Source organism: Ranitomeya variabilis, chromosome 4 (assembly GCF_051348905.1).
Source record: "Ranitomeya variabilis isolate aRanVar5 chromosome 4, aRanVar5.hap1, whole genome shotgun sequence".
NCBI classification, from domain to species: Eukaryota; Metazoa; Chordata; class Amphibia; order Anura; family Dendrobatidae; genus Ranitomeya; species Ranitomeya variabilis.
The window spans coordinates 774,096,412-774,162,077 of NC_135235.1; the positions used below are offsets into that span (position 1 = coordinate 774,096,412).

General features: G+C 46.6%; 2 protein-coding genes across 3 annotated transcripts; one reads left to right on the forward strand and one right to left on the reverse strand.

Moving 5' to 3' along the window:
• Positions 1-16,565: 16,565 nt before the first annotated feature.
• LOC143766965 (uncharacterized) lies at positions 16,566-39,897 on the forward strand. 2 transcript variants are annotated; one of them, XM_077254988.1, is made up of 7 exons: positions 16,566-16,810; positions 36,200-36,349; positions 36,479-36,658; positions 36,743-36,866; positions 36,950-37,047; positions 37,246-37,336; positions 38,350-39,897. In XM_077254988.1, exons 1-7 carry the CDS (start codon positions 16,661-16,663, stop codon positions 39,540-39,542), a joined length of 1,986 nt encoding a protein of 661 aa, XP_077111103.1. In that variant the 5' UTR covers positions 16,566-16,660; the 3' UTR covers positions 39,543-39,897. The 2 variants fall into 2 exon arrangements, with proteins under 2 accessions (XP_077111103.1, XP_077111105.1); XM_077254990.1 differs by having other exon boundaries at positions 38,353-39,897.
• Positions 39,898-45,000: 5,103 nt separating this feature from the next.
• On the reverse strand, positions 45,001-45,645 carry LOC143768307 (uncharacterized). The gene is made up of 3 exons (XM_077256998.1): positions 45,424-45,645; positions 45,217-45,340; positions 45,001-45,143 (listed from the first exon to the last, which is right to left on the reverse strand). Exons 1-3 carry the CDS (start codon positions 45,643-45,645, stop codon positions 45,001-45,003), a joined length of 489 nt encoding a protein of 162 aa, XP_077113113.1.
• Positions 45,646-65,666: the final 20,021 nt, after the last annotated feature.

The window sequence follows — 65,666 nt, forward strand, 5'->3', positions numbered from 1 at the left end:
TTGTAACGCATGAAAGGTAGTTTTCTGCTTATTGTCTTTATAGCTCAGTTCAACATCAAACTGCCCTCTGGTAGTTAGAGGTATTTTAGATCCATATGGGAAGATTTTAGTATGTACTTGCTGCAAAACTGGCTTTGTCTTCAATTGCTCATAGGTAGTGCTGTCTATGATGTCCACTGACGCTCCCGTATCTATTGTAAACGTGATATTGGTGTCGCAGATTGGGAGTGTGATACAGGGGGACTGTACAGAGCCAGTGGCAGAGGTGGTGAACACGTAGTTTTCTGCTCCAGATGCTTCTTCTGTATCCCGATTTACCATTTTTACATCTGCAGGCCGTGTCATAGGCAGAGAAGGCTTGTATTGTGCTGATCTGCAGACAGCTGCCAAATGGTTCCCTTTTCCACACTTATTGCATGTCTGTCCTATAGCTGGACATCTGTCCAGGCGGTGAGGGAACTCCTGTCCACATCTATAGCATTTTTTCTGTTTCGGGGTTTGCTTGTCTTGTGTATTTTTATGCACGAGATTATGTACCTGTGACTTTTCCCCATTCTCCATTGTAGTAGCCTGATGATCTGCTATTTCCGTAGCACGGGCTATTTTGAGTAATTCATGTAAAGAGAGATCTTGCTGCAGAGCTTTGCGCCTTATTTTGTTAGATGAGCAGGTGACGATTACCTGAGTTAGGATTTCATCATCTATATCTGTGAATGCACATCCATGTGCCAGCTCCCTCAGTCGTGTGACATAGGTGTCTATGGATTCTTCGGGAAGCTGCTTAGCAATTCTGAATTTGTATCTCTCATATCTGATGTTTTGTTTGGGATTGAAGTAATCAGTGAGAGCTTTGCTGCAATCGCTGTATGTATCTGTCTCAGATGCAGGTAATGTGCAGTAGATATCATAGACTCCTGTGCCTGCACAATGTAAAAGTAATGCTTTCTTTCTTTTCTCCTCTTTTATATCTATGGCTTCTAGAAAGTTCTCAAATCTGCTCAACCATTTTCTCCAGTTATGGGAGAGATTAGTGACATCAGTCATATCAAACTGTGGGAAACTGTGTAAGTATTCAGCCATGATGAAGTTTTTCAGTGATGCAGCCGTGTGGATCAGTAAAATAGGGATTAGTACTCACTGCAGCAGAAGATTTTTCATCCCATCCTCGTCGCCAGTTGTAGTGTCCACACTTTGTAAGTAATCCACACTAGTAAATCTTCATTATCTTTATTTCTCTTTAGCACGTTGCATAAGCTTGTCTCTGCATGCATGACAAAGTGAAAGTAACTTCTCCCCCTCCTCTCTGTAACTACCCACAATTCTCTACATCTCATCTTTCTTAAAGAGACAAGGTACAAGATTTAATTAATGCATATTACACCTCCTTCCACTAGGCCTCCACTGACCAGACCACTGCTGCCCGTGTACCCCTGGAACCTATTTTACAGTGCCTACAGCCAGCCCATTTTATTATGTTAGGCCTTCGAAGCCTGTCTGCGGTCCCTCCTTCCACTAGGCCTCCACTGACCAGACCACTGCTGCCCGTGTACCCCTGGAACCTATTTTACAGTGCATAGAGCCAATTTTTTTATTTTATTTAATATTAATAAAGCCATGATGGACTACGCTGTACCACGCTATGAGCTACCCAGTTGACAATTCTTTTGCGAGAAAAGCCATCCCACCCCTCCACCAGCATGTTAAAGACCGCATTGTCCTTGCATTCTGTCAATCTGTGAGTCCAAAGGTACACCTGACAACAGACACATGGACCTGTAGGCATGGCCACGAAAGGTTACGTGTCCTTTATGGCGCAATGGGTTAATGTATTGGATGCATGGTCCACACAGGGGACAGCCTGGTAAGTCTGTCTGCAGTCCCTAATTCAAGTTGTCCTCAAATGAATAAATCTGAGCTTCAACCTTCTGGCTCTCATTAATCTTTTTTTTTAAAAAAAAAAAAAATTGGTGTTTAGGGCCTACTAACGGTGTCTGCCCCTGCCTGGTGTTTGTCCTCAACTGAATACAGCTGAGCTTCTACCTTCTGGCTCTCACTAAGTGCTGTTTTTAAAAAAAAAAATGGTGTTTAGGGCCTACTAACGGTGTCTGCCCCTGCCTGGTGTTTGTCCTCAACTGAATACAGCTGAGCTTCTACCTTCTGGCTCTCATTAAGTGCTGTTTTTAAAAAAAAAGAAATGGTGTTTAGGGCCTACTAACGGTGTCTGCCCCTGCCTGGTGTTTGTCCTCAACTGAATACAGCTGAGCTTCTACCTTCTGGCTCTCATTAAGTGCTGTTTTTTTTTTAAAAAAAATGGTGTTTAGGGCCTACTAACGGTGTCTGCCCCTGCCTGGTGTTTGTCCTCAACTGAATACAGCTGAGCTTCAACCTTCTGGCTCTCATTAATCTTTTTTTTTTTTTTAAAATTGGTGTTTAGGGCCTACTAACGGTGTCTGCCCCTCCCTGGTGTTGCCCTCAACTGAATACAGCTGAGCTTCTACCTTCTGGCTTTCGGCCTATAGTATCAGATATTAAACTGCATTTGGCCTTCAACTTTGGTTACGGCCTACTAACGGTGTCTGCCCCTCCCTGGTGTTGCCCTCAACTGAATACAGCTGAGCTTCAACCTTCTGGCTCTCATTAAGTGCTGTGTTTTTAAAAATTGGTGGTTAGGGCCTACTAACGGTGTCTGCCCCTGCCTGGTGTTTGTCCTCAGCTGAATACAGCTGAGCTTCTACCTTCTGGCTCTTATTAAGCTTCTTTTTTTTTTTTTTTTAATTGCTGTATGGGGCCTAATACCTCTGTTTGCTGCTCCCTGGTGTTTGTCCTCAACTGAATACAGCTGAGCTTCTACCTTCTGGCTTTTGGCCTATAGTATCAGATATTAAACTGCATTTGCCCTTCAACTTTGGTTACGGCCTACTAACGGTGTCTGCCCCTCCCTGGTGTTGCCCTCAACTGAATACAGCTGAGCTTCTACCTTCTGGCTTTCGGCCTATAGTATCAGATATTAAACTGCATTTGGCCTACTAGTGTGGTTGGGCCCTTGAAACAGTGTCTGCTGCTCTTGGGTTTGCTACTCCACTGAACAAAGCAATGCCGCCTGTTTAGTCCTGTTACCAATTTTGAACTGCATGTAGCCTACTTTATTCTTTGGCCCTATATCTGTTTCCTCCTCATCCTGCCCACTGCCCAGCCACTGCTAGATGAGTCTGCTGGTACATTGACCTAGACCACTACATTCCCCTTGCACTCTACACAGCCAGAATCTGACCCTGCTGAAAGTAAGGTTCCCCTTCCCGCATGTTATACCACCTTACACAGGGACAAAGAGGAAGGTGCAGATGAAAGTGCAGGTTCCTTCATCAGGTGGGGGGGGGGGCATACTCGTTGGCGACGTCACTGGCACAGGGCCCCTCAGAGTACGCAAAAGTGTCGCTGCTGGTGGGAGGCGCCCCCGCCATGCAAACACACCGCCGTACTTTGAGGGGCCCTGTGCCAGTGCCAATGCGAACGAGTGGGCCCCCCCTGCTTGCTCAGGATCACAGCACTTGCAACGTTGAAATACTTACCTCTCCCTGCTCCACCGCCGTGACGTAGTCCGCGTTTCCTGGGCCCACGAAAAACTTGAGCCAGCCCTACTTCCCCCACAACTTTTGCCAAATGACCCCCAATTTCCTATGCCCAACTATTATTATAAAGTTAATTAAGATTGACAAGCTTCAGAAACAAGAATGGATGTTTTTGGCATTAAAATGGGCACTGTAGGTGTTTTCCTGGCCTCCACTCACTGCCGACTATGCTTCCCCATTGACTTGCATTGGGTTTCGTGTTTCGGTCGATCCCGGACTTTTAGCGATAATCGGCCGACCGCACTCGACTCGACTCTGGACAAAGTCGGGTTTCACAAAACCCGACTCGATCTTAAAAAAATGAAAGTCGCTCAACCCTAATCATAACCTTTGCACTAACCCCAAGAACTCGTTCAGCATTATTCTCCTGATCCTCTTCCAAATCCACCTCAATTATGTTTTGAGACACGGAGTCCCCTCAAATTTTTTTTAAAGGGGATGCTTGGAAGGAAATATTGATCCTCCAGGCAATATGTAGTAGCAAACTTAACCGTCACAGGATTCAAAATATTAATCATTTTATAAGAACCCATGAATTTAGGAGCAAGGATCCTAGATGTGACCTTTAAGAGTAGATTTTTTGAGGCCAACCACCCATAGGTCAGGATCCTTCCTACGTTTGTGGTTAGCACATCTCTTGGCCCGATCAACAGCTACCGAAAGACCCCTTTTGACCTTCTTCCAGACCTTAATTAATCTGTAAGGGTACATTTCCACGGTCAGGATTGCATCAGGATTTGCTCAGGATTTGCCGCAGGTAAAATCTGCACCAAATCTGCACATGAGGTCACTGGCAGGTCACCTGCGTTTTTGATGCATTTTTTAATGCGTTTTTTCTGCATGCGTTTTGATGAGTTTTTTCATTGCCTGTGTTTATTTGTCACTTGAAATAAAGCTGATTGAAAAGTTGCCTTCTGGAACCCTAACCCAAACACACCCCTAACCCTAACCATAACCGCACCCCTAACTCTAACCCAAACACACCCCTAACCCTAATCCCAACCATAACCCTAACCGCACCCCTAACCCTAACACACCCCTAACTCTAACCCAAACACACCCCTAACCCTAATCATAACCCTAACCTCACCCCTAACCCTAACATACCCCTAACCCTAATCTCAACCCTAACCATAACCCTAACTGCACCCCTAACTCTTAACACACCCCTAACCCAAACACACCCCTAACCCTAATCCCAACCATAACCCTAACTGCACCCCTAACACACCCCTAACTCTAACCCAAACACACCCCTAACCCTAATCATAACCCTAACCTCACCCCTAACCCTAACACACCCCTTACCCTAATCTCAACCCTAACCATAACCCTAACTGCACCCCTAACTCTTAACACACCCCTAACCCAAACACACCCCTAACCCTAATCCCAACCATAACCCTAACTGCACCCCTAACCCTAACACACCCCTAACTCTAACCCAAACACACCCCTAATCCCATCCATAACCCTAACTGCACCCCTAACCCTAACACACCCCTAACCCTAACCCAAACACCCTCCTAACCCTAATCCCATCTCTAACCCTAACACACCCCTAACCTCAACCCTAACGGGAAAATGGAAATAAATACATTTTTTGAATTTTATTATTTGTCCCTAAGGGGGTGATGAAGGGGGGTTTCCCAAAATAATGAAGGTCCCACGACGAGTCCAGCTCTGCTACGTCTTAATGACTGACATCCAGATGTAGCAGAGCTTCTAGATGACCGCCGGAGATAACTCTCCAGAGATCAACTACATTCTAGCACTCACGGTCAGCTGACTGTGAGAACCAGCCTAGTGTGACCGGAGATAACCCTCGGTCACGTGCATGGCAGTTCTCGCGGTAAGCTAAGTTATCGTGAGACGCGGACTTCCGGCGGTGGGACAGGTAAGCCGGCATGTGAATTAGTAGACATGTGTGGTAAACTGCGTTAACGCAGTTACTACAAATGTGACTAATCAGATGCGATTTTACTGCATCTAATGATAGTCTATGGTCAATTTATGGCGTGGCGACGGAGCTGCATTGTAAACAGACATGCGAGTTCTGAAAAGACGCGCCGCATGTCCGTTTACGTGGATCTGCCGCCTACGTGTTTTAACGCATAGTGGAGACGGGATTTCCCCTTAAACTATGCTGTAACATCTGGATGCTGCGTGTTTGACGCTGCGGCTCTACGCAGCGTCAAACAGGCAGCGTTTCCTGACCGTGGTAACACACCCAAAGAGACTCCATCTTCCTCTGGCATGGAGGATTGCACCCCAGAAAAGTTCCCAAACAGTGGATGAAAAACCCTGCAACAAAAAAAGGCGAGGTCCCAGTAGCTGTAAAGGAACGGTCACTAAGAACAAACTCGGCAAGGCGCAGAAATTCCACCCAATCTTCCTATTTAGAAGAAACAAAACGTGTTAAACACTGCTATACCTCCTGGTTCATCCTTTCTGTTTCTACATTAATCTCTGGATGATAGCTTGAGGAAAAAGACAGCTTGATACTCAATCTGGAGTAAAAACTAAGCCAAGCGCTACGAAATTGGACCCCTTTATCAGAAATAACGTTTTTAGGAACACATTGCTCAGGTTATATGCCCCTCTCCAGTCAAGTTTGGAAAACCATTTAGCTTCAGATAGTTGGTTAAACAGGTCAGGTATCAGGGGTAAAGGACAGGGAAGGTGAGCTGTGATTTTATCAATCTCTCGCATGTATGCAACTCTCCATTCTTTTGTTTAAGAAAAAACCCACGGTCACTGGAGAGGTGGATGGCCGTATATGACTCTTAGGGCTCCTTTCCACTTGCGAGGAAAACGGACGAGTGCAATCCGATAAAAAATCGGATTGCACTCGGACCAATGTTATTTAATAGGTGTCTTTTCATTTGCGATTTTTTTCTCAGCCGAAACTGGACTGAGAAAAAACTGGCTCGGCTGAGAAAAAAATCGCAGCATGCTGCGTATTGCTGCGATTCTCGGACAAGACTCGCCAATACAAGTCAATGGGTGCGAGAAAAAAAATCGCACAGCACTCGCACCATGCGAGTTCTGTCCGATTTTTACACACCGGTGTCCTTTAAAAAGCCGGTAATTCAGCGCAGTGTACAGTAAAATCACACTGACAGGTTAGAATAGAGTAGATACATACACATAGAATGTGTATATATACATATATATATGTCAGTGAGACACCTATATATGTATATTTATATGTAATGCAGCGCTAGATAGCAGAAAAGCCGCTAATTCAATTGCCGGCTTTGCATTTCTCCTTCACAAACCCGACAGGATATGAGACATGATTACATACAGTAAACCATCTCATATCCCCTTTTTTTGCATATTCCACACTACTAATGTTAGTAGTGTGTATGTCCAAAATTTTGGCGCTGTAGCTGCTAAAATAAAGGGTTAAATGGAGGAAAAAATTGGCGTGGGCTCCCGCGCAATTTTCTCCGCCAGAGTGGTAAAGCCAGTGACTGAGGGCAGATATTAATAATTGACGCCTCTCCATTATTAATCTGGCTTAATGTCACCTTACAATAGCAAGGTGGCATTAACCCTTCATTACCCCATATCCCACCGCTACACAGGAGTGGGAAGAGAGTGGCCAAGTGCCAGAATAGGTGCATCTTCCAGATGTGCCTTTTCTGGGGTGGCTGGGGGCAGATGTTTGTAGCCAGGGGGGGACAATAACCATGGACCCTCTCTAGGCTATTAAAGGGCCACTGTCACCCCCTCCAGCCGTTCTAAACTAAAAGAGCCACCTTGTGCAGCAGTAATGCTGCAGTCTAACAAGGTGGCTCTTTTAGTTTTTGATTCATTTATTACCTCAATAAAGCGTTTTAAAAATTGGCCACAAATACCAGATATTGTACCAGGAGGCGGTCCGAAGCGTCCTCTATGAATCTCCCAACTGCCGTCACTCTTCTCTTCAGGGGCGCTGGTCGCCGCCCCCTGAGCGCTGTAGCTTCTTAAATCCGGCGCCCGTGCTGTGCGTGCCTGCCTGGGGCAGGCGCAGTCTTCATTGTCAGTCACACTCAGACTGACTGCGCCTGTGCGGGCAGTGCGGCCACCCTGTTACTGAATCCCCGCCCCGCACTGTGTTATTCACTATGCACAGTGCGGGGCTGGCATTCCTGGGCATGCGCACTGCGCTTGTCAGACACTCCCCCGGTCCCCCGCCTTCCAGCGTTGTTCTTTGTGGCTGTTCCAAACGTCGGCAATGAAACCTGTATATTCGGGCAATGCTGGAAGGCGGGGGACCGGGGGAGCGTCTGACAAGCGCAGTGCGCATGCCCAGGAATGCCAGCCCCGCACTGTGCATAATGAATAACACAGTGCGGGGCGGGGATTCAGTAACAGGGTGGCCGCACTGCCCGCACAGGCGCAGTCAGTCTGAGTGTGACTGACAATGAAGACTGCGCCTGCCACAGGCAGGCACGCACAGCGCAGGCGCCGGATTTAAGAAGCAACAGCACGCAGGGGGCGGCGACCAGCGCCCCTGAAGAGAAGAGTGACGGCAGTTGGGAGATTCATAGAGGACGCTTCGGACCGCCTCCAGGTACAATATCTGGTATTTGTGGCCAATTTTTAAAACGCTTTATTGAGGTAATAAATGAATCAAAAACTAAAAGAGCCACCTTGTTAGACTGCAGCATTACTGCTGCACAAGGTGGCTCTTTTAGTTTAGAATGGCTGGAGGGGGTGACAGTGGCCCTTTAATATCTGCCCTCAGTCACTGGCTTTACCACTCTGGCGGAGAAAATTGCGTGGGAGCGCACGCCAATTTTTTCCGCGATTTAACCCTTTAATTTAATAGCTAGAGCCCCCAAATTTGACACACAGACACTTGTTACATTAGTAAAGAGGAATATGTAATAAATGACGGGATATGAGATAGTTTACTGTATGTAACCATGTGTCATATCCTGTCGGGTTTGTGAAGGAGAAAGCAAAAGCTGACAATTGAATTAGCGGATTTTCTGCTATCTAACGCTGCATTAAATATAAATATACATATATAGGTCTGTATAGGTCAGTCTGCAGTGTGATTTCTAGAAGTGTGTTCTAAAAGTGTGGATTACATTAGAATTAAAACCTGAAAGATGTATACAGACTGTGCCCTGCTACCTACCACCATCGCACTCTAACAAGCATCTCTATTCTTCCAACAGGTATGTTCATTCACCCAGCTCTCCTGCTGTCTGTCTGTGAAGTGCACATAGTACATCACCCAGCTTTGCACATAGACTTTCCTCTGCTCCTAGCATTGTGATGGTATGTTCATTCACCCAGCTCTCCTGCTATGGAGTGCACATAGTACATCACCCAGCTTTGCACATAGACTTTCCTCTGCTCCTAGCATTGTGATGGTATGTTCATTCACCCAGCTCTCCTGCTGTCTGTCTGTGAAGTGCACATAGTACATCACCCAGCTTTGCACATAGACTTTCCTCTGCTCCTAGCATTGTGATGGTATGTCCATTCACCCAGCTCTCCTGCTATGGAGTGCACATAGTACATCACCCAGCTTTGCACATAGACTTTCCTCTGCTCCTAGCATTGTGATGGTATGTTCATCCACCCAGCTCTCCTGCTGTCTGTCTGTGAAGTGCACATAGTACATCACCCAGCTTTGCACATAGACTTCCCTGCTCTTTGCTTTCATATGGTATGCCTTTCAGCTAACCCCAGCTTGCCCTGTGTTATTTATGACATTGTTTACTTAGGCTTGATTGTATGCATCTGGTCCACCCTTAATTCTCTGACCAAGATGAACAGAGACCACTCCTCTCTGCTTCACACCTGAACGCACTTAGTTTTCCATATATTGCATAGCACAAGTCTGCTAGACTTTAGTCTGCAGTGTGATTTCTAGAAGTGTGTTCTAAAAGTGTGGATTACATTAGAATTAAAACCTGAATTGAAAAAGAAGGGAACTGAAGGTAACTGGCCAGTCACTGTAAACAATGTTTCTGTTTATTTTCACTTTTACCCCTATAATCTTTCCCTTTCTGCTACCTCCCCCAATCCCCACACCAAGTAAGGAACTGTTCATATCCTCTTTAATCCTCCCCATCCATCTCACCTCCTCCTCAGAACTGTTCCTTAACATACAATCCTCTGTCTCAAAGCACAGGCAGCCCCCTCATGTCCTCTCCTGCTCCCAGCTGCTAACACTTTCTCTGCTCCTTCTCACTGCTGGTGATATCTCTCCAAATCCTGGTCCTCCTCACCACATTCCCACAGTCATTTCTACCTCCCATCCACGCTCCATCACAAACTTCTGTAACCTCTCTAACCTTATACCCATTCGCCCAGCCCCCGCTTCCCCAGTCCCACTAACAGGAGCTCTGTGGAACGCTCGCTCTGTCTGTAACAAGCTTTCCTACATCCATGATCTTTTTGTTACTACCAAACTTTCCTTCCTCGCCATCACCGAAACCTGGCTCACCCCTTCTGACACAGCCTCTCCTGCTGCACTCTCTTACGGTGGCTTCCACCTTTCTCACACACCCTGCCCCAGCAACAAGCATGGTGGAGGAGTTGGTTTTCTCCTGTCAGATAACTGCTCCTTCACCCCAATCACACTGCCACCCTCCGTTACCCTCCCTTCCTTTGAGGTGCACTCTGTGCGCATCTACTCCCCCTCCAACTTCCAACTGGCTGTCATTTACCGCCCCCCAGGGTCAGCCACCACCTTCTTTGACCACTTCACCACCTGGCTACTTCATTTCCTCTCTGCGGACATCCCCACTATCATCATGGGCGATTTCAACATCCCCATTGACACTTCCCTCTCAGCTGCCACTAAACTTCTATCTCTCACTTCCTCCTTCGGCCTCACCCAATGGTCTTCTGCAGCCACTCACAAAGATGGTCACACACTGGACCTCATCTTCACCCGCCTCTGCTCCCTATCTAACCTCTCTAACTCACCTCTTCCTCTCTCTAACCACAACCTTCTCACATTCTCATCTCTCTCTACTCCATGTCTACAGAAATCTTAAACATCTTGACCTACATTCTTTCTCTGAATCCCTCCTCCCTCTCACAGACATAAGTTCCATACACAATGCGGATGACGCTGCCGCTCTATATAACACTACAATAGCTGTAGCTTTGGAATCTGCTGCCCCACTTACACATACCAAAGCTCGCAAAATTAACAGACAGCCCTGGCACACCAGCCTGACCAAAGAACTGAGGCGAGCTTCCAGGGCAGCTGAGCGCAGATGGAAAAGATCCCACTCCAACGAGCACTTCATCGCATTCAAACAGTTCCTCACTACTTTCAAGACCACACTCGCCACAGCTAAACAAACCTACTTCTCATCTCTCATATCCTCCCTGTCTCACAACCCTAAACAGTTATTCAGCACCTTCAATTCTCTCCTCCGTCCCCCAGCACCTCCTCCCTCCCCACTTATCTCCGCTGAAGACTTTGCCTCATTTTTCAAGCAGAAGATTGATAGCATCAGAGACAGTTTTGGTCAACAAGCCCCAGAGCCCTTCCTCCCGACTTCCCAGCCCTCCCACCTTCAAAACCAACTTCTCCACCATTACAGAAGATCAACTCTCCACTCTACTCTCAAGATCGCATCTCACCACCTGTGCACTTGACCCGATCCCTTCCCACCTCATCCCAAACCTCACCACAGTCTTCATCCCAACCCTAACCCATCTCTTCAACCTATCACTAACAACTGATGTTTCCACTCAAGCTTTAAACATGCCTCCATCACACCTATCCTCAAAAAGCCCTCTCTTGACCCATCCTCTGTATCTAGCTATCGCCCTATATCACTTCTCCCTTATGCCTCCAAACTACTGGAACAACACGTCTACCTTGAACTGTCCTCCCATCTCTCTTCTTGCTCCCTCTTTGACCGCTTACAATCTGGCTTCCGGTCACACCATTCCACTGAAACTGCCCTAACTAAGGTCACCAATGACCTCTTAACCGCCAAGAGCAAGCGACACTACTCAGTCCTCCTCCTCCTCGACCTGTCGGCTGCCTTTGACACAGTGGACCATTCCCTATTATTACAGACCCTCTCATCCCTTGGCATCACAGACTTGGCCCTATCCTGGATCTCATCATACCTAACAGACCGGACATTCGGTGTCTCCCACTCACACACCACCTCCTCACCTCGCCCCCTATCTGTCGGAGTCCCACAAGGTTCAGTCCTTGGGCCCCTGCTCTTCTCCATTTACACCTTTGACCTGGGACAGCTCATAGAATCTCATGGCTTTCAGTATCACCTCTATGCTGATGACACACAGATCTACATCTCTGGACCAGATATCACCTCCCTACTAACCAGAATCCCTCAATGTCTGTCCACTATCTCATCCTTCTTCTCCACTAGACTTCTGAAACTTAACATGGACAAAACAGAATTCATCATCTTTCCCCCATCTCACGTGACCCCCCAACGAACCTATCCATTACAGTAAATGGCTGCCCACTCTCCCCAGTCCCACAAGCTCGCTGCCTCGGGGTAATCCTTGACGCTGATCTCTCCTTCAAACCACATATCCAAGCCCTTTCCACTTCCTGCCGACTTCAACTCAAAAATATTTCACGAATCCGTTCATTCCTCAACCAAGAATCTGCAAAAACCCTAGTCCTCTAACACTCTCGCACCCCTCCAATCTATTCTAAACTCTGCTGCCCGACTAATCCACCTGTCACCCCGCTATTCCCCTGCCTCTCCCCTCTGTCAATCCCTTCACTGGCTCCCCATTGCCCAGAGACTACAGTACAAAACCCTAATCATGACATACAAAGCCATCCACAACCTGTCTCCTCCATACATCTGTGACCTCGTCTCCCCGGTACTTACCTACATGCAACCTCCGATCCTCACAAGATCTCCTTCTCTACTCCCCTCTTATCTCCTCTTCCCACAATCGTATACAAGATTTCTCTCGCATATCACCCCTACTCTGGAACCCTCTACCACAACACATCAGACTCTCGCCTACCATCGAAATCTTCAAAAAGAACCTGAAGACCCACCTCTTCCGACAACCCTACAACCTGCAGTAACCACCGATCAACCAAACCGCTGCATGACCAGCTCTCTCCTCACCTACTGTATTCTCACCCATCCCTTGTAGATTGTGAGCCTTCGCGGGCAGGGTCCTCTCTCCTCCTGTACCAGTCGTGACTTGTATTGTTTAAGATTATTGTACTTGTTTTTATTATGTATACCCCTCCTCACATGTAAAGCGCCATGGAATAAATGGCGCTATAACAATAAATAATAATAATAATATAGGTGTCTCACTGACATATACTGTATAAATGTATGTATACCTATTCTATGTGTATGTATCTACTCTATTCTAACCTGTCAGTGCATACGTCCCAACTTTTGAAGACGGGAAAGAGGGACAAAGTTTGCGGCGCGCAACGCGGCAAATTTTAGGCCACGCCTCTGACCACACCCATTCATAACTAGTCACACCCATATCCACGTCCCAACCACACCCATTTAGCACTGCTGATCACACTGTTTCATATACAATAATTATAAACAAAAAATATGGCCACACAGTGCCCCATACTGTATAATGGCCACACATGATGCTCCATACTGTATAATGACCGCACATGATGCTCCATACTGTATAATGGCCGCACATGATGCTCCATACTGTATAATGACCACACATGGTGCTCCATACTGTATAATGACCGCACATGATGCTCCATACGGTATAATGACCGCACATGATGCTCCATACTGTATATTGGCCGCACATGGTACTTTGTACCATATAATGGCCACACATAGCTACTCCTACACACGCGGCTGCGCTCCTTACACTTTGCACACACGGCTCTGCGACATACACCTCATACACATTTAGCTCCGCTCCATACACCTCGCACACACACGGCTCCGCTCCGTACACCTCGTACACACACAGCTCCACTCCGTACACCTCGCACACACACGGCTCCACTCCGTACACCTCGCACACACGGCTCCGCTCCGTACACCTCGCACACACGGCTCCACTCCGTACACCTCGCACACACACGGCTCCGCTCCGTACACCTCGCACACACACGGCTCCACTCCGTACACCTCGCACACACGGCTCCGCTCAGTACACCTCGCACACACACGGCTCCGCTCCGTACACCTTGCACACACACGGCTCCGCTCGGTACACCTCGTACACACACGGCACCGCTCCGTACACCTCATACACACGGCTCCGCTGCATACACCTCATAGACACACGGCTCCGCTCCATACACCTCGCACACACACCTTAATTGTGCCATGATTTGCTGTCTCATTATAGCACATGATGATACAGTGTCAGACTGTCACAGGGGCTTTGGCTTAGCCCTTTTATGCGTGGGGAAAAAAAGCAGCCACAATAGCGTCGTGTCGTCACCCTCTCCCAGGGAGCTGCAGCTTCCTCCTCTGAAATTCACTGACTGGAGTGTCAGTGAGTCATGGATCTGTGACATCGACTACTCACTCACTGATCTGCATCTGTCGCTCTGCAATAACACAGCAGTGAGCACTGAGCAGCCGAGGCAAACAGGGAGGCTGTGAGTGTGTCCATCCCTCCCTGCTCAGCCCCACTCATTCCACGCACGATTACACTAGCCAGGCATTAATAGCTCCAGTCCACTCACACTGGTCTGCTGCTTACATTGCCGCCGGCACCCAGGCTGTGTTCGGATGTTACGTACCTCAAACTAGAAGTGTCCCCTCTCTCTCCCTCTCTGAATAGTGACGCTGGAGACTCAGGAACATGGGGAAGGGGAGTGACCTAACAAAAGGGGGTGTGACGGAGTTTCTCCTGCTGTGTCCGGGATGAGAGCGTCCTGCGCTGGACAGCGGGGCAAAGAATCAAATCCGGGACAATCCCGCACAATGAGGTACGGTTGGGAGCTATGCTGGCAGTGTGATTTTACTGTACACCGCACTGAATTAGCGGCTTTTCTGCTATCTAGCGCTGCATTAAATATAAATATACATATATAGGTGTCTCACTGACATATATACACTCACTGGCCACTTTATTAGGTACACCTGTCCAACTTCTTGTTAACACTTAATTTCTAATCAGCCAATCACATGGCGGCAACTCAGTGCATTTAGGCATGTAGACATGGTCAAGACAATCTCCTGCAGTTCAAACCGAGCATCAGTATGGGGAAGAAAGGTGATTTGAGTGCCTTTGAACGTGGCATGGTTGTTGGTGCCAGAAGGGCTGGTCTGAGTATTTCAGAAACTGCTGATCTACTGGGATTTTCACGCACAACCATCTCTAGGGTTTACAGAGAATGGTCCGAAAAAGAAAAAAAATCCAGTGAGCGGCAGTTCTGTGGGCGGAAATGCCTTGTTGATGCCAGAGGTCAGAGGAGAATGGGCAGACTGGTTCGAGCTGATAGAAAGGCAACAGTGACTCAAATCGCCACCCGTTACAACCAAGGTAGGCCTAAGAGCATCTCTGAACGCACAGTGCGTCGAACTTTGAGGCAGATGGGCTACAGCAGCAGAAGACCACACCGGGTACCAGTCCTTTCAGCTAAGAACAGGAAACTGAGGCTACAATTTGCACAAGCTCATCGAAATTGGACAGTAGAAGATTGGAAAAACGTTGCTTGGTCTGATGAGTCTCGATTTCTGCTGCGACATTCGGATGGTAGGGTCAGAATTTGGCGTAAACAACATGAAAGCATGGATCCATCCTGCCTTGTATGGAGCATCTTTGGGATGTGCAGCCGACAAATCTGCGGCAACTGTGTGATGCTATCATGTCAATATGGACCAAAATCTCTGAGGAATGCTTCCAGCACCTTGTTGAATCTATGCCACGAAGAATTGAGGCAGTTCTGAAGGCAAAAGGGGGTCCAACCCGTTACTAGCATGGTGTACCTAATAAAGTGGCCGGTGAGTGTATATATATGTATATATGCACATTCTATGTGTATATATCTATTCTATTTTAACCTGTCAGTGTGATTTTACTGTACACAGCACTGAATTACCGGCTTTTCTGCTATCTAGCGCTGCATTAAATATAAATATACATATATAGGTGTCTCACTGACATATATATATGTATATATGCACATTCTATGTGTATATATCTATTCTATTTTAACCTGTCAGTGTGATTTTACTGTACACAGCACTGAATTACCGGCTTTTCAAAGGACACCGGTGCGTAAAAATCGGAGAGTAATACGGATGATGCGATTACAAAAAACGGATGATGCGATTAAAAATCACATTGCACTCGCATGACAATCGCATACGTTACATCCGTTTTTTCGGTCCAGATTACGTGCCGTTTTTTTTCTCGCAAGTGGAAAGGGGCCCTTAGGGCTCATTTCCACATGCAAGGCACACGTCCGTGTCTTGCATGTGGAAACCAAGCTGTGGCGCCGGCACTCCAGAGTGGAGCGTGCGGCCTCATAGGAACACATGGAGCTGCACCCTCCGCTCCAAAGTGCCGGCGCCAGAGCTTGGTTTCCACATGTGAGACACGGACGTGTGCCTCGCATGTGGAAATGAGCCCTTAGGCCGGGATCACACATGCGAGAAATACGTCCGAGTCCCGCATGGTAATCCCTGGCCCCGCCGCCTGCACTCCAGAGTGGAGCATGCGGCTCCACGTATTGCTATGCGGCCGCACGCTCCACTACTTAGTGCAGGCGGCGGGGCCAGGGATTACCATGCGAGACGCGGACGTATTTCTCGCATGTGTGATCCCGGCCTTAGTCGGTCTCTTCTGAATATAACCTGTGAAGACCGCCCTCCCTGGAAGGGGTAAATAAGCGAGATTTCGGCCTTTTAGCTCCCGGTGTGGAGGCGATAGCACAATCATATGCCGCCATATACTAGACGTCCGGTAACCGGTGATAATCCCCTCATGTGTGGGGTCTATTTGTCTCCAGAGAAATCACACGTTACATTCCACACAGAACATTGTGTAGAAAAGGCGGCGCGAGGTGATTGTGCCAGTAGTGAGGGCGAATAATGGCGGGAATGTCACTGACTGAGGAGAAGTCTCCATGTAGCGTCTTCACTGCGGATCACGTGACCCCTGACTCCTCCCCCTGTGACCTCATCACAGGTCCTGTGCGCACAGAGCAGCCATATCTGTGGAGTGCGGCTCTGCAGGTGGAGGTATGTGGAGATTCCCCAGTACTGAGCGCAGCCGGGGACATTAACCCCTTCTGCACGGAGGAGACTCTTTTGGGGTTGTTGTTGCCCCTTTATAAGAACCATAACGTTGTTGTTCTGTTTCCTGTAATAGATACATACGAGCCAACTATGGAGGACAGGAAGTGAGGGAGCGGAGTGTTCTCCTAGTACAGGGCCCCTTTCTTGGCCCCACACAGTGTAATGCCCCCATTATGCCCTGTAAGCAGGTTCTGCCCCACACCCAGCTGCCTCGGGCACTTTACCAGGAGCTGGTACCTCAGATTCTTCCCCGCACCCCTTTCCTTTGTTGGCGCCAAATCTGTTCTGTTCATAGTACCGCCATACCCCCCACACACAGTATAATGTTCCTACAGTACCGCCATACCCCCACACAGTATAATGTTCTCATAGTACCGCCATACCCCCACACACAGTATAATGTTCTCATAGTACCGCCATACCCCCACACACAGAATAATGTTCCTACAGTACCGCCATACCCCCACACACAGAATAATGTTCCTACAGTACCGCCATACCCCCACACACAGTATAATGTTCTCATAGTACCGCCATACCCCCACACACAGTATAATGTTCTCATAGTACCGCCATACCCCCACACACAGAATAATGTTCCTACAGTACCGCCATACCCCCACACAAAGTATAATGTTCTCATAGTACCGCCATACCCCCACACAAAGTATAATGTTCTCATAGTACCGCCATACCCCCACACACAGTATAATGTTCCTACAGTACCGCCATACCCCCACACACATTATAATGTTCTCATAGTACCACCATACCCCCACACACAGTGTAATGTTCTCATAGTACCGCCATACCCCCACACACAGTATAATGTTCTCATAGTACCGCCATACCCTCACACACAGTATAATGTTCTCATAGTACCGCCATAACCCCACACCGTATAATGTTCTCATAGTACCGCCATAACCCCACACACAGTATAATGTTCTCATAGTACCCCCACACACAGTATAATGTTCTCATAGTACCGCCATACCCCCACACACAGAATAATGTTCTCATAGTACCGCCACACTTCCACACACAGTATAATGTTCCTACAGTACCGCCATCCCACCACACACAGAACAACAGAAGTACGTGCCTCCCTTGGAAAAGAAGACTGTAGACAAAGACCATGGTGCCACGAAGGGTAGTCGGCCAACTATCAGAAATACAGAAGTGTGTAAAGATCAAAAATAAGACCAAGCTGGACAAGTACAAAGGCCTGACCCCAACTGAAGAGACTGCTAAACAAAGGCTCACAGCACTTGCTGCAAAACAAGGGAGATACATTAGAGAAGCTGAGGCCAAGACAATAAATGCGCTGTTCTCCAAAGAACCATCCAAAGTGTACTCCCAACTACAGAGGAACAGCACAAAGGCAGCAACTTCACCAATAGCAGAGACTGAACAATACTGGAGGAACATCTGGGAGAAGGAAAAAACACAACACCAGTTCAATGTAGCTGCAATATTTGAGAATGATACACAGCAACCACCTAGAGTAAGAACCAGTCACCATTACAGAAGAAGACATCAACAGCGGGTCAAGAACATGAAGAGCTGGACAGCACCTGGCTCAGACATGATCCTCACCTACTGGCTAAAGAAATTCACAGCGGTACATGAATGCATGGCAATGCAGATGAACCAACTGCTAGAAGTAGGCCACCACCCAGCTTGGCTAACACAAGGAAGAACAGTGCTGATCATGAAGGATCCTCACAAAGGAACAATTCCATCTAACTACCGCCCAATAACCTGCCTTACAACAACATGAAAACTTCTGTCAGGCATCATAGCCACCAAGCTACAGAACCATATGAACCAGTACATGAATGCAGCTCAGAAAGGCATTGGGACTGACACCAGAGGCTCTAAGCACCAGCTCCTAGTAGATAGAGCAGTCGCTCAAGACTCAAGATCCAGACAGACCAATCTCAGCGCAGCCTGGATTGACTACAGGAAAGCCTATGACTCAATGCCACACACATGGATCTGTGAATGCTTGGCTCTGTACAATGTCAACAGGAAATTAAGAACCTTCCTCAGAAACTCACTGGGGCTATGGAGAACAACACTGGAAGTCAACTCAAGACAATTAGCACAAGTAACCATCAAATGCGGCATATAATAAGGTGGTGCACTGTCCCCATTGCTGTTCTGCTTCGGTTTGAACCCCTCAGTCAGATAATTACAGAGTCTGGCTATGGATACAAGTTCAAGAGTGGAAGCACCATCAGCCTCCTCTTCTACATGGATGACATCAAGCTGTATGCGAAAAATAAGTGAGACATCAATTACTGATCCACCTGACAAGGATCTACAGTGAAGACATCAGGATGTCCTTCAGATTGGAGAAGTGTGGCCGGTTGGTAATAAAGAGAGGCAAAGTAGTCAAGACTGATGGATTGGAATTACCAGCAGGGCACATAGCAGATGTATAGACATGCTACAAGTACCTCGGCATTCCACAGTGATACGGTAACCATGATGAGGAGGCAAGAAAAGCAGCAACATCCTAATACCATCAAAGGGTAAGACAGGTCCTGAAGAGCCTGCTCAATGGGAAGAATAAAATCTGCGCCAGCAATATACGTATATGCCCTGACAGTTATCAGATACCCTGCTGGCATAGTGTGCTGGCCAAAAGAAGAGATGGAAGCTGCAGATGTGAAAACACGAAAGCTCCTCACAATGCATGGAGGTCTCCACCCTAAGTCTAACACCCAAAGATTGTATACCAACAGAAAGGAGGGTGGTCGAGGCTTGATAAGCATCCAAGCCACCATCACGCATGAAACATGGAGCATCCAAGAATACAACAGAAAAATGGCACCAAAAGATGAGATGCTGAGAGAAAGCCTAAGACAGCAACATCCACAGATCTGGGAGGAAGAACAGGAACATGAACCGCCATGACAAGACAAGCCGCTGCATGGGATGTACCATCAACAGATAATGGAGGTGGCTGACATGGAGAAATCCTACCAATGGCTGGAGAATGCTGGACTCAGACAGCACAGAGGCACTAATCATGGCGGCATAAGCGCAAGCACTAAGTACCAGATCCATAGAAGCAGGAATCTACTACAAAAGACCCAAGGTGCAGACTATGCAAAGAAACCTCAGAAACCGTCCAACACATAGTGGCAGGATGCCAAATACAAGCAGGAACAGCGTATACCAAACGCCACAACCAAGTAGCGGGAATTGTATACAGGAACTTCTGCACAGCATATGGGCTAATTCCCCCTAAGTCCAGGTGGGAGACCCCAGAAAAAGTGGTGGAGAATGTAAGGGCTAAAATTCTGTGGGACTTCAAGATCCAGACGGATGAGCAGGTGTTGGCTAACCAACCAGACATTGTGATAGTAGACAAGGATCAGAAGACAGCAATGATAATAGATGTGGCAGTGCCAAGTGACAGCAACATCAGAAAGAAGGAATATGAGAAGCTGGAGAAATACCAGGGCCTCAAAGGAGAACTGGAGAAGATGTGGAAGGTGAAGGCAACAGTGATTCCAGTGGTGATTGAAGCACTTGGAGCAGTGACCCCTAAGTTGGAAGAATGGCTACAACAGATCCCAGGAGCAACATCTGAGCTCTCTGTCCAGAAAAGCACAATGCTGGGAACAACTAAGATCCTGCGCAGAACCCTCAAACTTCCATGTCTCTGGTAGAGGACCCGAGAATGAGAAAGGACAACAAAGACCACCTCGATTGGGGGTGAAAAGAAAGTTTTTTCTATAGATGTCTGTGACACAGTGTATATATAGAAGAAAAGCCGGTAATTCAGCAGCCAGGGTAGTGTAAAATCACTACAGGAGCCGACAGTATAGAAGACATGGATTACATACAGTAAATACAAATAGAATAGCTAGATATATAGATGTCAGTGACAAATACAATTAGTACACTGTGTGCAGGTTACTGTACATGTATTTAATAAAAGATCATTGTTCTGTAAAAAATGGCATAGGCTCTGTGAGATCCCCGCTAGCACCGTGAGGAAGTCGCACGATGCAGATGCGAGTTCACCGGGAGAATTTCACTGCGGTGAATTTCAACTTGCCTCTACACTGTGCGACTTTCTCATGGTGCTAGCGGGGATTTCACCGAGGTCACCGCAGTTCAGCCCGGCTGGGAACGCAGCATCAGTGATGTCACCGCTAGTCACTGACTCTGCGTTCCCAGCAGCTCGTTCACCAGTGGTTCTCAGACTGGAAGGTCACATCTTGGCACCGTCCAGGTTAAAAACCATTTCTCCCCCAGACATGGATTACGGCATGGGACAGAACGACAGGCAGGTATGGTATATTGTTGTTTTTTAATTTTAGCTTTAGTACAGAAGATCGAGGGCTTTGGTGGAATTAGGTGAGGTCGTAAGTATGGTTTAATTGAGATTATTAAAGGAGTCTGTGTCATTTTTTCAATTCACTTTATTCTTGCTGTGTCTTTATTTCCATATAACTATAGGATTAGTAATGGATAGGTGTCTTAGGCCGGAGACACACTGGTGCGAGATACGGCCGAGTCTCGCTGGTTAAAAGCAAGCTGTGGCACCTGCACTCCAGAGCGGAGCGTGCAGCTCCATGTATTGCTATATGGCCGCACGCTCCGCTCCGGAGTGCAGGTGCCACAGCTTGCTTTTAACCAGCGAGACTCGCCCGTATCTCGCACCAGTGTGTCTCCGGCCTTACACTCCATTACTAAGCCGTGGGCTTGATGTCACCTGACAATACAAAGGTGACATCAACTGCACAAATTTGAACCCCACTTGCCACCGCTACAGGGCAAGAGGGAAGAGCCAGGCAAAGCACCAGAATTGGGGCATCTAATAGGTGTGCCTTTTCTAGGCAGCTATGGGCTACTATTTTTAGGCTGGAGGGTCAATATCCATGGCCCCTTACCAGCCTGAGAATACCAGCTGTCAGCTTTATAAAGGCTGGTTGTCACAAAATGGGGTGGACCCCACACCATTTTTTAAATTATTTATTTAAATAATTAAATATAGAGCATGGGGACCCCTTTATTCTTGATAACCAACCTTGCTTGCTGAAACTGACAGCTGAAGGTTGCAGCCCCCAGCTGTGAGTTTTGCCTGGCTGGTTATCAAAAATACAGGGGAACCCACGCAGTTTCTTTTATTATTTATTTACAGCGCAGTAGCGGCTGATGAATACACCCATCAGCCGCTCCGGCTCTCACTATTATTAGCGGCTGTAGGTGTCGGATGATGGGAGCTGCAGTCCCATCAGCTGACATCAGTGACCGGAGGTAAACTTTTTATGCTGTCATGCTGTCTTCTGACAGGGTGGGAACCGCGGCTCTCTGACCGGCGGGGATGCTTTTACCGTGGATCAAACAGCGTGGGAAACACCAGATTTTGTGCTGTGCATGTTCAGCTATGTTTGGCAATTTAATCGACGAATAAATCGGTGAATATTGCAAATTCGGCGATCGTGAGCCAAACAAAACATTGAAATATTCTCTAATCTCTAGCCATAATACTGTGTGAGGTGCTGTAGGGGCCGTCATACTGTGTGGGAGACCTCATACTGAGCTACATGGGCACACAGGAGAACAATTTCCTTGTGCTGCAGGAGATCATCACACATCCTTCACCCCATAGTCCAGTGCCCATATACCCATCATACATATCCTTCATCTCACAGTCCAGCACACAAATACCCATCACACATCCTCCATCCCATAGTCCAGTGCCCATATACCCATCACTCATCCTCCATCCCATAGTACCGTGCCCATATACCCATCACACATCCTCCATCCCATAGTCCCGTGCCCATATACCCATCATACATATCTTTCATCCCCTAGTCCAGCGCACATATATACCCATCATACATATCCTCCATTCCATAGTCCAGTGCCAATATACCCATCATACATCCTCCATCCCATAGTCCAGTGCCCATATACCCATCACACATCCTCCATCCCATAGTCCCGTGCCCATATACCCATCATACATATCTTTCATCCCCTAGTCCAGCGCACATATATACCCATCATAGATATCCTCTATTCCATAGTCCAGTGCCAATATACCCATCATACATATCCTCCATCCCATAGTCCCTTGCCCATATACCCATCACACATCCTCCATCCCATAGTCCCGTTCCCATATACCCATCATACATATCCTCCATCCCATAGTCCAGTGCCCATATACCCATCACACATCCTCCATCCCATAGTCCGGTGCCCATATACCCATCACACATCCTCCATCCCATAGTCCCGTGCCCATATACCCATCACACATCCTCCATCCCACAGTCTGGTGCCCATATGCCCATCACACATCCTCCATCCCACAGTCCGGTGCCCATATACCCATCACACATCCTCCATCCCATAGTCCCGTGCCCATATACCCATCACACATCCTCCATCCCATAGTCCCGTGCCCATATACCCATCATACATCCTCCATCCCATAGTCCCGAGCTGGGTGGCGCTGAGCAGGGAGTTCCTGGAGATGTGCTGTTATGTAACCTGGCAGTGCGGCTCTGTGTGCGGCCGCTGATGATGCGATTTTCTACACCAGTAACAATAGAGCGCAGCAGTAATAGAGGAGGGGGATTCATTTCTGTCATATGCTCTCTGCTCCTTTCTGGGGGGCAGACAATGGCTGGAGCTTATGTTCCCAGGGATGCGAGATTTCTCCCACCCGGTCAGTGTCTGCTGAGGTGTTGTGGAGTGGGAAAACTGTTGCTCATAGCAACCAATCACAGCTCAGCTTCTTTTACACTGCTCTGGTGAAATGAAAGATGCTTAGTGATTGGTTGCTATGTGGAATGGGCGTGGCTTGACACACACATACATACATACATACATACATATATACATACATACATACATACTGTCACGATATGGTATGAAATATCATAAGTTTAGTTCTCTTGTCAGCCCAGGATGTGGGCTAAGAAACCCCCCTTGTCTTTTACTTCAGAGTTGAGCTTGCCGTGCCAATGTATGTGAGAGGGGAGTTTTATTGAAGAAAGGAATTTACGACCGGCATTTCCTGCCGGGTAAGCTCTTGTCCAGCATCACTGGAATGGAAACTTCTAGAACACATGGAAGTTCTTTGTTCCATTTTTGTAAGATATTAGGCGAACGATTTAAAATACGAACACCAAAATATATCGTCATAATCACACTCGGAGGATCTACGCATCACTCTAACTACGGGCTTCTAACTCCATCTAAAAAAGAAGTAGTGATTGCTCTGTACATAATAGGACATATTTGATCTCATTAGAAAGCCCACGGTAATCTGAGATGAATGCTGGGTATGATATGATTCTGACATGTCCTGTAGCGAAGATACCAGCATTAGATATCTTTAGGGGACATTTAGTTACACTGAAGAAAGAGGCGGGCGATCTCAACACAGCCCTTTCTGTGAGATCACAGGCTGTAGGTTATAAAGTTGCTGGCAGGCTTCCAGGGGGGAGTTGTGAGTTTTTACCTGAAGCGACCAGACTGCGAGTGCAAATGCACTGGGATAGATGGAAAGCTCTCCTAGCCTGTTGCCTGCAATGCAATGATCTGAGAATATGTGAGTGTTACCTTTTCTTCCTTTAATCCCTTTATTTTCATAATTACCTTGTACATATTTGCAATTGTCTCATTTGTAACATCTTTGTAAAATATTTTGATAAACACTGCATAAACTTTATGGGTATATTATTTCATGCCAGTTATTTCTCCATGCTCTAAAAACGTACCCTGTCTCTTGAAGGGAAAGTACGCTACTGTTTTGGGGTTTGCTTCGGACCCGATTAATCGAGGCTGGTGGCAGTGATACCGTGTACTGTGCAGGCCTTTGGGTTTCACTGTAGCGACTGCGGCTTGATAATTATTGTTCCTGCCTGAGTGGGAGTAGTTATCGCGTCGCTGCAGCGTGCCCAATAGCCAGTACATAGCAGGCAGCCTGTCTGGCGACTAATTACCCTAGGTGCAGTACCTAATCTGACCTGACGGTAAGGGGGGCGCCAGAGAGCTGCAAGGTTCAAGTGGAACTGTAAGCGGGATACACAAATCCCTGCAGTTCATGGTATATTGAAGAGCAGTGGGATACCTAAAATAAGCCCCTGCTGTAAACAAGAGGTCAATAGCCTCGTGTGTGTTTTTTCATCACATTGTGGCAGTGGAGGGATAACTAGGATAAGCCCCCTGCACATGTGATAGCCGTCTGCTGGTCTAAAGTCACCCCAATCCGTGACATATTGTGGGCAGCGGCTAAGGGATCTTGACAGTCACGGTGTGAATCGTGACATATTGGCAAGGCGGTGGGATATTAGAGCATTAGTGATTTGGTTTGAGCAATCATTCCTCTCACTAAAAACTTGCAGAAAGTTCTTGCGAGAACTCTGCGCAAATAAGTTTGGAGAACGAACTCAGTGTTTATTAGTCTTGAGACAATTGTGTGTACTGGTGATTATCCCCTCCCTTTTTCTTCGTTTTTCTAACCTATCTTTTATTTGGCAACCATGGCAACGAAAGGAGAAGCCTGGTACAACCAGCAGAAGAAAGACACTCTTGCTGAGATATGCACGTATCATGGCCTGAACCCCCAGAGCATGACCAAGACTCAAATGGTCGCTGAACTGGTGCAATGGTAAGCCGCTCTAGACCACTCACAGAGCCCAGAGGCCGCAGATGCCAGCACCAGCGAACGTGGTGCTGCAGCAGAGGTCCAACCACTGAATACGGGCCCTACTGGCAACCAGGGGGGCGCAGACCTCCGCCTGCAGCTGGCTCTGCAACAATGCTCCGCAGATGACCTAGAGAGACGTCTGCAGCTGATCCAGCAATACCAGGAGCAAGCCGAGCGAGAGGCCCAGCGAGAGGCAGAGAGAGCCGAGCGAGAGGCCCAGCGAGCCGAGCGAGAGGCCCAGGCCCAGCGAGCCGAGCGCCAAGCCCAGCGAGAACATGAACTGGAGATGCTCCGGCAGGGGGGGACGCCTTCCACTGCCCAGAGCCGTGAGCCCAGCAGCGCTCAGACACCAAAGCCCCGGCCCGACCACTTTCCTGTTATGGAAAAGGATGGGGACTTGGACACTTTTCTGCGGGCCTTTGAGAAAGCCTGCAGGCAGTACCAGCTGCCTACACCAGAATGGGCACGATACCTGACACCAGGGCTGAGAGGCAAAGCTCTGGAGGCGTTTGCTGCCCTCCCTCAAGAACAAGATGGTGACTATGAGGCCATCAAGCAGGCTCTCATAGCTAAGTACCAGCTTACACCCGAGGTGTACTGTAAAAAGTTTCGGACCCTCCAACGTGGCCCACACGACAGTTACAGTGATGTGGTGCATGGACTGGGGACCCACTTTGACCAGTGGACCCAAGGACTGTCAGTGACCACCTTTGCACAGCTGTGAGACCTGATGATCAAAGACCAGTTCTTCCATCTTTGCCCAACTGAGGTGCGACAGTTCGTGATGGACAGAGAACCCAAAGACGTGACGAAAGCAGCGCAGATTGCCGATGCCTATGAGGCCAACCGTAGATCGGAAGTGCGGAAGCCAGTCACCTCCAGCTGGAGAGGGGGTAAGCCTGCATCCAACGCCAGTACCCCTGCCAGCCAACATACCAGAGGTCCTGTCCCCGCGGCCAACAGCACCAGACCTACCACCGAACTTCGCCAGTGTTACCACTGCAGGCAGACTGGACACCTCAGTCACCGATGTCCAGCCAAGCAGAAGAACCCCTCATCCCAGGCCCCAGGGCCTAATGCAGCAGTTCTTTTGGTGGGTGGTGTGGCTGGGAGGGGGTGTGATAACGTACAGCCTGTCATTGTGGGAGGTCGTGTTGCTACAGGCCTCAAGGACACCGGGGCTGAACGAACCCTCATCCGACCCGAACTGGCAGCCCCTGAAGAAATCATTCCGGGGAAAACCCTAACTGTCACTGGGATTGGGGGCATCAGCTGTCCCTTGCCAATGGCCCGGGTTTTTATTAATTGGGGTGCCGGGAGCGGGGTGAAGGAAGTGGGGCTGTCTGATAATTTGCCCACTGATGTTTTGTTGGGGACTGATTTGGGGAGGTTGGTTGCCTACTTCGTGGATGACCCTCCTCCCCAATCTACTAATGAGGGTAAAGTTAACCCTGGTGATGATGATGATGATGATGATGGGAAATCGCATGTGTTACCTGACCATGCTTTATCTTGTAATGTTGCATCTGATAACCATTTTTTCCCTAGGATTGATAGTGGAAATGTTGTACCTGTGCCAACTGTATCTGATAATGATGTTTCTGTGAAAGTTGATGTGTCCATAGGTACAGGAGTGCTCAGCCACGTCGCTCTGCGGAGTGAGACGGCTGAGGAACCCCTAGCAGGGGCAAGTGTCGGTGCTACAAGAAATGGGGAGATACATGGGAACCGTGAGGAATGTGATGCCATGCAATTGACCAGTGCCACCGAGGAAGGTAACTGGCCCATAAGTAGCAATGCTCCTGAGGTAATGGGGGTGGATGGGGAGGTAGAGCCCATAGCAGCATCGGCTGATGGGTCTGTGGAAACCCCCGGGGAGACAGCCTACGTAGCTGCTGTCACCCGCAGTCAGAGTGCCCGGAACGCAGATAACTGTCTGCCTCCCGGACCCTCCTCAGTCATCAGTGTGACTGAACCAGAGGTGGACCCAGAGCAGGTCCCAGAGGGCTCCCGTGGGGAAGGGACCCTGACGTCGCTTCTGGCTTCCCCTAGCCAGGAGTTTCAGGCCGCTCTGCACACAGATGCGAGCCTAGAGAGTTTGAGACAACTCGCCGGGACGTCATTCTCCGAGACTGATAAGGAGAAGGTGTTCTGGGAAGGAGGAAGGTTGTACCGGGAGACAGTACCCGGAGAATCACAAAAGGAGTGGTTGAGGGAAAGACAGCTGGTCGTCCCGCAGCAATTCCGGGGTGAGTTGTTGCGGATTGCCCATGAGATCCCGCTAGCTGGACACTTGGGGATCAGCAAAACTAAGGCCCGGCTGTCTCAACACTTCTATTGGCCTAAGATGGGGACAGATGTGTCAAACTACTGCCGCTCCTGTGTCACCTGTCAAAGAGTGGGGAAGGCGGGGCCTGCTCTTAAGGCTCCCCTGATCCCTTTGCCAGTGATAGAGGAGCCTTTCCAGAGGATTGCGGTGGACATTGTGGGCCCGCTGGCCGTCTCCAGCAGCTCTGGAAAGCGATTTATTCTTACTGTGGTAGACTACGCTACCCGGTACCCAGAGGCAGTAGCTCTGTCGTCAACTAGGGCAGATAAGGTGGCGGATGCCCTGTTGGCCATCTTTTCACGTGTAGGATTTCCCAGGGAAATGCTTACTGATCGAGGGACCCAATTTATGTCTCACCTAATGGAGGCTCTCTGTAAGAAAATGCAGGTGAAGCACCTGGTATCGAGTGCGTATCACCCACAGACCAATGGCTTGTGTGAACGCTTCAATGGTACCCTCAAACAGATGCTACGTATGCTGGTTGAGACACAAGGGCGTGACTGGGAGCGGTACCTCCCACACCTGCTATTTGCTTACCGAGAGGTTCCGCAGGCCTCGACGGGGTTCTCCCCCTTCGAGCTCCTGTACGGCAGGCGAGTCCGGGGACCCCTTGGGTTGGTAAGAGAATCCTGGGAAGAGGAGCCGAACCCTTCTGAAGTGTCCATAGTGGAGTATGTCCTGCGCTTCCGTGACAAGATGCAGACCTTGACGCAGTTGGTGCATGACAACATGACGCAGGCTCAGGCTGATCAGAAGCACTGGTACGACCAGAACGCCCGGGAGCGGACCTACCACGTGGGTCAAAAGGTGTGGGTGCTGGTTCCTGTACCAACGGATAAGCTTCAGGCAGCCTGGGAGGGCCCGTACGTCGTCCACCAACAGCTCAACCCGGTCACCTACGTGGTCACGCTTGACCACACTCGGGGTAGGCGAAAGGCCTTTCACGTCAACATGATGAAGGCTCATCACGAACGTGAACCTTTCGTCCTACCGGTCTGCAGCGCACCCGAAGACGGGGAGGAAGACACCCTCCTGGACATGCTGGCCCAAGCCAAGGCCCGTGGGTCCATTGAGGACGTGGAGGTAAGCGCCTCGCTAGATGAACCACAGCGGTTGCAGTTGCAAACCACACTGGAACCCTTCCGGGTCGTGTTCTCCAACCGGCCTGGAAGGACTGAGTTAGCCATCCACGAGGTGGACACCGGGAATCACGCCCCACTACGGCGAACACCCTATCGAATCTCTGACCAGGTGCAGCAGATTATGCGCCAGGAGATCGATGAGATGTTGCAGCTGGGGGTGATTCGACAGTCAAAGAGCGCGTGGGCCTCACCTGTAGTTCTTGTGCCAAAGAAGGACCGGACCACCCGGTTCTGCGTGGACTACAGGGGGCTCAACGCCATTACAGCCTCTGACGCGCACCCAATGCCGCGCATCGAGGAGCTGCTTGAGAAGTTAGCTGGCGCAAAATACCTGACAATAATGGATCTGAGTCGCGGATACTGGCAGATTCCCCTGAGCCCCGAGGCGCAGGAGAAGTCCGCCTTTATCACACCCTTTGGACTGTACGAGTCCACGGTCATGCCCTTCGGCATGAAGAATGCCCCTGCCACTTTCCAGCGGATGGTCAATCTCCTGCTTCAGGGACTGGAGAAGTACGCTGTGGCGTACTTAGATGACATTGCCATCTTCAGTCCCTCCTGGGATGAACACCTGCAGCATCTCGAGGAGGTGCTTGGGCGAATTCACCGAGCAGGACTGACTATCAAGCCGGGAAAGTGCCAGATGGGCATGAGGGAGGTTCACTACCTGGGGCACCGGGTAGGTGGAAACACCCTAAAGCCAGAGCCTGACAAAGTGGGCGTGATCGTGAACTGGCCCACTCCCAGGAACAAGAAACAGGTGATGTCCTTCCTGGGCACTGCAGGGTACTATAGGCGCTTCGTGCAGCACTATAGTAGCCTGGCAAAACCTTTGACGGACCTCACCAGGAAGAAGCTACCCCACATCGTCAACTGGACAGATGGCTGTGAGGGGGCCTTCCAGGCGTTGAAGACAGCACTGTGCAACGCCCCTGTGTTGAAAGCAGTCGACAGCAGTCGACCGTTCTTGGTACAGACCGACGCCAGCGAGTTTGGCCTTGGTGCTGTGCTCAGCCTGGCAGCCAGGTTGACTCGGAGGACCAAGAGCACCCCGTGTTGTACCTGAGCCGGAAACTTTTGCCGAGGGAAGTGGCCTACTCCACCATTGAGAAGGAGTGTCTGGCCATAGTCTGGGCCCTGCATCGCTTGCAGCCCTACTTGTACGGTCGCACCTTCACGGTGGTGACCGACCACAACCCTCTGCGCTGGCTAAGCACCATGTGTGGAACCAATGGCAGGTTGCTACGCTGGAGCCTTGCCCTTCAGCAATTTGACTTCACCATTAAACACAAAGCGGGCAAGGAGCATGGGAATGCAGATGGACTCTCCCGCCAGGGTGAACCCACGGAGGTGCGCATGGAGGCATACCGAGAGGTTCTGCCGCCGTAGCGCACGCCAAAAGGGGGAGGTGTCACGATATGGTATGAAATATCATCAGTTTAGTTTCTCTGGTCAGCCCAGGATGTGGGCTAAGAAACCCCCCTTGTCTTTTACTTCAGAGTTGAGCTTGCCGTGCCAATGTATGTGAGAGGGGAGTTTTATTGAAGAAAGGAATTTACGACCGGCATTTCCTGCCGGGTAAGCTCTTGTCCAGCATCACTGGAATGGAAACTTCTAGAACACATGGAAGTTCTTTGTTCCATTTTTGTAAGATATTAGGCGAACGATTTAAAATACGAACACCAAAATATATCGTCATAATCACACTCGGAGGATCTACGCATCACTCTAACTACGGGCTTCTAACTCCATCTAAAAAAGAAGTAGTGATTGCTCTGTACATAATAGGACATATTTGATCTCATTAGAAAGCCCACGGTAATCTGAGATGAATGCTGGGTATGATATGATTCTGACATGTCCTGTAGCGAAGATACCAGCATTAGCTATCTTTAGGGGACATTTAGTTACACTGAAGAAAGAGGCGGGCGATCTCAACACAGCCCTTTCTGTGAGATCACAGGCTGTAGGTTATAAAGTTGCTGGCAGGCTTCCAGGGGGGAGTTGTGAGTTTTTACCTGAAGCGACCAGACTGCGAGTGCAAATGCACTGGGATAGATGGAAAGCTCTCCTAGCCTGTTGCCTGCAATGCAATGATCTGAGAATATGTGAGTGTTACCTTTTCTTCATTTAATCCTTTTATTTTTATAATTACCTGGTACATATTTGCAATTGTCTCATTTGTAACATCTTTGTAAAATATTTTGATAAACACTGCATAAACTTTATGGGTATATTATTTCATGCCAGTTATTTCTCCATGCTCTAAAAACGTACCCTGTCTCTTGAAGGGAAAGTATGCTACTGTTTTGGGGTTTGCTTCGGACCCGTTTAATCGAGGCTGGTGGCAGTGATACCGTGTACTGTGCAGGCCTTTGGGTTTCACTGTAGCGACTGCGGCTTGATAATTATTGTTCCTGCCTGAGTGGGAGTAGTTATCGCGTCGCTGCAGCATGCCCAATAGCCAGTACATAGCAGGCAGCCTGTCTGGCGACTAATTACCCTAGGTGCAGTACCTAATCTGACCTGACGGTAAGGGGGGCGCCAGAGAGCTGCAAGGTTCAAGTGGAACTGTAAGCGGGATACACAAATCCCTGCAGTTCATGGTATATTGAAGAGCAGTGGGATACCTAAAATAAGCCCCTGCTGTAAACAAGAGGTCAATAGCCTAGTGTGTGTTTTTTCATCACATTGTGGCAGTGGAGGGATAACTAGGATAAGCCCCCTGCACATGTGATAGCCGTCTGCTGGTCTAAAGTCACCCCAATCCGTGACATATTGTGGGCAGCGGCTAAGGGATCTTGACAGTCACGGTGTGAATCGTGACACATACCTTCCCATTTAAAGATTTTTCTGTATTTTCATGACTATGAAAATTGTACATTCACACTGGAGGCCTCAAAACTATGAATTAACACATGTGGAATTATATACTTAACAAATAAGTGTGAAATAACTGAAATTATGTCTTATATTCTAGGTTCTTCAAAGTAGCACCTTTTGCTTTGATGACTGCTTTGCACACTCTTGGCATTCTCTTGATGAGCTTCAAGAGGTAGTCACCGGGAATGGTCTTCCAACAATCTTGAAGGAGTTCCCAGAGATGCTTAGCACTTGTTGGCCCTTTTGCCTTCACTCTGTGGTCCAGCTCACCCCAAACCATCTCGATTGGGTTCAGGTCTGGTGACTGTGGAGGCCAGGTCATCTGGCGTAGCACCCCATCACTCTCCTTCTTGGTCAAATAGCCCTTACACAGCCTGTAGGTGTGTTTGGGGTCATTGTCCTGTTGAAAAATAAATGATGGTCCAACTAAACGCAAACCGGGTGGAATAGCATGCCACTGCAAGATGCTGTGGTAGCCATGCTGGTTCAGTATGCCTTCAATTTTAAATAAATCCTCAACAGTGTCACCAGGAAAGTACCCCCACACCTCCTCCTCCATGCTTCACAGTGGGAACCAGGCATGTAGAGTCCATCCGTTCACCTTTTCTGTGTCGCACAAAGACACGGTGGTTCTTACCAAAGATCTCAAATGTGGACTCATCAGACCAAAGCACAGATTTCCACTGGTCTAATGTCCATTCCTTGTGTTCTTTAGCCCAAACAAGTCTCTTCTGCTTGTTGCCTGTCCTTAGCAGTGGTTTCCTAGCAGCTATTTTACCATGAAGGCCTGCTGTACAAAGTCTCCTCTTAACAGTTGTAGAGATGTGTCTGCTGCTAGAACTGTGTGGCATTGACCTGGTCTCTAATCTGAGCTGCTGTTAACCTGTGATTTCTGAGGCTGGTGACTCGGATAAACTTATCCTCAGAAGCAGAGGTGACTCTTGGTCTTCCTTTCCTGGGGCGGTCCTCATGTGAGCCAGTTTCTTTGTAGCGCTTGATGGTTTTTGCCACTGCACTTGGGGACACTTTCAAAGTTTTCCCAATTTTTCGGACTGACTGACCTTCATTTCTTAAAGTAATGATGGCCACTCGTTTTTCTTTACTTAGCTGCTTTTTTCTTGCCATAATACAAATTCTAACAGTCTATTCAGTAGGACTGTCAGCTGTGTATCCACCAGACTTCTGCACAACACAACTGATGGACCCAACCCCATTTATAAGGCAAGAAATCCCACTTATTAAACCTGACAGGGCACACCTGTGAAGTGAAAACCATTCCCGGTGACTACCTCTTGGAGCTCATCAAGAGAATGCCAAGAGTGTGCAAAGCAGTCATCAAAGCAAAAGGTGGCTACTTTGAAGAACCTAGAATATAAGACATATTTTCAGTTTTTTCACACTTTTTTGTTAAGTATATAATTCCACATGTGTTAATTCATAGTTTTGATGCCTTCAGTGTGAATGTACAATTTTCATAGTCCTGAAAATACAGAAAAATCTTTAAATGAGGTGTGTCCAAACTTTTGCTTTCAAAATATTTTATTAGATTTTCATCAATAACGGGGGAGGGGAGAGCTGGGAGGGGAAGGAGGGGAGGGGGAGGGGGAGGAGGGAAACTTTTGGTCTGTACTGTACATGCATACACTCAGCTTTATGTATATAGATTTTTTCTCTTTACGTTGGAGGGCCCAATTCCAGCTGTTGCTGTCGGACCTGTGATTTCTATCTCCTCCACTGTGTACAGGATAATAGAGTATAATAAAGTAGTTATGGACGAGACTTAACTAACATTGTGCAGTGACTCAGCTTTCCATATAGTGATGGATATTTCTTGTTCTTAAAACTATGATAGGCGTATCGTAATAACTAGGCCGCCCCATACTATCCAGTACTTGGGGGCGGGGGGCGTTCAGCCAAACTCTGTCACCTTCTTAAGGCCCGGTCTCACATAGCGAGATCGCTGCTGAGTCACAAGTTTTGTGACGCAACAGCGACCTCAGTAGCAATCTCGCTATGTGTGACACGTACCAGCGACCAGGCCCCTGCTGTGAGATCGCTGGTCGTGTCGGAATGGCCTGGACCTTTTTTTGGTCGTTGAGGTCCCGCTGACATCGCTGAATCGGTGTGTGTGACACGGATTCAGCGATGTCTTCACTGGTAACCAGGGTAAACATCGGGTTACTAAGCGCAGGGCCGTGCTTAGTAACCCGATGTTTACCCTGGTTACCAGCGTAAAAGTAAAAAAAAAACAACACTACATACTTACCTTCCGCTGTCTGTCCCCCGGCGTTCTGCTTCTCTGCACTGTGAGCGCCGGCCAGCTGGAAAACACAGCACAGCGGTGATGTCACCGCTGTGCTTTCCGGCCGATGTGTTTACACAGTGCAGAGAAGCAGAACGCCGGGGGACAGACAGCGGAAGGTAAGTATGTAGTGTTTGGTTTTTTTTTTACTTTTACGCTGGTAACCAGGGTAAACATCGGGTTACTAAGCGCGGCCCTCCGCTTAGTAACCCGATGTTTACCCTGGTTACCCGGGAACCTCGGCATTGTTGGTCGCTGGACAGCGGTCTGTGTGACAGCTCCCCAGCGACCACACAGCGACTAAACAGCGACGCTGCAGCGATCAGCATCGTTGTCTGTATCGCTGCAGCGTCGCTGTGTGTGACGGGGCCTTTAGATGCCATGTTTGCTTTTCACAGCAGCAAGTGGTTAAACTGCCGGGTTTTTGTTGAAGCCTCATCTGTGCCGTCCCTGCGGTGCACATCTATGTTCTGGGGCACAAAAGACTTAAGGCCCCGTCACACACAGCGACGCTGCAGCGATACAGACAACGATGCTGATCGCTGCAGCGTCGCTGTTTAGTCGCTGTGTGGTTGCTGGGGAGCTGTCACACAGACCGCTCTCCAGCGACCAACGATGCCGAGGTCCCTGGGTAACCAGGGTAAACATCGGGTTACTAAGCGCAGGGCCGCGCTTAGTAACCCGATGTTTACCCTGGTTACCAGCGTAAAAGTAAAAAAAAACAAACACTACATACTTACCTTCCGCTGTCTGTCCCCCGGCGTTCTGCTTCTCTGCACTGTGTAAGCACAGCGGCCGGAAAGCAGAGCGGGGACGTCACCGCTGTGCTGTGTTTTCCGGCTGGCCGGCGCTCACAGTGCAGAGAAGCAGAACGCCGGGGGACAGACAGCGGAAGGTAAGTATGTAGTGTTTGTTTTTTTTTACTTTTACGCTGGTAACCAGGGTAAACATCGGGTTACTAAGCGCGGCCCTGCGCTTAGTAACCCGATGTTTACCCTGGTTACCAGTGAAGACATCGCTGAATCCGTGTCACACACACCGATTCAGCGATGTCTGCGGGACCTCAACGATCAAAAAAAGGTCCAGGCCATTCCGACATGACCAGCGATCTCACAGCAGGGGCCTGGTCGCTGGTACGTGTCACACATAGCGAGATCGCTACTGAGGTCGCTGTTGCGTCACAAAACTTGTGACTCAGCAGCGATCTCGCTATGTGAGACGGGGCCTTTAATTTAAAAAAACAATAGTTTGTGTGAAAAAATAAAAAATGTCTTCTCCCTTTTCCATGTTTTTTTTTCTTCTTACAAGAATTGTTGGAGCCAATTTTCTTTAGAAACATTTCAATATCTGTTTTTTTTTCTGGTGTTTTTCCTGTAATATCGGAAAGCCTAAGGCCAGAAATAAACCCCATAAATCACTGTACATGGAGACTTTGGGATCAGATCATTTCTGTCCGCGTTGATTGTGGAAACAAAAAAGCTTTTATTAAAGCCTCAAACTTCTGTGTGTGAATCAGAGCTGAGATCTAACGTGATAGAAGATTCCAGTGCGGGGAAGACGGGAAACCTTCATATAGAGGCCGGTGGTGATGGAGTCAGTGACCGATTCTGGCCAAGTATGTTTCTAGAGCCGTAGTAGAAGATGAAGATGTCGTCCTCATCATGAAGTAGTTATTTCTCATGTCATGTAATGAATATCTCCTGCAGTATTGCTAATGCCGATTCCAGGGTCGGTAAATAAGACGAGAATTAGCGTTATGGAAGAGGAGTCTATGAGGAACGTATTCAGCTGCCGACTCCGAGGAAGAAACTGCTTGTTGTCTGTGGCCTAAATATATAGGATTTATTAGTAGATGTAAAGAAGGAAACTAAATACTGTAAAATAATAAATCTCCTCATATGTTTCCCTTATTTTCTCCAGTAATTGTATTATTACACAGGATTCTTATGATGTTACATCGGCTCATCTTCTCATTCAGGTCTCTACAATATCGGATCCTCTCAGTGAAGATCTTCTACAAAAGAAAATTTTCCTGATTTACCCATCAAAGATGGATATGGACAGAGACAAGATGGCGGAGAGGATATTACACCTCACCCTAGAGATCCTCTTCCGGCTTACTGGAGAGGTGAGAGATTCTGATGACGTCACATTACATCGTTCTTATCTATGGGAATAACAGATGGACAGAACTGGAGAGGTGAGGACTCTGGAAATGTCTGTAGTGAGATTTATTAATGTGTCTCTCCATTACCAGGATTACACAGTGGTGAAGAAGACCTCTAGTGATCGCTGTCAGGACCCTGTGTCTGAGGGATGGGGAAGACCCCTGAGCCCAATCATGGGGCCTCCACCTCACCCCCTGATCCATGAGGACATCAATGACCAGAAGATCCTAGAACTCATCTACAAGATGATTGAGCTGCTGACTGGAGAGGTGACACTGCTGGGAATGCTGGGACATTATACAGTAACACTATGAAGGGATCGGGGGGGATGACGGTATCATTGTATATGTCAGGTTCCTATAAGGTGTCAAGATGTCGCTGTCTATTTTTCCATGGAGGAGTGGGCATATTTAGAAGGACACAAAGATCTGTACAAGAACGTCATAATGGAGGCTCCCCAGCCCCTCACATCTCCAGGTAATAGACAGGACTAAATACACACAGCCTATAATTATCTGTATGTAAAGAATGAATTTAGTCCCTGTATGTATTTCCTCCAGATCTATCCAGTAAGAGGACAACACCAGAGAGATGTCCCCGTCCTCTTCTTCCACAGGACTGCAAGCAAGAAGATCCCAATGCTCCTCAGGATCATCAGGTAGATGGAGAGAAGGTGTCAGGAGATCTCCCCTATGATGTGTAGACGCCGGTGAAGGTCTTGTGCTCAGTCTTGTTTTATCCACCAGTATTATATGTTTTATACTTGTGTAATGAGAACGGTGGAGATGGCAGGATTAGAGCTGATCATAGATGTGACTTCTCCATCTGTCGGTGACTTTTACAGTATTTGTTTCAGGGTGAAGAGCTGACCCATATTAATACTACAGAGACATATGTGAGGGGTGATGAGCGGTGTAAAGAGGAGATTCCTACATATTACTACCCAGGTGAGTAGAAAGGAAATAAATAACACGGCACTCTGGAATAATGCTGCTGGTGGTGCTCAAGTCTGGTATCCATCCCATACAATAAAGCAAAAAAATTACTTGGCACTCACTATTTGAAAAAAAATAGATTCCTTCTTTCTCTCGTCACCTTCCATGACAGCCACTTTGGAGGTTGTCTTCCCCGCCCTAATAGGGGACAGGAACACAAAGAGGTTAAATACCCCTCCCCTTCCTGCACCGCCAGTGTGAACAGGTCCCTACCTGTTTCTTCATACTACATATCCATACCTGCACCTCCTGTGTGAACAGGTCCCTACCTGTTCCTTCATACACCACACCAACCTGCCCTGTGTCTCTGCCATTCCTGCCAGCCCTGTGTCTCTGCCGTTCCTGCCAGCCCTGTGTCTCTGCCGTTCCTGCCAGTCCTGTGTCTTTGTCGTTCCTGCCAGTCCTGTGTCTCTGCCAGCTCTGTGTCTCAGCCGTGCCAGCCTACTCATCTGACTCGCATCCGTACTCATCTGCTAGTCCTACCTGATGCCCACACTAATCATTGTGTTCCTGATTCCCAAGTGGGATAAGCAGCCACAGCCAGACACCACCCTGGAGTAGCACCTGCCAGCTGCCTGCCGCACAAGCCTGACCTCACCATCAGAGGCTCTAATGAAGACCAAGGCAGCTGTCATAGTTACGCCCCTTCCAGGGTAGTCTGATTTGTGGCACAGTGGGGCCACAACCCCCCCCGAGCTCACGCCCATCAGTCAGGGCGTGAGCGTGACAATAACATTGATTGGTTTCTTTTTATTCGATATATGGGAGGCAGAATGAACAAACAATTGAACACCACACACTACTGGTTCATCCAACAAGGTTTCTATTAGACTGTGAACAGTCATTGTCTTAGTAAATAAAGTTGTTGTACATAGCTTGCCATTTTTATGGACAGTTTAAGTAGAAATGTTCAATAATATAAAACTCAAGGATATTTTGTTAAAAAAAAATGTTTTTTATCTTAGCAGATGACTGTACCAGGAGATCAGAGGGACAGTTGACATCTTCAATTTTTAAATCTGATGATCTTGAAATCCTACAAGATACAACTGAAGTGATTGATGTTTTTCCAGATATATCATCATCAATTCACACCAAAGATCTGTCATCTGATCCTATGAAACAGGTCTCATCTACTGATTCATTACTGACTACTAAGGAAAATCAAAGTCACAAAAGAAGCATTAGAAAACAAACTGCTCCTAAAGCAAAGAAGTCATTTTCATGTTCAGAATGTGGGAAATGTTTTAACCATAAATGTCGTCTTGTTAGTCACCAGAGAACCCATACAGGGGAGAAGCCTTTTTCCTGTTCAGAATGTGGGAAATGTTTTAAGCATAAATCGCATCTTGTTAGTCACCAGAGAACCCACACGGGGGAGAAACCTTTTTTCTGTTCAGAATGTGGGAAATGTTTTAACCAGAAAAGGAATCTTGTTAGTCACCAGAGAACTCACACAGGGAAGAAGCCTTTTTCATGTTCAGAATGTGGTAAATGTTTTAACCGGAAAAGTCATCTTGTTAGTCACCAGAGAACCCACACAGGGGAGAAGCCTTTTTCCTGTTCAGAATGTGGGAAATGTTTTAACCATAAATGTCGTCTTGTTAGTCACCAAAGAACCCACACAGGGGAAAATCCTTTTTCCTGTTCAGAATGTGGGAAATGTTTTACCCAGAAAACAGATTTGGTTACTCACCAATTAACCCACACAGGGAAGAAGCCTTTTTCATGTTCAGAATGCGGGAAAAGTTTTAACCAGAAAGGGAATCTTGTTAGTCACCAGAGAACCCACACAGGGGAGAAGCCTTTTTCCTGTTCATATTGTGGGAAAAGTTTTAACCAGAAAGGGTATCTTGTTAGTCACCACAGAACCCACACAGGGGAGAAGCCTTTTTTGTGTTCAGAATGTGGGAAATGTTTTAACCAGAAAGCAGATTTGGTTACTCACCAGAAAACCCACACAGGGGAGAAACCTTTTACCTGTTCAGAATGTGGGAAATCTTTTATCAAAAAATCAGATTTGGTTAGACACCATAGAAATCACACAGGGGAGAAGCCTTTTTCCTGTTCAGAATGTGGGAAATGTTTTAAATGGAAAGTGCTTCTTGTTAGACATCAGAGCAGTCACATAGAGAAGAAGCCTTTTTCATTTTCTTAATGTGGGAAATATTTTACTTGGAAATCAACTGTTAATAAACAGAGACGTCACATAGGGGAGAAGCCTTTTTTATGTTCATAATGTTGGAATAGTTTGAACCAAAATTGAATCTTCTTAAATGGGTTACCCTCTTGTTATTCCTCATGTTTGCTGACAAAAGGATAAAACTAAACTTTGTTAATTCCAAATGTAAAACTATACCCATAATTTACCCCCTGAAGGTTAGTCAGTAGGTGACTAATAGAAAAAACATGTATCCCACAGTTCAGTATATAGGGTGAGGTGACGTATACACACTCACTCTCCAAGCCTCTCATTTCTACGGGTTTCATCATCCTCACCAAAGGCGACTCATCAGGAGACTATTTAATATTGACCTATATTCAAGCGAGACTAGACAAAAAATAGTCATGTATCATGTTATCCGAAACAGTCAGAAAACCAGCCACATGTTGGCAGATCCCAGACCTCAAACTATATACTTTGTAAGTTTAGACGCCACTCCAGTGTCAGGAATAGATAGTATGTGACAATACAGTATAATTCTTGTGTTTTCCTCCTATAGGGACTGCCCTAGTTTGGTATTGTAACAGCTGTTAATTAGTAGTGCAGACAAATTGTCCTGGACTAAACTCCGTTTTCAGACCCCCAATATGTACCACTCAGGGGAAACTTACCTGCTCCAAAGATCAATAGCAGCTTCTAACTAATGGCCATGCTGCGGTCGGTCAAGGAATGAGTGCAATATCATTATAAAGGCTAGGGATGTGAGCAATCATAAGATGTGAGAAGGACAGGACAGCAGTATCAGGCAGGGAGATATGAGTGACACTCACCGATGCTATCTCCTGGGAAAATAGGACCTGGAGATAGCCACAGACTCCCAGAAATGCAGGGCAAGCAAGACTGGAGAGAGACTGCTTCAGTCCTGTCAGGACCTGAATAACCTGACTGGTGGTGGGCGTGGCCTAAGTTCCAGGGAGCTAGAAGCTGAAGGAAAACTCCTAGAAAGGTAACTACAGAACAGAGCTAGATAGCGTAACGGTACCAAGGGACAAGACAAAAAGGATAGTAGGGGCCAAGCAGAGGTCAATACCGAACGGACAGAGAAAGTACAGAGAGGGAATCCAATAAACAGTATCCAGAGAACAGACCGAATCAAAGAGCCAAGAGATCAAGCAAACCAGCACAAAACACACTCAGGGGTCAATACACTTAGTCAAGGGCGGAAGTATCACTGACAAAGGAAACTCCCAGATGGAGGCTATAAAAAGTCCACCCAGGATCAGTGTGAGGCTGCAGGAGTTAACCCTAAAGGAACTGAAACAGAAAAACCATGACAAGCAGCTATTTTACATCATGGCTCCACTACGAGGGACACGGATCTATCATTCTATAGGAAAACAACCTAGGGGTTTTCAGCCTCGGTTGCAAGAATACAGATCTGCTCTATTGACCATCACTGAACCATGGATACATTTGGAAAAGCCAGGTTGTGATCCTCAGATCAACTGGCCTTGTACCTTGTATGGACTCAATGGACTGTCATCTTCTTACACTTGTTACCTCTTGTCTGTGTGCATGCCACAGGTGGAGTAACCAACCCTGGAATATGAAGCCAACTTGTGATGCTCGGATCAACTGGCTTTGTATGGACTGTTATCTTCCTACTCTTGTTTTTACCTCCCCTATTTGTACCTTTTACAGGTGGAGTACCCGACCCTGGAATATGAAACCAGGTTGTGATCCTCAGATCGACTGGCCTTGTATGGACTGGCATCTTCCTACGCTTGTCGTTACCTCCTCTGTGTGTGTACCACAGGAGCAGGAGTTTGGCGAGATGATCCCTGGTTTAAGCCTTTTCGGCTAGCGGGTGGCGCTCATAACAATCCAGCAGTGAAAACCATAGACTTCTGCTGGAGACCTCTGGTTGTCATGCCAACCCATCGGTGACCTGAGATCATGTGATGGGGTCACTGATGAGCGGGATTTCCGGCGAAATTGCTATGTGCCAGAAAAGATGTGACTGGTGCTGGAGCCCACATCAAAGAGAGGCAGTCAGACATCGGTGTACATTTACACCTGATGTCGGAAAGGGGTTAAAAGGGATTGTTTTAGGCTAGTTTCACACTAGCATTGGGCAAGGCTACAAATGAAAGCCTTCTAACTCTGTGAAGCCCCGCCCACTGCCACTCCTCTTCCTCAGCTCCGCCTACGTCTGCATGCGTCCTGCATACCCTATCTTTAATATTGGGTATGCAGGCCACGCGGATGTTTCTGCATGTGTCATTTTGAAGCTGCGCCGACCGCAACATGTTGAGTTTGACTCAGGTCAGTGCAGGCGCAGCGTCAAAATGACGCATGCGGAGGCATCCGCATACATCTGCATGGCATGCGTACCCAATGTTAAAGATAGGGTATGCAGGACACATGCAGATGTATGCTTTGTCATGAATCCCACCCTGCTGCCACCAATATGTCACGAATCCCATCGGATATGTCAGGGATCCCACCACTCTGTCACGGTTCACGGGGAAGATACCTTTATCATCCCCACCACTCACACCAATTTGTCATGAACCGGGGATGTTTGGTTGCCCCTGGTTCCTTCTGAAGGTGATTTATCTATATCCCACTTCCCAGTACCGCTTTGAAACTTGCAGCTCTCTGGCACCCCCTTACCCTCAGGTCAGTCAGGGTACTGCACCTAGGGTAATTAGTCACCAGAAGGGCTGCCTGCTATGTACTGGCTAATGGGCACCCTGTAATGAGGGCGATATAACCACTCACACAGGTGGGAACAATAATTATCAATGGCGCCAGTCGCTGCAAAGAATCCCAATTGCACAGGACAAGGTATGCTGCCACCAGCTCCAATTTTCCAAAGATTAACGGGGCCGGAGCCAACTCAATTCAGTAGCGTAATTCACTTAAGAGGACGTGACTGTTCATTTAGAGCATAGAGAGACAAGCTAGTAATTTTATATTTTACTCCCAAAAAAAGGTAGGCAGTGTTTACAAAGTATAAAAAGATATTATAAGGAAGACAAATCATATGTGCAATGCAATTACAAATTAAAAAAAGGATTAAAGTTGGAAAAGAACACTTACCGTATATACTCGAGTATAAGCCGAGATTTTCAGCCCACTTTTTTGGGCTGAAAGTGACCCTCTCGGCTTATACTCGAGACATTTTCAGTGGGGGAGGGGTAGCAGCGCTGTGACATACTCACCTGGTCCTGGCACGGTCCCTGCATGTCCGATGGTCTCCGGGCAGCTCTTCCTGTGTTCAGCGGTCACGTGGTACCGCTCAATAAAGTAATGAATATATACGCATATTCATTACTGTAATGAGCGGTACGTGACCGCTGAACACAGGAAGATGCCGCCGGCTCCCAGAGACCATCTAACAGTGAGACGCTGCCAGGGACCGCGCCGGGAGCAGGTGAGTATATCGGGGAGGTGAGCATTGCGCGATAGTCACCTTCCTTATTCCACCGCTGCGCGCTGCTCTGTCTTCCATCCGCTGCACTTACTGTTCAGGTCAGAGGGCGCGATGACGTGATTAGTGTGTGCGTCGCCCTCTGCCTGAACAGTCAGTGCAGAGGATGGAAGACAGCGGCGCGTGGAACGAAGAAGGTGACTATCGCAAGTGCCGGGGACCTGAGCGAAGAGAGGTGAGTATGTGATTTTTTTTATTTTAATCGCAGCAACAGCATATGGGGCAAATGTGTGGAGCATCGTATGGGGCCACAATGTATGGAGCATCTTATGGGGCCATAACGTATGGAGCATCTTATGGGGCCATAATGTATGGAGCATCTTATGGGGCCATAATGTATGGAGCATCTTGTGAGGCCATAATGTATGGAGCATCTTATGGGGCCATAACGTATGGAGCAGCTTATGGGGCCATGACGTATGGAGCATCTTATGGGGCCATGACGTATGGAGCATCTTATGGGGCCATGACGTATGGAGCATCTTATGGGGCGATGACATATGGAGTATCTTATGGGGCCATAATGTATGGAGCATCTTATGGGGCCATAATGTATGGAGCATCTTATGGGGCCATAATGTGTGGAGCATCTTATTGGGGCATAATGTGAGGAGCATCTTATGGGGCAAAATGTGTGGAGCATCTTATGGGGCCATCAACCTTTATGCAGCATTGTATGGGGCAAATGTTTCTATGGAGCATCTCATGGGGCCATTATTAAACTTTGTGCAGCATTATATGGGGCATATTTTAATATGGAGCATTATATGGGGTGTATTTTGTATGGAGCATCTTATGGGCCATCATGAACTGTATGGAGCATTATATGGGGCTACTGATTCAATATGGATATTCGAAAACACGTAACCTACTGATGTCTCAATTAATTTTACTTTTATTGGTATCTATTTTTATTTTTGACATTTACCGGTAGCTGCTGCATTTTCCACCCTAGGCTTATACTCGAGTCATTACGTTTTCCCAGGGTTTTGTGTGCAAAATTAGGGGGGTCGGCTTACACTCGAGTGTATATGGTATATTACAGCCATCAGCCACGCACAGCTCAGAGATATATCATGGCACCGGTGTGATGGGTTTATGTAGATTATCACAATCCTCATTGAAGTTAGCTGGTTTTAATACAAATTGAAAAGTCCGGATAAAGGGAAACTCTGTTATTGTCCAGAAATTCACACTTGGCCTCACTGCACATTTAATGTTGTCGATCATAAAAGTGAAGTTTGGCCAGAAAGACGGGACCTGGTCTTGTAGGGACCATATGATCACATTCAGCAGCACAGAAGAGAGAGAAGGGAGATTCATCCGATAAAATCTCAGGGTTCTAGGAAGCCAACAGCATCATTACCCTCCGCTTTCTCTTTCAGGCCCAACATAATATTTTTCTTCAAGTGATTTTCTATCTTGTCAGCACATTCTACGTACGCCGTCATTTGGCTTTGTAGGTCACAGATCTGGGCAGGTAACAGCATCTCCTAAACCCAGGGGGCAGATGGATCTACCAGGTTGTAAGTTCTATAGAAAAGGACTTTCAATGACCAAAGTTATTTGAACAGTTTTGGGTGGAGAAGAATATTGTGGTCTCGAGGCAAAATGGTGATCATGGTAATACGGCCGGACTACACCACCGATAAAGCAGCCACAGCCGGTGACTGAGAAGAATCTGTGACTTCTCTGCATTTAGTGGTCACTACTCACCTGGGTAGTCATATGTAGGAATCTCCTCTTCACACCACTCATCCCCCCTCACATATGTCTCTGTAATATTATGGGTCAGATCTTCTCCCTGAAACAAATATTATAAAAGTCACCGACAGATGGAGAAGTCACATCTATGATCAGCTCTAATCCTGCCATCTCCACCGTTCTCATTACACAAGTATAAACATACAATACTGGTGGATAAAACAAGACTGAGCACAAGACCTTCACCGGCGTCTACACATCATAGGGGAGATCTCCTGACACCTTCTCTCTATCTACCTGATGATCCTGAGGAGCATTGGGATCTTCTTGTTTGCAGTCTGGTGGAAGAAGAGGACGGGGACATCTCTCTGGTGTTGTCCTCTTACTGGGTAGATCTGGAGGAAACAGGGAGTGAATTCATTCTTTACATACAGATAATTATAGGCCGTGTGTATTTAGTCCTATTACCTGGAGATGTGAGGGGCTGGGGAACCTCCATTATGACGTTCTTGTACAGATCTCTGTGTCCTTCTAAATACTCCCACTCCTCCATGGAGAAATAGACAGCGACATCCTGACACCTTATAGGAACCTGACACATACAATGATACCGTCATCCCCCCGATCCCTTCCTAGTGTTACTGTATAATGTCCCAGCATTCCCAGCAGTGTCACCTCTCCAGTCAGCAGCTCAATCATCTTGTAGGTGAGTTCTAGGATCTTCTGGTCATTGATGTCCTCACGGATCAGGGGGTGAGGTGGAGGCCCCGTGATTGGGCTCAGGGGTCTTCTCCATCCCTCAGACACAGGGTCCTGACAGCGATCACTAGAGGTCTTCTTTACCACTGTGTAATCCTGGTAATGGAGAGACACATTAATAAATCTCACTACAGACATTTCCAGAGTCCTCACCTCTCCAGTTCTGTCCATCTGTTATTCCCATAGATAAGAATGATGTAATGTGACGTCATCAGAATCTCTCACCTCTCCAGTAAGCCGGAAGAGGATCTCTAGGGTATATGTCTAAATAACTTGTGCTGCTTGAAGGGTTATGTGCGGTTTATTTGCATATGTTGTCTCCATTTACTTTTTAAATCTTCAGTTTTTTCTTTGTTTTTAAATATTCAATAAAGTGTACTTGTTTATAAGATTAATATGACGTTGACTTCCGTTTTTGCTTCTTTTGGATTTTCCACCAGTCTATCACACTGCTTCTGGCACAAAAATGTTAGCAGTTCTTCTTTGTTTGATGGCTTGTGACTGTCCATCATCCTCTTGATTACATTCCAGAGGTTTCCAATGGGGTTCAGGTCTGGAGAATGGGCTGCCCATGACAGGGTTTTGATGTGGTGCTCTCTTAATTTTGGCCAGAGCTGTATATACTACCCCAATTGCCACTGTACAAAAGCAATCAGGAAGAGCTGAGGCGAAGCTCAAGAATTAGCGCTTCTAATACAACCCCTGGCAAAAATTATGGAATCACCGGCCTTGGAGGATGTTCATTCAGTTGTTTAATTTTGTAGGAAAAAAAGCCGATCACAGACATGGCAGAAAACTAAGGTCATTTCAAATGGCAACTTTCTGGCTTTAAGAAACACTAAAAGAAATCAAGAACAACAAATGTGGTAGTCAGTAATGGTTACTTTTTTAAACAAGCATAGGAAAAAATTATGGAGTCACTCAATTCTGAGGAAAAAATTATGGAATCATGAAAAACAAACAAAAATACCCTCCAACACATCACTAGTATTTTGTTGCACCACCTCTGGCTTTTCTACCAGCTTGCAGTCTCCGAGCCCTGGACTTAATGAGTGTCACACAGTACTCTTCATCAATCTGGCTCCAACTTTCTCTGGTTGCTGTGGCCAGATCACCTTTGCAGGTTGGAGCCTTGTCATGGACCATTTTCTTCAACTTCCACCAAAGATTCTCAACTGGATTGAGATCTGGACTATTTGCAGCCATGACATTGACCATATGTGTCTTTTTTTCAAGGAATGTTTGTACAGTTTTTGCTCTAGGGCAGGATGCATTATCATCTTGAAAAATGATTTCATCATCCCTAAACATCCTTTCAATTGATGGGATAAGAAGTGTCCAAAATATCAAAATAAACTCGTGCATTTATTGAAGATGTAATGACAGCCATCTCACCTGACATGCAGCCCCATATCACCAATGACTGTGAAAATTTGCATGCTCTCTTCAGGCAGTCATCTTTATAAATCTCATTGGAATGGCACCATGCAAAAGTTCCAGCATCATCACCTTGTGCCCAATGCAGATTCGTGATTCATCACTGAATATGACTTTCATCCAGTCATCCACAGTCCATGATTGCTTTTCCTTAGCCCATTGTAACCTTCTTTTTTTTCTGTTTAGGTGTTAATGATGGCTTTCGTTTAGCTTTTCTATATGTAAATCCCATTTCCTTTAGGCGGTTTCTTACAGTTCGGTCACAGACGTTGACTCCAGTTTCCACCCATTCGTTCCTAATTTGTTTTGTTGTGCATTTCCTGTTTTGGAGACATATTGCTTTAAGTTTCTGGTCTGGATGCTTTGATGTCTTCCTTGGTCTACCAGTATGTTTGCCTTTAACGACCTTCCCATGTTGTTTGTATTTGGTTCAGATTTTAGACACAGCTGACTGTGAACAACCAACATCTTTTGCAACATTGCGTGATGATTTACCCTCTTTTAAGTGTTTGATAATCCTCTTTGTTTCAATTTTCAATTGATATCTCTCGTGTTGGAGCCATGATTCATGTCAGTCCACTTGGTGCAACAGCTCTCCGAGGTGTGATCACTCTTTTTTAGATGCAGACTAATGAGCAGATCTAATTTGATGCAGGTGTTAGTTTTGGGCATTGAAATTTACAGGGTGAGTCCATAATTTTTCCCCTCTGCTTGTTCTAAAAAAGTAACCATTACTGACTACAACATTTTTTGTTCTTGATTTCTTTTAGGGTATGTGTCCACTTCAGGAAACGCTGCGTGTTTGACGCTGCGTGGGGCCGCAGCGTCAAACACGCAGCGTCCAGATGTTCCAGCATAGTGGAGGGGATTTTATGAAATCCCATCTCCACTATGCGTGGTAACACGCATCCATCGGCCCTGCGACTCTGGACATCCTGCGCGTCTTTTAAGATCGCAGCATGTCCGTGTTTCTTGCGGCGATGCTGCGCCGCCACAAGGTATAACACAGGACCCTATGCGTGGGGTGCGATGATCCCAGATGTGTGCAATGAACACATCTGGCATCATTGCATCACAGAAGGGGGCGGGGCCTAGCGCCGAGCGGGTTTGCCGCTCCAACCAAACCGCCGGCCATCCTGAAGGTGGACATGCAGCGCCCCAGAGTCCTGGTCGTTGCAGTAATGTCGCTCTGCCACTAAGGGGAGCGATGTTACGTCTGATTGTACTAAAGGAGTTCACCTGACCAGGTATCACAGTCACACATTACACTTCACACTCCAGCCACCAGGGGGAGCAAAAGGTTTTATTTACTAGGCCACTCCTCACACTCTGGTAAAACTGGGGTTTTGATAGGAAGTTAGAGAGAAGCTGACTGGGTTTTGCCCAGGCAACATCCTGTGAGAGAGGGAGTTGCTGGGAAGATTCAGGGGGGTCTCTGTCAGGGGTGGGATCCTGACAGTGGCCTAGCACAGACAGATCATTACGGAACCGCGCCTGCACCTCATTGCGGTGGTATCTTAAGAAAGGACAAGAAGCGAAGTATATTGTGGAGAAGTGAGAAATTAGATCACAGCACTAGGAGATAATACTGAGAGGAGTCGTGCCCTAAGATCGTGGCAACATCCTTCTGAGGCACGTAGCCGGTGGCTGGAAGACCGAGGGAGTACTGGCTCTACGCACTACTCCAATCGCGGCAGGGCAGTTAACTTTAGGTTGGATGTCTCACCTTTTCACCTAAGCAGACAACGGAGGCAAATTGTGGGAGAGGGGCGTCTCTAGGGTCCCTATAAAAAAGCTCCAGGCCTACCCCCGTCATACGGGTGCATCCTATCCACACTGGGGGACGGAGAGAGAGAACATCAGAAACAGATACAAAGGTTGTGAGGATTATCCCGTGGTGTTCAGCAGGGAGGTACTACAACACACACGCGCAAGTAGGAAGGCTACTGATTTCCACCTGTGAAGGGAACTCTGGATGTGCCTTCGGACTGGCCGGTCTCAGCTTGCCCTGTTAGCAGTGCTCTGGATTGTGGATGCCGATGTCTACAGTAAAAGGTAAAGAGACTGCAACCCTGTGTCTTCATTATTTACTGCGACCTACATCATCACCATATACACCTCAAGGGAAGCCCTGGGGACATACTTCACCTGTGGGAAGGTATACCATCTAGCTGCCATTCCATCACCCCAGCAGACCCCTAGCAGCGTTGGTCATCCTCACCAAACACCACAGGTGGGGCTCCAAACTTGGCATCACGAACAGGATCTACTTAAGCCTGAAGAATCAGGTAATGTGTGCCTTAGAACTGTGCCAGAATTGTGCTTGAACTGTGATTTATTGCAAAGACTGTGTATTGCCATTTGCCGCCAAAAATTCCCGCCAAAACCGCCGCCATTACAGCGCCACGAGGAGCGCAGGAGAAGAAGGGTGTGCCATGGGAGGGAACTACCAAAGTGGCGCCGAAAGTGGTGATTGCCCCCTCGGCCTATTATTGCAAGAAGACGACCTGCCCCAAAGTAGAGGAGAACCGCCCCCTGATTTGCAACGGCGGGAACGAGAAGAAGGAGCTCCGCCCTCAGAAGATGGAGAAGCAACGTGCATGTGCCACCGAAGATCCCGGAGCCGAGATGGCGACCAGCGGGTCCCTGAGCGACGGCGAAGTGATCCCGGCCTGTCCTCACCGAACCGAGGCGGCCCTGAACCTGTCGCAGCTGGAGGATCCGGACTTCTTGGATCCGACGCTGGAGGAACCAAACCAACCAATCCCGAACGCGGAGCCAGCCGCTGTGAAGCCACGGAGGTCGGAGCCATGCGAGAGGGTCACCTTGGAGGGACCACGGTCCGGTTCGCAGCCGATTCCAGTGTCCTTGTCAACGGAACAGATCGGCATCGGTGGAACCACATCAGACGCAGGTACAGAAAACGCCCCTGCTCCCCCGACCGATCCTGCTCCCGTGACCGCTCCCCGTCCCGACAATGACCGAGTCCCCGCCGCTGAGCTGGTGGTGGTAACCCCCGGCGCTATGGAAAAGCTGGTGCTTCAGTTGCCGATGACTATGGGAGAACCGCTAGATGTGTGCTCAGAGGGGGTGATCTTCCAATGGGATACCCCAAGGATTGGACCAGATGGGGCCAGACAGCCGGGCCTCAGCATTGCTGTGCTCACCTGGAAACAGTGCCTAATTTTACACTGGAAAAACAGAAAGGAGACAGAACAAAATGACCCACCAAAAGTACAAAGACTAAAGACTGAACGCGGAAAGAAAGACTTGATGAAACAGGGGACTGTACTAGCCTTTCACCCGAAACGGGGTTGGGGCTTTATACAAGAACCGGGAGTGCCGACTGAAATCTTCTTTACCAATTACAACCTGAAGACCCCGTCCCGCGATGGGTACGATAACCCAATCTTACACCGAGGGGACCGAGTGACCTACACTTGCCATCGGAGTGCGCAAGGCTGGTGCGCTCGGAATGTTAAACGGTGCGAGCCTGGAATAGCGCCACCTGCTGTCCTGACCATGACTAACCCTGAATTGACAAATCCTACTACTACCACCACTGTGTGCATTATTGCCGCTACTGAACTTGCTACTAAAACTGACATTCGAATCCAGACACCGGGTGACCTGGCCGCACCTGAGAGACAAACCAATGACACTGACATCACATCAGCCAAAAACAAGGAGCCGAAGCTTTCCCAGTCAGGAAGTGTTCGCTACCAGCTGATGCCTTGCAACCTACTATGAGAGTAAACCTCGGAATCCCGAGTATGTATATAGTTTTCTGAAACTGTTTGTTTGTTTTCCTGGTTTTGCTGCTAAGACCCTACCAGGGTTAATTCTTAAAGGGATCCCTTAGTTGACCCGGGATCCCTGTTGTTTGTTTGTTACACCAGTTCATTATTGTTTTGAAAAGACTGCCGAATCATGGATGGTGAATGATTCACAAACTGCTGCTTGAAATAAATATAAAAAGTGGGTAAAAAATACCCTATTCACGCTAGTAAAACCCTAAGGAGAGAGTGTAAATGGGTAAAATAATTAAATGAATAAATGCCTGCACTGAATGCCGTCTGCAATCACTCAATGTCCATAGAACACACCTCCTGATTGATTTGAAAAGGTAACTGTGAAATGGATAGAGTTTTGAAAATAATTTCAATAGCAGTGGAAATCTTACCCCAAAGCGTTCAGGATGTCAGGTGCAGAGTTGTAGTTGTAGATAGTATTCCTCCGCAATGAATGAAGTACTTGGTTGCAGGCTGTATTCACCAGCCACGGCTGGTGACGTTACTCTGAAGAAGATGATATCCAATTCCGCTCACATGCGGCAGCTGCCCCGGCCGATGGCAGCTTGCCGTTGCGCTGAGCTCGCACTTACGGCGGTGAAGCCTCGTGCATGCAGGTGATTGTCCTTCTGAATGCGTGGATTGAAGTCGGCGCTGGGAAAGGACCTGCGTGCCGGTGTGAGTAATGTGACCGCCCACGTGAGTGAAAAGTGCGCTACGGATGGCAGTAGGGACCACAAAAGATCAACATGTTTCGGAGACGTCTGTCTCCTTCCTCAGGAATCATTTATTCATTTAATTATTTTACCCATTTACACTCTCTCCTTAGGGTTTTACTAGCGCGAATAGGGTATTTTTTACCCACTTTTTATATTTATTTCTCATATATACAATCAATGGTGGTGATTGTTTTATTCGCAGCAGTATTATTAACCCTGTAATACTTGGCACCACTCAGTGTATTCATTTGTGCAGCTTGAAATAGTTTGCACCTTCTTAAAGGTGCCCCCTCCTGGTTTTACAAAAAGGAGAGCTTTTTGAAGAGACTGTTCCTGACTACAGCGTAGAAGTTCTTGCTTTAAACGGACTTGCAAACTGGGAGTTTGCACTTGTCACGGGGAAAGTAGGTGAGCGAGAGCTAATAACCCGGGCCCCTGCAATTTCCCTCAGACTAGGGAAATCCTGACTGACCCTCTACCTGGAGTTTACACTGATGGTGTGCATGTCCAGGCCTCGACCCTCGCCCTGTCTCCTGTTTCAACCCAAGGCTGAAACCTCCGCCCACCACCCAGTGAAGAGGTTATATTCCAATACCCACAGTAAGCACAGACAAGGATAAAGGAAAATATACACCACGCCGCAGTCACTCAGGAATACACTATAAATGTGCAGGGCAAAATAAATACAAATAGAGGAAGGAGTAAATATGACAAAGGAAAATACACCACCAGCAACGAATCTCCAACAACCAGCTCTCTACTCCAGACCGAGATAACAACGCACAAGACAGAAGCTATAATCGGCAATGCCCAATGTTCATGAGAACTATTTAAAGGCAGTGGGCATGGCCTAGCTACCAATCAGAGCACCAGGTAAATTAACCCCGGACCAGCTAGAAGAAATCTAGCCGACGCCAATGAGCGCATAGTGGTCAAAAGCGGAATTACCGCTGTCTGTCGAACGACCTGGTCTGAACAGCGTCCGACATGACAGCACTACCTCAAAGAGACTTGGTTCCCTCTTAAAGGGAATGTTTAATTGTTGCACTTAGTTTAAACTATATTGTTGACTTAAGAAAGTTGAATAGTAATAATGTGTTACATAGAAATAATATGTAGTTAGTTAGAAAGTGATAGGAATTGTTTAATGATGAACCTTAGAGATTGAGGACGAGAGAAAATTGAAAGCTGAGTTTCAATAAAGTGAACCCGTAGGGGTTAGTGAGTCCTCCGGAGAGCCATAGAGAGATGGTTGGTGAATTTGCACTTAAGAAATAAAGGAAAAGTTCATCTGTACTATAGCGTTTTATAGTATGCCTTTAGTGGCTTCAGCATACACGCCCTTAAAGGAAAAGTTAAATTATTGTTCAGGAATTTCACTTTGTAGATAGAATACCCGGCTGGGTAATGATAGTCATTTATAATTAAGTTAATCATAAGTGTTATTTAAAACCTTGAGCACCATGTAAATATGTTTCCGTTTGTAACGTTCAAGTGTCCTCACCTCCCATAAAGGGAAGCACTGTTATATTTACTTGTTTACAGCATTTCAAAATTTTGTATGTCTTTTGCTAACATGTATTGTTGTTCTTCTTTTCCCAGTCCGGGAGTACTGGATTTAGCCAGGGGGGAGTGCAGCGCCCCAGAGTTCTGGTCATTGCAGTAATGTTGCTCTGCCACTAAGGGGAGCGATGTTACGTCTGATTGTACTAAAGGAGTTCACCTGACCAGGTATCACAGTCACACACTACACTTCACACTCCAGCCACCAGGGGGAGCAAAAGGTTTTATTTACTAGGCCACTCCTCACACTCTGGTAAAACTGGGGGTTGGATAGGAAGTTAGAGAGAAGCCGACTGGGTTTTGCCCAGGCAACATCCTGTGAGAGAGGGAGTTGCTGGGAAGATTCAGGGGGGTCTCTGTCAGGGGTGGGATCCTGACAGTGGCCTAGCAAGAGACAGATCGTTACGGAGCCGTGCCTGCACTATCTTGCGGCGGCATCCTAAGAAAGGACAAGAAGCAAAGTATATTGTGGAGAAGTGAGAAACAAGATCACAGCACTAAGGAGATAATACCGAGAGGAGTCGTGCCGTAAGATCGTGGCAACATCCTTCTGAGGCGCGTAGCCGGCGGCCTGAAGACCGAGGGAGTACTGGCTCTACGCACTACTCCGATCGCGGCAGGGCAGTTAACTTTAGGTTGGCTGTCTCACCTTTTCACCTAAGCAGACAACAGAGGCAAATTGTGGGAGAGGGGTGTCTCTAGGGTCCCTATAAAAAAGCTCCAGGCCTACCCCGTCATGCCGGTGCATCCTATCCACATTGGGGGACGGAGAGAGAGAACATCAGAAACAGATACAAAGGTTGTGATGATTATCCGGTGGTGCTCAGCAGGGAGGTACTACAACACTCAGGCGCAAGTAGGAAGGCTACTGATTTCCACCTGTGAAGGGAACTCTGGATGTGCCTTCGGACCGGCCGGTCTCAGCCAGCCCTATTAGCAGTGCTCTGGATTGTGGATGCCGAAGTCTACAGTAAAAGGTAAAGAGACTGCAACCCTGTGTCTTCGCTATTTACTGCGACCTCCATCATTACGATCTACACCTCATGGGAAGCCCTGGGGACATGCTTCACCTGTGGGAAGGTATACCATCTAGCTGCCATTCCATCACCCCAGCGGACCCCTAGCAGCGTCGGTCATCCTGGCCGAACACCACAGGTGGCGCTCCAGGACACATACCCTTAGTGTTTCTTAAAGCCAGAAAGTTGCCATTTGAAATGACTTTAGTTTTGTGCCATGTCTGTGATCTGCTTTTTTTCTACAAAATTAAACAACTGAATGAACATCCTCCAAGGCCGGTGATTCCATAATTTTTGCCAGGGGTTGTATATACCTGTGTGTCATCTCCACCTGTATACAGTATATAACTGTATGTCATCTCCCCTGTATAAAGTATATACAGTACAGACCAAAGTTTGACACACCTTCTCATTTAAATATTTTTCTGTATTTTCATGACTATGAAAATAGTACATTCACACTGAAGGCATCAAAGCTATGAATTATCACATGTGGAATTATATACTTAACAAAAAAGTGTGAAACAACTGACAATATCTCTTATTTTCTAGGTTCTTCAAAGTAGTCACCTTTTGCTTTGATGACTGCTTTCCACACTCTTGGCATTCTCTTGATGAGCTTCAAGAGGTAGTCACCGGGAATGGTTTTCACTTCACAGGTGTGCCCTGTCAGGTTTAATATGTGGGATTTCTTGCCTTATAAAAGGGGTTGGGACTATCAGTTGTGTTGACCAGAAGTCTGATGGATACACAGCTGATAGTCCTACTGAATAGACTGTTAGAATTTTTATTATGGCAAGAAAAGAGCAGCTAAGTAAAGAAAAACGAGTGGCCATCATTACTTTAAGAAATGAAGGTCAGTCAGTCCAAAAAATTGAGAAAACTTTGAAAGTGTCCCGAAGTGCAGTGGCAAAAACCATCAAGCGCTACAAAGAAACTGGCTCACATGAGGACCACCCCAGGAAAGGAAGACCAAGAGTCACCTCTGCTTCTGAGGATAAGTTTATCCGAGTCACCAGCCTCAGAAATCGCAGGTTAACAGCAGCTCAAATTAGAGACCAGGTCAATGCCACACAGAGATCTAGCAGCAGACACATCTCTACGACAACTGTTAAGAGGAGACTTTGTGCAGCATGCCTTCATGGTAAAATAGCTGCTAGCAAACCACTGCTAAGGACAGGTAACAAGCAGAAGAGACTTGTTTGGGCTAAAGAACACAAGGAGGACATTAGACCAGTGTAAATCTGTGCTTTGGTCTGATGAGTCCAAATTTGAGATCTTTGGTTCTAACCACCGTGTCTTTGTGCGACGCAGAAAAGGTGAATGGATGGACTCTACATGCCTGGTTCCCACCGTGAAGCATGGAGGAGGAGATGTGATGGTGTGGGGGGGGGGGCTTTGCTGGTGACACTGTTGGGGATTTATTCAAAATTGATGGCATACTGAACCAGCATGGCTACCACAGCATCTTGCAGCAGCATGCTATTCCATCCGGTTTGTATTTAGTTGGACCATCATTTATTTTTCAACAGGACAATGACCCCAAACACACCTCCAGGCTGTGTAAGGGCGATTTGACCAAGAAGGAGAGTGATGGGGTGCTACGCCAGATAACCTGGCCTCCACAGTCACCAGACCTGAACCCAATCGTGATGGTTTGGGGCGAGCTGGACCGCAGAGTGAAGGCAAAAGGGCCAACAAGTGCTAAGCATCTCTGGGAACTCCTTCAAGATTGTTGGAAGAACATTGCCGGTGACTACCTCTTGAAGCTCATCAAGAGAATGCCAAGAGTGTGCAAAGAAGTCATCAAAGCAAAAGGTGGCTACTTTGAAGAACCTAGAATATAAGACATATTTTCAGTTGTTTCACACTTTTTTGTTAAGTATATAATTCCACATGTGTTAATTCATAGTTTTGATGCCTTCAGTGTGAATGTACAATTTTCATAGTCTTGAAAATACAGAAAAATCTTTAAATGAGAAGGTGTGTCCAAACTTTTGGCCTGTACTGTAGGTTATACCTGTGTCGTCCCCCCTGTATATAGTATATACCTGTGTGTCCTCTCCGCTGTATACAGTATATACCTGTGTGTGTCCTCACCTGTATATAGTATATACCTGTGTGTCATCTCCCCTGTATACAATATATACCTGTGTGTCCTTCCCCTGTATATAGTATGTACCTGTATGTCATCTCCCCTGTATATAGTATATACCTGTATGTCATCTCCCCTGTATATAGTATACACCTGTGTGTCCTCTCCCCTGTATATAGTATATACCTGTGTCCTCTCCCCTGTATATACCTGTGTGTCATCTGCTCCTGTATATAGTATATACCTGTGTGTCACCTCCCCTGTATATAGTATATACCTGTGTGTCCTCTCCCCTGTATGTAGTATATACCAGTATGTCATCTCTCCTGTATACAGTATATACCTGTGTCATTTGCTCCTGTATACAGTATATACCTGTGTGTCATCTGCTCCTGTATATAGTATATACCTGTATGTCATCTCCTCCTGTATATAGTATATATCTGTATGTCATCTCCCCTGTATATAGTATATACCTGTGTTTCCTCTCCCCTGTATATAGTATATACCTGTTTGTCCTCTCCCCTGTATATACCTGTGTCTTCTCCTCTGTATATAGTAGATACCTGTGTGTCATCTGTATATAGTATATACCTGTGTCCTCTCCCCTGTATATAGTATATACCTGTATGTCATCTCCCCTGTATATACCTGTGTGTCATCTCCCCTGTATATAGTATATACCTGTGTGTCCTCTCCCCTGTATGTAGTATATACCTGTATGTCATCTCCCCTGTATACAGTATATTCCTGTGTGTCATCTCCTCCTGTATACAGTATATACCTGTGTGTCATCTGCTCCTGTATACAGTATATACCTGTGTGTCCTCTGTATATAGTAGATACCTGTGTCATCTCCCCTGTATATAGTATATACCTGTGTGTCCTCTCCCCTGTATATAGTATATACCTGTGTGTCATCTCCCCTGTATATAGTATATACCTGTATGTCATCTCTGTTATGGACCTGGTGGTTAGGAGAACCTGGGCTGACCTGATACTCAAACTGCAAAATAGGACGAGCTCTGGGAAGTGGGAACTCTGCTGACCGCAACCCTAATCCTATTATCACACACACTAGAATTAGCCGTGGATCGTGCCTGATTCTGCCTAGACGACTCTTCACAGCCTGAGAGGTAACTACCCCTAAAGAGAAACAAAGCCTCACTTGCCTCAGAGAAATTCCCCAAAGGAAAAGGCAGCCCCCACATATATTAACTGTGAGTTAAGAGGAAGGTACAAACACAGAGATGAAAAAACAGGTTTCAGCAAAGGAGGCCAGTCTTACTAAATAGACAGAGTATAGATAAAGGGGACTTTGCGGTCAGCACAAAAATCTACAAAAGCCACACAGAGAGAGCAAAAAGACCCCCGCACTGACTCACGGTGCGGTGGTGCCCCTCTGCCACCCAGAGCTTCCAGCTAGTAAAACAAAATCATGATAACCAGCTGGACAGAAACTTAACAGGTACTAAGGAATATAATCAGTACACAAATGAACAACAAATGAGCTTAGCAGGGACTTAGCTTCAGTTGAAGTAAACAGGACATCAGAAAGATCCAGGAGTAGTGTTGAGCGATACCGTCCGATACTTGAAAGTATCGGTATCGGAAAGTATCGGCCGATACCGGCAAAGTATCGGATCCAATCCGATACCGATACCAATACAAGTCAATGGGACTCAAGTATCGGACGGTATTCCTGATGGTTCCCAGGGTCTGAAGGAGAGGAAACTCTCCTTCAGGCCCTGGGATCCATATTAATGTGTAAAAGAAAGAATTAAAATAAAAAATATTGCTATACTCACCTCTCCGACGCAGCCCGAGGGAACCGGCAGCGTTGTTTGCTTAAAATTCGCGCTTTTCCTTCCTTACGTGAAGTCCCGGCTTGTGATTGGTCGCGTGCCGCCCATGTGGCCGCGACGCGACCAATCACAGCAAGCCGTGACGTAATTTTAGGTCCTTCAGGATTTTAAAATTACGTTCTGGTTTGTGATTGGTCGCGTCGCGGTCACATGGGCGACGCGACCAATCACAAGCCGTGACGTCACGGGAGGCTGGACACGCGCGCATTTTAAAATGTTTTTTGTCTAGTCTCGCTTGAATATAAGTCAATATTAAATAGTCTCCTGATGAGTCGCCTTTGGTGAGGACAATGAAACCCATAGAAATGAGAGGCTTGGAGAGTAAGTGTGTATACGTCACCTCACTCTATATACTGAACTCTGGGGTACATGTTTTTTCTATTAGTCACCTACTGACTAACCTTCAGGGGGTGAATTATGGGTATAGTTTTACATTTGGAATAATAGAATTTAGTTTTATCCTTTTTGTCAGCAAACATGAGGAATGACAAGAGACAACCCTTTTAAGAAGATTTAATCTTGGTTAAAACTATTCCAACATTATGAACATAAAAAGGCTTCTCCCCTATGTAACGTCTCTGATGTTTATTAACAGTTGATTTCCAAGTAAAATATTTCCCACATTAAGAAAATGAAAAAAGCTTCTCCTCTGTGTGACTGCTCTGATGTCTAACAAGAAGCACTTTCCATTTAAAACATTTCCCACATTCTGAACAGGAAAAAGGCTTCTCTCCTGAGTGAGTTATTTGGTGACTAACAAGATTCCCTTTATGGTTAAAACATTTTCCACATTCTGAACAGGGAAAAGGCTTCTCCCCTGTATGGGTTCTCTGGTGACTAACAAGACGACATTTATGGTTAAAACATTTCCCACATTCTGAACAGGAAAAAGGCTTCTCCCCTGTGTGAATACTATGGTGCCTAACCAAATATGATTTCTGGTTAAAACATTTCCCACATTCTGAACATGAAAAAGGCTTCTCCCCTGTGTGAGTTCTCTGGTGACGAACAAAATGTGATTTCTGGTTAAAACATTTCCCACATTCTGAACAGGAAAAAGGCTTCTCCCCTGTGTGAATTCTCTGGTGTGTCACAAAATATGATTTCTGGCTAAAACATTTCCCACATTCTGAACAGGAAAAAGGCTTCTCCCCTGTGTGAATACTATGGTGCCTAACCAAATATGATTTCTGGTTAAAACATTTCCCACATTCTGAACAGGAAAAAGGCTTCTCCCCTGTGTGAGTACTATGATGCCTAACCAAATCTGATTTCTGGTAAAAACATTTCCCACATTCAGAACAGGAAAATGAGTTCTTTGCTTTTGGAGCAGTTTGTTTTTTAATGCGTCTTTTGTGACTTTGATTTTCCTTAGTAGTCAGTAATGAATCAGAAGATGGGACCTGTTTCATAGGATAGGATGATAGATCTTTGCTGTGAATGGATGATAATATATCTGGAGTAATGGCATTCATTTCAGTTGTATCTTGTAGGATCTCAAGATCATCAGATTTAAAAATTGAAGATGTCAGCTGTCCCTCTGATCTCCTGGCACAGTTATCTGCTAAGATAATAAACAATTTTTTTTTTTTAAATAAAATATCCTTGAGTTTTATATTTTTTAACATTTCTACTTAAACTTAAAACTTTAATTATTTACCAAGACAATGACAGTTCACAGTCTAGTAGAAAACCTTGTTGGATGAACCAGTAGTGTGTGGTGTTCAACTGTTTGTTCATTCTGCCTCACAAATATCAAATAAAAAGAAACCAATCAATGTTATGTAGGTGAAAATAATACCAATTCTCATCTCACAAAAAACAAGTCCCCGCTCAGGTCCATCATCTGTCAATGGAAAAAAATGGATTACTTACCACGACAGTACCCACTGAGAGAGGGGATGTGCCCCTAGGAATAGGAAACCCTATGAAGAGATAAAAGGGGCAGTCCCCCTCGCTCCCACAGTTCGGTTACAGAGAATGACAGGAACCGCCCACCAGTTTTAGTAGGCAATTCAATATTTCTATTTGCTTAACTAGGTATGACTAACCAATTGAACCATTCATCCTTATCAGTGCTCTATGCATAACAACTATTAGGGAGGGAAGTGAGTGGGTGCTGTAGTGGCTCTATAAAAGAGCATTGCCGGTAAGTAATCCGTTTTTTTCTCCTCGCCACGACAGCACCCACTGAGAGACTTTCAAAGACAATCACTTGGGGGGATCACCGTGTTATGAACTGATCTACCAAAAGTTAAGTCAGTAGAGGAAGACAAGTCCAATCTATAGTGATTGTAAAAGGTAGAAGGAGAAGACCAAGTTGCGGCCTTACATATTAGTTCAATTGGGACATCCGCTCTTTCAGCTCAGGATGCTATGGCCCGGGCGGCGTGTGCTTTTACGGCCTCAGGCGGATTTTCCCCTTTTGATGAATAAGCCAGGCATATTGCGTCCCGAATCCACCGGGATAACGGGCTTTTCGTGACTCCAGATCCTTTATGGCCCTGGAAGGAAACAAAGAGAGCCCTGCACTTCCTCCAGGGGCTAGTTCTATCTAAGTAAGCTATTATAGCCCTTCTTACATCTAGTGTATGATATTATTCTTCTTCCTGATTTGCGGGGTTATTATAGAAAGAAGGAAGGAAGATCTCTTGAGACCTATTGAATTTAGTGCCTACTTTAGGCTAGTAAGAAGGGTCTGTTTTTAGGACAATTCTATCTTGAAATATTGACAGAAAGGGAGGATCTATCGATAATGCCTGAATGTCACTTACCCTTCTTGCTGACACTAGGGCAACCAGAAGGGCTGTCTTAAGGGAAACATATTTTATCTGGGCTGAGTGCAGTGGCTCAAATGGGTCCCCTGTTAAGGCTTCTAGGACTAGGTTGAGATCCCATGGTGGTATTTGGGGAATCTGGACTGGTTCTGTCCTTTGACATGCTGAAATGAAACGGGCTATCCATCTGTCTCCTGCAATATTGTGACTATATAAGGCTCCTAGAGCAGATACTTGTACTTTTAAAGTATTGACTGAAAGGCCAAACTCACGCCCTTTCTGTAGAAACTCTAAAATAGCAGGAATGGGAATTTCTTTGGACGGACCTGCTGAGTGGAAATTAAGAAATTTCCTCCATACCCTTACATATATTCTTGTGGTGGTCATTTTCCTGCTCAGTAGAAGGGTATCAATTAATCTTTCTGAAAAGCCTCTTAGTCTTAGTAACTGCCTTTCAAATTCCAGGCTGTCAGCCATAGGCCCTTCACATGAGGGTGGTAGAAGGGCCCCTGAGACAGGAGATCCTGATCTTCCGGGAGAATCCACGGATCCGAGATTGACATGGCTCTGAGCCAGGAGAACCATGGCCTCTTGGGCCAAAATTGTGCTATCAGTATCATATTTGCTCTCTCCTCCCTTATCTTCCTGATGACTACCGGTAGGATTATCATTGGAGGGAATGCATATGCTCGGCGGTATGTCCATGGGACTTGGAGGGCGTCAAGAATATTGGGGTTGTCTGTCAGAAACAAAGAAGTGAACTTTTCAACTTGTCTGTTGCTCCTTGTTGCAAAAAGGTCTATTTCGGGTGTGCCCCATCTCTCTGTTATCATTCTGAAGATGCGACGATTGAGTACCCACTCTCCTTGGTGCAGGGTGTGACGGCTGAGGAAATCTGCTTTGGAATTGTCTACTCCCCTGACATGCAGAGCTGATAAGGATGGGAGATGTTTCTCTGCTATTGTAGGATCTTGTCTGCTATAGACATGAGAGCTCCTGATCTCGTTCCTCCTTGATGATTTATGTAGGCGACGGATGTCATGTTGTCTGACAGTACTCTTGTGTGTGTTGCGGTGGCTCAGTGGATAGCACTGCAGCCTTGCAGTGCTGTAGTCCTAGGTTCTAATCCCACCTTGGACAACATCTGCAAGGAGTTTGTATGTTCTCCCCGTGTTTGCGTGGGTTTCCTCCGGGTACTCCGGTTTCCTCCCACATTCCAAAGACATACTGATAGGGAATTTAGATTGTGAGCCCCATCGGGGACAGTGATGATAATGTGTGCAAACTGTAAAGCGCTGCGGAATATGTTAGCGCTATATAAAAATAAAGATTATTATTAACTGCGGAAGAAATTCACATATGGCACGATAGACGGCTTTTAGTTCTCTTGCATTAGAGGAATCATTTGAATCACTAATAGACCATTGTCCCTGAACTATCTGTTCTCCTAGGTGTGCTCCCTAACCTCTGACTGGTATCTGTAAAAATTGTTTTTGAAGGTTTAGTTACCCAAGGAACCCCTCCTACGAGATGGTCTGGCTCTAGCCACCAGGCAAGAGACTCAACTACTTCTGCTGGTAGGGATAGAAGACTTCCTAAATAATACTGTTTCTCTTCTTCCTGCAGTATGGTATACAGTAGCTGTCTAGTATGGAACTGAGCCCATAGGACTTCTGGAATGCATGATGTAAAGGAACCAAGAAGGGACATGCCCTCCCTGAGGGAAATCGTAGGCTTGTTTACAACGGATTGTACTTTATTCAGGGGTGCATTCGTGCACTATTATTCATGTACATTTATTTAAAGTACTTTTTCTAAGTACAGTTATAACATGGCAGAATATAACAAGCATCTCTTCTTTCTTCATACAGGGTAGCTAGAAGGAATATAGAGCGCAAATAGGGTCTTATCTGAGAAAAAAGGGAATATTCGTGATAGTATGAATTCACTCACCTATTATGGTTGTGTAAGACACAACCACTGCACTTAGCATTGGCGGCTGCTGCAAGCCCCGGTGTGATGATCCTTTGCCAGGTGAAGAGAATGGGGCATCAGACTGCGCTGCTCGCCTGTCAGGATAATGTACCAGAGAAGTCCAAGTAGATGTAACAGAAAATAGACTTTATTTCTACGCGTTTCATGGTGTTCACGCCACTTCCTCAGGACAGTCTATACACATACACATACAGGGTCTTGTATTTATAGCAAAAGAAGGCACATGGAGACGCCTTCTTTCAAAAAAACACCGCACCCAGTGGGCGGGGAATCCGACTTAAACACATATTCAAACACATATGTACGTCATAAAACACACGAAACAATCATAAAATATAATTGAGTATAGAACTTAAAACCATTGCTCATACATGTAAAAATCTAAATACAAAAAAACACATTAAAAAGAGTAGTAAAGCAAACGAATACCTTTTGCAAGCTGGGGGAGTGCTAGAACCTACGGTGGTAAAACATTTATTCTTTTTCAGGACCCTGCTACTGATGTTTTGAACCATTGAGCCATGGGTGGACTTGATTGGATTGTTTTGTTTGGTGGTGGTTTCACAAGAGTCTGTGAAATCAAAGAGATAACAGTGGAAAAAAAAAAGAAAAAAAAAATCCTTGAGATCTCTTTTTTCTTTATTTCCCCTTCTCCTCTTTTTTTTTTCTTTTTTCTCCCCCTTCTCTCTTATAACGTGCAGAGGAATAATGAGCTTCTACAGGGGAACAGAGCAGAATCCATAGAAATATCCAAATCAATTGAACAAATCAGTTGTTTCGTTGAGTCCATGGGGATTTATAGTGTTCAGCTTGTGAATCCAGAAGATCTCTTTTCTGTTGAGAGTCTGGACTCGATTAGGATTATCAAGGGGGACATGGTCAATATTGGTCCTGACAAAGAATAAATGTTTTACCACCGTAGGTTCTAGCACTCCCCCAGCTTGCAAAAGGTATTCGTTTGCTTTACTACTCTTTTTAATGTGTTTTTTTGTATTTAGATTTTAACATGTATGAGCAATGGTTTTAAGTTCTATACCCAATTATATTTTATGATAGTTTCGTATGTTTTATAATGTACATATGTGTTTGAATATGTGTTTAAGTCGGATTCCCCGCCCACTGGGTGCGGTGTTTTTTTGAAAGAAGGCGTCTCCATGTGCCTTCTTTTGCTATAAATACAAGACCCTGTATGTGTATGTGTATAGACTGTCCTGAGGAAGTGGTGTGGTGGTAGAAATAAAGTCTATTTTCTGTTACATCTACTTGGACTTCTCTGGTACATTATCCTGACAGGCGAGCAGCGCAGTCTGATGCCCCATTCTCTTCACCTAGCAAAGGCTCTTCATACAGGTAAACTTATCATTCATTCTCTGAACTGAAATATCCTGCATGTCTATTGCTCCAGTCCCTGACAGCAAGCAGCCTGAATGGTATCGCAGTCATTCTATCTTCGGCATTGAATCCTGCTTATATCTATATTTGTTAGCCATCTTAGTATGCATTTGTTTTTGTTTATAGATATTTAACTAACTTCTGCTTGTCCTTATGCAGAGAGATCACATAACTGTTTCAAAGGGGGTTATGATCCATGTAGACCTGGACATTTGTTTTTCTGATCACTACATTTATTGTGTCCTGCTGTCTCAGCTGAGTTAGATTGATTGCTAACGAGAGGGAAAACAAAAAAAAAGTGAGATCTAAGAGCTAGCCCTCTATAAATGTAGACATAGCTTGGGGGTGCATTTGTGCACTATTATTGGTGTACATTTATTCAAAGTACTTTTTCTAAGTACTTCGGCCATTATAACATGGCAGTTAGACAGGGCAGGAGACAGGTAAGACAATCTAAATCTATTCCCTGTTCATTTGGAACAGAACAAATACTCACCATATGTATCTGTATAATCTATATCCTGGCTGCTGCATTCACTCACATTCACCGCCCTTGCATAAACTCTCTACACTCCATCCATATCGGCCCCTCTGTCCTTGCCTCTCCTCTGTATAGCACTCATGCTCTGTTCACATTGCTCAACAGCACAGATCCATTCAGTCCCACCATCCAACACAAGAGACGCTCTCACAAATCACTTAACCATCTGCTCACTCTTTCTATCCTCCTTCTCCTAGTCGGCCGAGACATCTCTCCCAACCCCGGCCCCCCATGTTATAGCAAGTCAAACCTCCCAACTGCTACACCCAGAAACCCCTCTAACCTTATTAATATTCCATGCATGCCTTCTGTCTCTTTCAATTGTGCCCTTTGGAATTCTCGCTCTGTGTGTAATAAACTCTCCTTCATTCATGACTTCTTCCTTTCTAATTCTCTTAATCTCCTGGCTCTTACTGAAACCTGGATCCAGCAGTCAGACACCACCGCTGCTGCTGCTCTTTCATATGGTGGACTACGTTTCTCATACCCCAAGATCGGACAACAGAGCAGGTGGAGGCGTTGGTCTGCTCCTTTCACCCAAATGTACCTTCCAAATTATCCCCCAAGTACCCTCACTTGTCTTCCCTTCGTTTGAGCTCCATGCTGTCAGACTCTACATCCCCTTCTCCATGCGAGTTGTGGTGGTGTATCGTCCTCCCGGTGTTGTGAATTCTGCTCTTGGGCTCCCTCCGGTGGTTATAAGTGGTAGCGCTGCTGTCTGTCATTCACAGCAGTCATCAGGTGTGTCCACTTCGGACTGGGCTATTTAGCCTTGTTTCACCCTTTAGTCAGTGCCAGTTGTCCATTGTTCCTGGAGGATTCACATCCTTTCCTGGTCTCTCCTGCTTGCTGTTCATTTCATCAAGATAAGTTCTGGCTTTGCTTTTTGCAGTCCACATGCTGTGGGCTTAATAGTTCAGTTCATTTCTATGTTTTGTTTTGTCCAGCTTGGTCTGTGCAAGGATTTG

Excerpts from the sequence above, each read along its gene's own strand:
- LOC143766965 (XM_077254988.1), top strand. The coding sequence starts at position 16,661 with ATGGCGGGAATGTCACTGACTGAGGAGAAGTCTCCATGTAGCGTCTTC. Across the intron at positions 16,811-36,199 it reads GTGCGGCTCTGCAGGTGGAG|GTCTCTACAATATCGGATCC; the intron begins GTATGTGGAGAT and ends CTTCTCATTCAG. Across the intron at positions 36,659-36,742 it reads TTGAGCTGCTGACTGGAGAG|GTTCCTATAAGGTGTCAAGA; the intron begins GTGACACTGCTG and ends TGTATATGTCAG.
- LOC143768307 (XM_077256998.1), bottom strand. The coding sequence starts at position 45,645 with ATGTCTGTAGTGAGATTTATTAATGTGTCTCTCCATTACCAGGATTAC. Across the intron at positions 45,341-45,423 it reads TTGAGCTGCTGACTGGAGAG|GTTCCTATAAGGTGTCAGGA; the intron begins GTGACACTGCTG and ends TGTATGTGTCAG. Across the intron at positions 45,144-45,216 it reads CCAGCCCCTCACATCTCCAG|ATCTACCCAGTAAGAGGACA; the intron begins GTAATAGGACTA and ends TGTTTCCTCCAG.